The sequence below is a fragment of the Erithacus rubecula genome (assembly GCF_903797595.1).
Source record: "Erithacus rubecula genome assembly, chromosome: 4".
Classification (NCBI taxonomy): Eukaryota; Metazoa; Chordata; class Aves; order Passeriformes; family Muscicapidae; genus Erithacus; species Erithacus rubecula.
In genome coordinates, this window is record NC_136686.1 from 44,339,541 (window position 1) to 44,411,629 (window position 72,089).

The 72,089-nt window shown below is 38.1% G+C and overlaps 2 long non-coding RNA genes across 3 annotated transcripts; one reads left to right on the plus strand and one right to left on the minus strand.

The window, feature by feature from the left end:
- The first annotated feature begins 15,023 nt into the window (after window positions 1-15,023).
- On the plus strand, window positions 15,024-32,723 carry LOC306801559. 2 transcript variants are annotated; one of them, XR_013774125.1, is made up of 4 exons: window positions 15,024-15,152; window positions 18,475-18,554; window positions 30,655-30,760; window positions 32,063-32,723. It is a non-coding gene; the product is annotated as an uncharacterized lncRNA (long non-coding RNA). The 2 variants fall into 2 exon arrangements; XR_013774126.1 differs by lacking the exons at window positions 30,655-30,760; window positions 32,063-32,723 and adding exons at window positions 23,133-23,250; window positions 23,716-23,898.
- Window positions 32,724-45,887: 13,164 nt separating this feature from the next.
- On the minus strand, window positions 45,888-50,941 carry LOC306801560. The gene is made up of 3 exons (XR_013774127.1): window positions 49,769-50,941; window positions 47,589-47,736; window positions 45,888-46,243 (listed from the first exon to the last, which is right to left on the minus strand). It is a non-coding gene; the product is annotated as an uncharacterized lncRNA (long non-coding RNA).
- Window positions 50,942-72,089: the final 21,148 nt, after the last annotated feature.

Here is a 72,089-nt window from a genome sequence, read left to right on the forward strand (position 1 = left end):
TAAGTGATTTGGAGTCAGACCTGTGTACACAAGAGACAGATCTTTCTTTAGCTGCAGGAATGCGTAGTTCAGCCTGAAACTCTCATGCTCCAGAACACACATCTCTCAAGGAGGATTCTCCTCAACATCTCTCTGGTCTGTCTGTGCCTCTCTTCACAAATCTTACTTCAGACTGACAGTACATCAACTCATCTGCACTGCCTTCACTAGGTGTTTTATTTGTGCATGTGATGTAAGGGCAGGTTTCTACAGCTGAGCTGTAATCATCTCCTCCATTAGTAATAATATAGTAACTTCAGCAGTTTCTTTTTTGAATAGTTTTTTTTTTTTCCAATAACCTTATTATTCCTGGTTCTAATGAGCTCATGCCTAAGAGCTCATCACATATTCCCCCAGGAACTTCTTCTGTAGGAGAAGTTATGTGTTTCTTTCTTGTTGTCTAGTGAGATTTTTCCAATATTTTCCTATCAATACAGCTATTATCTGGTCAAGTCATTGTAACAAGCAAAACTCTAATTTAAGAGCATTATTCTCAATGTACTAGAAAAGTTCTGGAAATATGAAGGTAAAACAAATTGCTAAGAATAATTTTCTATCTGAGAAAAAACCAAGATGATTCTATTATTCTCAAAGACTGACAATCCTTCTGTCAGGTTTCTTAGAGGGGGAAAAAGTCATTGAGAAAAGCATTTACATCCTCTATATAAAATAATTCTATCAAGAGGACTTTCTTTGAAAGTGGAAAAGATTAATTCTCAAGAAAATTTTAATTCTATTGCAAAGCAAACATTTTATTTAGTTCTTAATTTTGGGAATAGTGATAGCAGTAATTAAGGTAAAAATTCCATGCCATTTATTTTCAAGTAAAATTATGATACTTACTCTCCAAGCTAATTTTTCTTTTGAGACAAAAATGGTATTGAGTGTTTCTTCCTACAGAACAACTTAATTTGAGTTGGATGTCAAAGAAAACCTGGACACATGGATCTTCCAATTTGTAAAGGGCTGCAGATATAAATATTTTCTGCACAGAATGCAACAAATCCTGACAGTGTTGAGCTCAGGGTCCCAACTCACAGATACTCTGAGGTGGCATTCACAGACACAATATTTCCCACCCACATGGTTCACTCCATGAGTTATTTCCCAAGAATTCAAAGTGTGAATACAGTAGAAGGATCCTTAAGGCCTTGGATCTTCTGCCCAGCTATTGTGAATATAACTGTAATTAAAATCCTACAGAACACTCAAAATATTGCTCCAAATCCATCTGTTCTCCTCAAAAGAATTCTATTCTGGTTCAGCTGACTACCAACAGAGGTTATGAGGTTTTACTTTTCCTTCAAGGATTTTATTAGGTAAATAATATTTTATCAGGTTTATACAATATAATATAGATATATTTAATCATTTATTATGTAAATAATAAAATAAATTTCATTCATTTATACTTAATTTTTGTACCTGATGCTCTCTATTTTCTACTGGAACAGACTTTATGGTCAGCACCACTTCATGGAACACCCTGTGGGGAACAAGGCTCCCTCACTTGCTTTGCCACTTTTCCTCACTTGAAGGAAAAAGTCTTTGGTCTCTATGACACTCATTTGTACAGTCTCAAAGAATCTGAATGGCTTTCTATTTAAAAAAATGTTTACTCTTCTCATATAAAATATTATCTCTGTTTCTTTCAGAGCCATGGAGGCCAAGTAAGAAGTTTGAAGAAATGTGAATTGTGATAAATTGCTCTTTTTGCTCCAAAGACCTGGAGTAAGCAGTATGTAATTCAAACTGATTGAGGTACTGAAGCTGAAGTTTAATTATTGGTGTAATTATTAGAGCAAAATTTGGATGATCATATCTAAGAAAGCTCCACTTTTTTACCTGAAGTATCTGCAGAAAAACTGACATCAGTTCTCTGCAGTGAACTGAAATGTGACAAATTAACTATTATTGACTATACCTTTGCCCATTTTGTTATTTTCTTTTGTTGGGTTTGGTTTTCTCCATATTAGGGGTTATTCCTCGAACATATCTGTAAGAAAAATGTCATGGATATTTTTATATATCAAATAGGTACCATATAGTTAATTTCTCTTATTCAGGGAAATGCAGACAGTAATTCATACAATGTTACATTTAATTAATATAAATTGGTGAAACTTAGAGCACATATACATTTTAAATAACTATTTGTATTTAAAAATAAATACTGGCTGAAGAACAATTTCTTGGCCACAGATGGTTACTCTACAATTAGTAGTTACTCTTTACCCCTAGCTTTACCACATAAACATATTTAGAAATAGAATAATTGTTTTTTAGAGGTTAAAACCCTCATCATGTTACTTCCTTTGAAATTCAGGTCTTTTCCTGGCAGCTTTGGTTTTCAGATAGTTTATTTGCAGACCCCAAAGATTTTAATGGAGAAAATCTTTGGAGAAATACTAAGATGAAATCTTTGAGGAAATATTGGGTGAAAAAAAAATAATCTCTGTATGCAATGGCAGGAGAGGATAGACACAGCCCAGTATGGTAGCACTGTGTCTCCACCAGCTCCTCCTGCCTGGCCATGGTGCATGGATGTTTGCTGTGGAGAAAGGAGTGGGCTGCAGGAGCAACACCCAAGTCAGGGGGAAATAGCACTGGGTACTTCTCTCAGCCACCTTTTACTTTCAGGGAGATTTTTCAAAGAGAATATAGTCAATTTAGGAGTGCAGTGCACTTATTTATTGGCTGATACAAATGATACATCTAGGATTAATGAGTTGCAGAACTAGGTGGTAATATTCTCACAACCTTAATGAGACACTAAATGCATCTTCACTGGCTTGGCAGTCATCAGTCATGTCAGGGGGACTGGTTCCTTTGCCCCTTCAATTGGGATGATCATCACAGTTGCTGAGTTTTTTTACAATTTTATACTCTATTCCTGGAATTTTATATACTTCATAAAAATGTTTTCCTCATTTAACCCCTTCCTGCTAACTACTGCAGTTGCAAAAATGTAACTTCTATGTGTTTCTTGTCTTGCAGAGTTTCATCACACACTCAAAGTCAATTTTCTCAGTGAAACCAAGTTGAAGTTACAGAGCTGTGCTGCACCAAACTAGTCCTGGCAACACAGACAACTGAATGTCTCCACTGTCCAATTTTCCTATTGTTTTCCAGGTTCAAAACTACCACTTACCCCTAAATTTTGACTTGCTAATGTTCCTACTGGGCTAGTAGACTTGTTTTCTTGTCCTGTATTCAAACCCTGTTTACTCAAAGGCAAAATCTGTGGGGGTTGAGGAATGGGAGCAGGGTGTGTTGCAAAGGTCACAGCTGGCAAGATTTCTCCTTATTTTGCAAACAGCTTGTGAATTCTGTATCCCAGGGCCCAGCTGATGGATCTGACCCCCTTAAAATGACTGGTTTCATCACATTCTGAAGTAGACCAGGAATAATAATCAGTTAATCAAGTGATCTGACCAGCTTTGTCCTATTTCATCATGAGGAGAACTGTTTCCATCCAAAGTGTTTAGGTTTTTGCTTTTTCCTGATTGAAGGGGGTACTACCTCCCACACATATCTTGTAAGCACTTTCAGGAGTGACCTGGGGCAGTCATTCCCTGTCAGGGAACCCAGATATTCTCTCAGAGAAAGGAGAAATCATCTTGAACAAAAAGTGGTGCAGAATAAAAAGGAGTAAAGAAAAAGGAGAAGGTAGTCTTTTGTATTCCATCACTATTACACTCAACCATGCAATTTCATAAATTACTCCATCTCAGAACCAAGCCAACTCTGCCTGTTAACAAAAAGTTAATTTTCCTTAAAATGTTTCACTTAGGGTTATACTTATTCCATAACTACTTCAAGAAAGTCACTGAAGTTATTTAAATATTTGAAAAGTGAATTCATTGGCACATAGATGTGAATAGAACAGAAACCAAAAGCCAGTATATCTTTTGTTAATTTTATATCATTAATTTGCTTTCTTTCATACACAGTGGGGGTGTATTTTGTTTTTGATACAATCTCAGCTTTCTTTTTCTGACTGGCACATAAATAAAGAACATGAGGTATTTTATAGGTCTCTATGGTACCTATTTCACTCTTTATTCACTAAGAAAAAACAGTATTGAGAACTGACTTTTGCCTCTAGTTTTAACACTGATTGTTTGAAAGAAACAAAAATTCACTTCCCAAAATCTCATATAGAACCTTTTATTTTAAGGGACCTGCAGCACTTGGACTTGTAAATAATCTGTTTTCAATGAATGTATAGTTTTACTTAAGTTCTTTCAGTTTTTCATTCTCACATATGGATGGAGAAAAAGAAAAAAAAAATGTGGCAAGTTCAATGTTTAAAATATGTATTTTCTAATACATTTTGCATAGGTTATTAAGGAAATTCAGTTTTTATCACAACATATTTTTCCAATGAATTCTGCTAGGATAGCTTCTTCAATATAAAGTGGAAAAAAATTCAGTTCCTGAATATGTATCTTCCCATAAGTCTGAAATTTGATTAAATTAATCTGTCTTAGATGTTATGATAATTCAGAATCTGTCACTGTGGCTTGTGACTGCCAATTTGGGCACTAGTGCTGTTCCCTTAAGTCATATAACTTTCTTTTCCTGTTTTTTACCTTGTTTGTCTTGCATTAAGAAGCCAGGACTATCACAGGCTGATATCAAAAACAATTAAGAACTGAAAAGCTCTGACTGTAGAGTGTGCATCTTACCATCAAGATAAGACCTATTTTCACCCTTCAGGAAAATAAAGATTGAAGAAGAGAACAGGTGCTTTAGAAAAATGCAGGATCTGAAAAACAAAGTAGGTTTGGTTAATTTTAAACAGAAGCAGCTCACACAGACTTGTGCAAGCTGATGGCTGATAACAAGAGAGTGATCAGTACACAGCTCACCCTGGGTCACTGTTCACAACTTTACACATTTTGCTGAGATATGCTGCTATTACATCTCTATGACTAGTGGCATCCAAGCTAGATAGCCCAAAATTACATCATGTGTATTCCTGTGAGCTGAAGTCATAAGAGGAAAAATAGATCAGATAAAAGAAGCCTGCAAGTTTTTGTAGGAAAAGGCCTTTTCTAGCTGAGGAATAGGAGAAAGCTGGGTGTTTTCAAAGTATGTCTATTCCAAAATCCCCTACACCAGCGGGAGGTGTTGCTTAGGGGAAGCACTGGGAGATGACAGCCACTGACAGTGATGCTTTCCTAGACTATTTTCTCAGGCTGAGCAAACTTTAGCTTGAGGACTTTAGCCTAAAACAATACAAATAAAGTTGAGAGTATTTTCATTAAACTTTAGGGCTTCCCATCATACTAAAACCAAGGATTTTCTTTATCATATTTTTTTTACCACAAGAATAAAAAACTAACTTTTCTGTATTTCCTGCACCACATTTCTTAAGACATGTCTATTTGCAAGCATAATGTCAGTTGCTGAATGGTCTGAATTCCAAATGATACTTGGCAGCTTTGCACTCATAAATGCAGCCACTATATCTGTGTAATAAAGCTCAACAGCAGTGAAGATCATAGTTGGTTAAGAGAAGAATGAAGTGTCCTACCCACAGGAATGTTGTCAATACATGTTTGCAGTATTTGATCCATGGCAGCCTAATCTGCTTATATGATATTTCAAACTGTTATTCTGAAAAATATAACACCAAAAAAGGAAATTTAGTTCCCATGCTACTTTGCAGTTCTAAGCTGACCCATGTTTCACACACACGTTTGAGATAATCTATAACATTTTAGTGGAGGGAAAGTGCTATGTAGAGTAAAGAAAACTGATTTTTGGGAAAACTCACAGTAACTCCACCAGACAAAGAGAGGAAAGTCCTAAACTGCCAGGGTTACAATCTAGGAATCAGCTGCTTATTTTCTGTCATTTTTTAATATTATACTTGCAATGTAACTTGGGCTGCTACTAATTTTTTAATTGTCTGGAAAATTATGAAATTATATGTGAGCTGCCAAATGCTGTGCTCCAAAATCCTTATTGACCTATTGATAGTTGAGCCCTACTCTTCCACTGAGGGGCATCTGGATGATGAGAGAGAGATTTTGCAAAGTCTCTACACACAGAAAGTAGGATTGTGGCATGGTACATGGAATTTTAGTGCAATGATACAGCATCCTTTAGCTGCTTACTGTTCCTTAGAGAGTTCTGCAAAAAACTCAGACTGAAAAAGGATGCAAAGTAAAGCTAATTGTCCTGTGATGTCTTTTTCACAACATTATTTCCTTTAGTGCTTGTATTTGTTGTCACTGGAAGCCTTAGAATCCTATTGATGGTGAAATCAACCCTGTGAGATCAGGGATTTGAGCTCTGCAGTCTTAGTCTGAGAGTCTGAGTCTGAAGCTTATATTTCCTCCAGAGGTGATTTCATTAGTGATGTCATGACATAAAGCATTTAAGACTGCTTCAAGTAATTAAATACATCACTGGTGGATGCTCTGAGATAAACATGGAGACTGACCCAAAGCAGCAGAGCTCACACATACATCATCTAGAGATATCTCTTAGATTTCTAGCATCCAGGCAGGAAGAGAAAACATTATGTCATTTATTAAATTAAAAGGATAATATAATTTTCACTAAATGTCAGACATACCTCAGGAAAAAGTCCTCTCATGGAGTCTATGCTTTTTTGGGGGGATGTTTATTCCCTTGTCCTGTTGCTAATTTAATTTCATGAGGTCGTCTTAATCTAATCTTGTTTGTTGATATTAGAGCTGATTAAAGAAATATAAAAGTGAGAGTAAACATAAGAAATTTAAAACAATCAATTGCATCACATTTCTGAATATTAATTTAGAAACAATTCCTTTATGATGTCAAATTTTATTGATCCAGCATTATTCTCTGTATTATAACAGAAAATGACCATTTGGTAAAACTACCAATCCCAGCATAAGTTTCGACATACTAAAAAAAATGTCATTTATTTTCTTGCTGTTACTTCTGAGACGAAATTCTAATTTCAGGGAAGCTGGAACTAACCACTGTGGGGGGACTCTATTTTGAAAGGAGAAAAAATCACCATTCTCATTTCTAGACAGGAAAATGGAATTTGGCCAGTATTGGTTAAAATGCAATTACAGTGCCACAGGACAGGAAGAAGAGAAAGGAAGGTGGATCCATCTTGCATGGTATATTGCTCTTTCCATCCTCTTGACCCCCACATTTCCATACATGCACTTTTCCTATTTTCTCTCTCTCCAACTGAGAAAGGATTGAGCTGCTGGATGATTTAGGCAGTTGGTACCTTTTATACCTGTTGACAGCTCCTCAGTGACACTGAAAAGTAAGCAGCAACACTGAAAGCCCCAGAGCTTGCCTTGACTTGAAATGCAGCTGACTTTATCTTCTTTATCTGAAATCAGTTTCTGAAAGTATCCTGCAAGACTTAATAATGGGGTCATTAGTTCATTAATGACCACTGTAATTTTTTTTTAAATCCAGTTCAAATCAAATTATTTTGAGCTCTTTCTTAAGAAAGCTAACACAAAAAAAAAAAAAAAAAAAAAAAAGTCATAGAGCCTGGTTTTATATTTCTTATCATGTCTAATTTTAAAATATTTTTTCCTAGCTGCCTTTATTGACATATTATGTTACCAGTTTTTTGCTCTTACAAATGTCACTGCACAAAATGAATTGTCAGCTTGTCAGAGTGAATCAGAAAGTTCATTCCTGTATCCTTCACCTTGGACCTCATTATAACAACTTGCATATTTTGAATATTCTGTGGCCCTTTATAAAAAAGGGGAGATCCCACCACCATGAACCCAAAGTGAAGGTCTACATCACCAGAAAGTATTTACTCTTCACTTGCCTTACATGCCTTTTTTTTTTTTTTTTTTTTTTTTTTGTGGGGAGTGGGGCGTGGGGAGGGTGTGGATGGGTGGGAGATGGTTCTTCAAAGTGTTTCTTCATTTTCAGAAATATCTCTCTTCACCTGATGCCCAGCCCCTCCCTACACGCCTTTTCCTGTGTCAAGGGAAGAGAGATCAAAGGTTAAATGGCTTTTTGCTGCCATCTCTTGATAAAGCAGAGGAAAAGGCAGCAGAAACTGACTAAATCCGGGCTGGGAGGGTGGATTTACCTTGTGGGGACAGAGCACAAGGACTTGGCACGGGTGGTGATGGATGAGCAGCAGGGCTGGGCAGGGACAGGAAGAGGTTAATTGTAAATACACTTCAGACACTTCATCCCCACTCCCCTGACTGGGCTGCAGCAGGCTGGGAGAGAAAAGTGGTTTCTGCCTTGGAAGGAAGAAAGAGAGTTTCAAAGAGAGTTGAAAGAGAGTTTTCAACTATAAAAACAGGCTTGAAATGTAGACTCTGTCATTGTAAGAGATGGTAGGTGTGCACCTGCAGAGATAAGAACCTGAGTCCCTGTCAAGTTTCAGTGATGGGGACATTATGTGGCCAGATTATTCAACCTCAGTATTTCACATGTCCCACCACTCCCATGTTTTTGGCTAGCTAAATCTTCTGTGTTGACACATTTGGAACATCCCCCACAGCATATCAAGCAAATCAAAAGTCATCAATGAATTCTAACTAAATCTAAGGAAGTAAACTTTCCTTTTTGAAATTTATGGAAAGAATGAATATAAATTAAGATTTAAGAAAAAAATACTTAATTCTCAGTTAAATTCTCAATCTTTCAAGTAGACTGTCTTGAAAACTTTGGCCCACAAATACTCTTTTTATTTGCTCCAAGATATCCTAATTTCTGCTTAGCCAATATTAAGACTGTGCTTCTCTATCATATGGAAGAAAAAATAAAGCAGAACAAATTCAAATCAGCAGAGAATTTACTGAATTTCCTTTAAACAGACATTGCATAAAATACAGCTGTGGTCCCTGAACAGAGCCCAGAATCCCTACAGAAAGCTCAGAGTCCTGAGAGAACAAGTCACACCCCTCCTTGCCTCCTCTGAATCCAAGTTAAGAGACTGCCTGATGCTTTGGTGCTCTCCTGGGTGAACTGGAATTGGGAAGCAACTAAATGAATCCTCATTAGCTGGTGGTTTCTGAAATGTGTTGGTCACACAAGTACTCCATAAAATAATTTTCTAATGGAAAGTCTTCCAATGAGACCTTGAGTGAACAATGCCCCATCATTAGGTGGCAGCTGAGCAAAGGGGGAATTCAGAAAGAAGTTTTTGTCTTAGATAGTTTCATCTCATCTAAGATGAAGAGATGCAGGGGTTTTATTGGACCTGACCCCAACAGAAAAGAGTGTCAGGAAGAGATTAGACATAAATTAGCAGAACAACAAATGGATTAAGGTTGTGATAAACTTAAAACAGTAAACAAACAATAGACGATTTTTTTTTTTTACTTAAATTATTTGTCATTAACTTTTCTCTGGAACCCATTTCCCACTATTAAAGATTGCTTGGAAAGTTTAAATTACTTTAAATATTTTTATTGACAGCTGTCAATGGAATCAAAAATAGATTATACCAACAAGAATCAATGCACCCTTAATCTTTAAGATGTGAAATGGGTATCACCAGGAACATGCACCCAGCAGACATAAGATTTTCATTTAGTTAGACTAACATTCCTATACAGCATTTGCATTATCTGGCAAATGGAGGATGAATGCAACACTATGCTTTAAACCCATTAGTAAAGGAAACACAGTCACAGTTTGAAAAATAAGAATCAAAACACTAACCTACTTGTTATCTCTTTGGTGGCAACCTAGGTATATTCCTGACTGGTAATTAAACAACCTTTACAATTAAATGTGGAATTTACCTTGTTAAGCCTGTAAAAGTCTATGAGGGTCTCTTTTTTAACAGAACTCTGTACTCTAAAAATAATGTTTATTTTGATGGAGAAAGTTACAGTCCCTTCTTTCAAAAAATAGCTAATCAAAATGCAGTAAATGTGCAGTGCACACTCACTAAAAATAGGAGAGCCAAGAGGTTCTCTCTTCCATTAGTCATATACTGTATATGAAGTAAGTCATTTTTAATAGTGTTAGAAAATTATCTCTTTCCCAATTTTAAATGTCATGTCCATAATATTACAAAGTTTTGTCTTCAACCATAATGACTGAATTGTCCTAGACCCCCTAGTAACACTCCTAGTTGTACAGGGGCTCTCTAGTATGAATTGCTTAATCTCTGCAGGACACTTGGAGAAAAGAATCCTTTCAAAGAGGAACATGTTTCTTGTATGTGTGTTTGAAGCCATATTCCAATGCCCTGCTATATCCTCCAGGAAATTCTAATTGTGTTTAGCTGTCATCTTAAGTTCTTATGTGATTTAATGATACGGGATAAGAAGATTATTCTGATAGGATATTAAGGGGAAATATAAAATTGATTTAATCCCATGTTTCTGCCTCAGCATCCTCAAATGACCTGTGCTGCTGAGCCACTGTAATTCCTAATGAGAACTAAGCTTTCTGTCATCATGGTTCCTGTAAAACTTCCAACTGAAAACACCAGTTCAAGAACTGTATTTCAACCTAATTGAGGCCTGAGACAGACAGGCAGATAAATGCCCAAATACAAAAGCTTCCATTAAAAATATAAAACCACCAAAACAAAACCTAAAATCATGCTAAGAGATTCAAGACAAAAATGAGTTTTGATAGCAAACTGTCAAACCTCATGACCCATAAGTAATTATAACTGAAGTGATCATATTGATGATCAGGCAGTGCAAGCTCTCTAAGTTATGAGTTATGTTGTCTCCATATGGTGACAAACATTGCAAAATGATGCTGTGTTACTGTGTAGCTGCTCCCCATTTTCTTCAACAGCCACCAGAAAATGAGTCCTGTGGAATCTTGGGAAGTTATGCACAGCTAAAAAGAAGTTTAATAATGGAAGAGCAAACTGGAACTCCTACCTCCTGCTCCTAATTGTCTAGATAACCTCAGTCAAATTAATTTATTATAGGCCAAAGTAATTTGTGTCAATACCACACTCACATTTTCTTTACCTTTAGTCACATCATGCTATTGATAACAGGATAATTCCATAGGCTTGTAAATATATGCTTACAGGATATAATTAATGCAAAGGCCAGTGCTCTGATTCTGACATAAGTTTATCCTCCCTATGCACATTTCCAAAGAACAGCTTTGGTTTAGGATAGACATAAAAAGAAGTGAAAATTTCCCTCAGAGTACATCTAGTCTCCTCTAATTCTACAGATTACTTCTCCAACAATTACAGGCAGCTAGCTATAGATGTGAAAATACCTTATCAGGAACCATTAATTAAAATCAATATGTGAAATGGCAGTAGGTTTAAGTGTGAATTTGTGCATACTGTTACCCATTATTACCTTTTACATGCTATATTATTTCAATATTGTTATCATATTGCATGATAGCATGCTGCAATGCCAAAGGGACATAAATCTTTGTCATGAACTCTGCAAAAAGAGAGGAAAGATGGACTTTTATTCCAGGGTGCATCCAACACAAACTGGGTTTTCTGCAGCATTTAATGCCAAAGCAGATGGAGCTATTTTGAGGATTCTTACATTGCTATACTGATGTTCTCATATTTAAAGATGTGTTAGAGAATGCTAATATAGCCATTACTTTGCTACAATAAAGGAGTTTAAAAGATAAGCTATTTTAAAGAGGTTTTTCTCTGTTGAATCCATTCATTTGCCATCTAGGAGACAGTATGATCAGAGAGGGAGCTAGAAGTCATTCACACAACAGAGCTCTGCTGAATGTGATTGTCCACAGGAACTTATGGAACTCACAAGCTGACTTTGCCTATATACTAAATATATAAAAGTAAGAGCTATATAGCCTTGAAAACTTTAACTCTGTGGATTAAAATAAGGATTCCTTTAAAAAAAGCAAACTTTTCTGTATGTAGAACAAAATTATGTCCAATATCTCATGAAAATTTAAATCTTTGGTACTAAAAAGCACTGAAAAATAATCAAACACATTACTGGTACATGTTTTGGAAGAAGGGACATAATTGTATTACATAATTATGAACAATCCATTAACACCTAAATGATAATATCTAAAACATCTAGGCCTGGCTTCAATTATTCTACTACCCTAAAAAATCTCAACATTAAGATTTCATAATTTCAAATTTCAGCAGAATTATGAGCAACATAGAGGATTGTGGAATTCTTTAGTCAGAAAGCAATTCTTCCTTACTACTTTTGTTGACTTCAAGAACTTTTAACCAAATCATTTTTTATTGCATGAACATCAATGTATCCTACTAAAGATTAGCCTGATGTACAAAGTACCCTAACCTAAGTATTCCCTATGGAACTTGCATGCTGAACTTCTTCAGTGTTCCAGTGTTTCACTCTCCTTGTCTTTGATGTATGTCTAATCCCCTTGAAACCTCTATTTATTCCACTGAGACACTTCTACTCCATCCCAAAGCAGATCCTAGCATAACATAACAGCCAAAGCAAAGAAACCTGCTGATGGATCCACATGCCTAATTCAATAAAAATAACACAAGGCACACAACTAAGATTTGTCTCATTGTATTGCTGAACTGGAATCCAAATGTGTTTCCACATAAAATTCAGAAAATTTAACCCTTGAAACTGAAAAAAAAGTATCAAAAGTTTGTAAATTAATGCCTACAGATGCAAGGTAATGCACAATTAAGTAATGGAGTGAAGCATATGTCCTACATACTTGGGTACGGTGGGGGGCAGGCAGGGTATTAGAGCACCAATCCATGTTCTGCAGACCATATGGCACATTTGTAGACCACTTGGATGCTGCAGCTGGTGCAAAATGAAGTTCCTATTTGCTTAGCAGATCTGGCAGTAGGAGACTACCTTATGCTGGTGTTATTTTTACTGTATGTTCCCACAGTACAACTTTACACTTTCTAAAGTGTGCTGAGTGTGCACAGGATTGCTATACCTGTGTATGCTTTTGATGTTACCTGAAAAGTTTCTTTTTCTTCATGGTAAATCTCTTTTGATTTACCATGAATTAAATCAGCATTTACTTCAGTAAATACTGAAGGATTGCCACTGGTTTTCTTTATATCTTACCTCTCTTAATTTTAGGACAATTATGGTGCTAAAATCTTTCTTCATCTTGTTGCTATTCACTTTCATTCTTCATAGTAATTTTTTTTTTCAAATATCTTTTCTCATCTCATCAAATATTTCATTAAAAAACCCTATTACATTTTCCCAGGAAATGATTCTCCAAGACCTGCCATCTAGAATGCCACTAATTACTGGAAGCTTGAGAAACATTGTTGATTTATATTTCTCAGTTACTAAGACCTAGGTCTGAAAACATGTCACACCTTATTAAACAAATTGCTACATCCTACATCACTCTCTATAGCCAAGGAAGAAAAACAGTATTCTCTTAAATATTTTTCCCCTCTATAGTCCATTTTTTTTGGTCCTATGGGGCTATTTTTTTCATTTTTCACTAGATGATTAGTGGCAAGGCTCCCCAGTACACCACCAAACATAATACACCAAAACTTCCTAATATGCTCAGGTCAGTAATTAATTTCTTTTACCTGTCTCCATCACAGTACACCCTGTGATTGATCAATCTTATTATGACACAGTATCACAGCTATACAGGCTTGATCAATTACTCAGTTTTTCAGGAGTACCATTTACTATTAGAGGGAAAAAAAAGTTTCCTCCTCCAGCAAATCCCTCTAGAATGCACAAAGCATTTAGTTATTTCAGTTTTAGAGGAAGAGTGATGAGCTGGGGTGATGACAACTGACACTACTGATCCATATTCCTCAGGATACCAAGCTCCTTCTTTAGCTTGTGTAGGTCCACTGAATGTGTCTAACTGTTGACCTGCATCAAATGGATATCTGGTTCATTCTCCAGTTCTCCTCCCCTGATTCTGATATATGTCTTATAAAACAGAAGATTCTTTTTCTGTTTTTGGAAAAATGGGATGATCCTGAACATCTGTCAGAACTGCATCTAACAACAATTTCTCATAGAAAATTCATTTAAGAAAGCTGCCATTTTTTCACCCCACCTCTATTAGAAACAACCTACATAATCACATAAGGATCACAACACTAAAATTAATAAAGACATTTTAATCTTTCTGAGATGAAGTAGGAAATCTTGGATTCTCATGGAATCCTTCTTTCTCACATTGAAAACTGTCCCATTAACGTTTTGGATGTTGGGAAGGAAACTTTCCTTTCACATGTGGTGTTACAGTCAGCTCCATAGTGAAACCTATAGGATGTGCATTTATGCAGCCATTCAGTGCCTGTATTTGATTGGCCTGTTAAACACTGAACTCAGTTGGTAACACTCCACTCAGGACCAAAACTCTTGTCAAGATGGAGATGCAAACTCAGGGCTGACATTTCTGTGCTTTCCTGCTCTCAAGCACAGCAGAGTTGGTACAGAAATATTAAGCTTTAAACATCTGCTTAAGTCCCTCCTGTTTCTGGAAAGCATTGAAGATTTTCCTTTAACACTGCTGATTCAGACTGCTGGTTAGATGCCAGCTTCTATCTGAGATGTTAAATTGAAACCCCTTCTGGCTGGTTTTTTTGACCTACAATGGGAAGAAAGTCCATGAAAAAAAAGAAGAAAAAAAAAAAAAAGAAGAAGAAGAAAAAAAAAAAAAAAAAGTAGTATTTGTGCTTGTCATGGAGGTCTTTTTTTTCTTTTTCTTTTTTTTTTTTTTTTTCACTGGTGTCGGAGTTTTCCTGATAATAGTTCCTACATGGAACTATATGAAGAGGTCTTTGAGTTAGTTAGAGTTCTGTATGTGCCTTTGCAAGAAGTTGTGAAGGTTTTCAGACGGTTGAAGGGGAAAAAAACAAACAAAAGAAATCACATGGTGTTTTATTACATCATTCTGCAAGTGCATCACTCATTGTTTCCTTTAACATGTGGCTTTCAACTTCCAAGAAAAGCATTCCTAGTGACTGACGCCCCAATCCCACCTCTGCCTTATCTCAACAGGGATTGCATCTTTGTGCAGGACTTTCCCCACCGATTTGACACATTCTTAACATGTTTTTAAGCGCAGGAAACAGCCAGGGAGGTCTAACCCAAGAGAATTTCACCCAAGGCTGCTGCCGCCTCAAGCCCGATGGGTTGCACTGGCATGTTCGGGCTGTCCCGCAGCGTGTGAGCCAGGGGAGCATGGACCAGGGGGGATGGAGCCGGGGAGGGGATGGAGCCAGGGGGGATGGAGCCGGGGGGGATGGAGCCAGGGAGGGGATGGAGGCAGGGGGGATGGAGCCGGGGGGATGGAGCCAGGGAGGGGATGGAGGCAGGGGGGATGGAGCCGGGGGGATGGAGCCAGGGAGGGGATGGAGGCAGGGGGGATGGAGCCGGGGGGGATGGAGCCAGGGGGGGATGGAGCCTGGGGGGATGGAGCTAGGGGGGATGGAGGCAGGGGGGGATGGAGGCAGGGGGGGATGGAGCCGGGGGGGATGGAGCTAGGGGGGATGGAGGCAGGGGGGGATGGAGGCAGGGGGGGATGGAGCTAGGGGGGATGGAGCCGGGGGGGATGGAGCCAGGGGTGATGGAGCCGGTGACGGCAGCGAGCTGCCAATGGTGGGCGGGAGTGCCGAGGACGGGAAGGAGCATCCTCGTTCCCGAGGGTGGGAACGAGCCGCCAGTGGTGGGAGGCAGCCGGGAGGGATGGAGGGGAGCCGGCAGGGATGGGAGGGAGCCGGGAGGGATGGGAGGGCACAGGAGGGATGGGAGGAGCCGGCGGGAGCGGCGCAGTCGCTGCCGGCGCTGGCGCGGCGCTTCGGCGCTCTGTGCGTCCCGGCACTGGCGCTGTATTGCAGCGCCCTCTGGTGGCGGCGATGCGCAGTCGCACCCGAGCGCGGGCAGTGGCTGCGCTGCGAGCATCCCCAGGATCCCATCCCCAGGATTGCCTCCCCAGGATCCCATCCCCAGGATCCCATCCCCAGGATTGCCTCCCCAGGATCCCATCCCCAGGATTGCCTCCCCAGGATCCCATCCCCAGGATCCCATCCCCAGGATTGCCTCCCCAGGATCCCATCCCCAGATCCCCTCCCCAGAATCCCATCCCCAGGATCCCCTCCCCAGGATCCCCTCCCCAGAATCCGATCCCCAGGATCCCATCCCCAGGATTGCCTCCCCAGGATCCCATCCCCAGGATCCCATCCCCAGGATTGCCTCCCCAGGATCTCATCCCCAGATCCCCTCCCCAGGATCCCATCCCCAGGACCCCCTCCCCAGATCCCCTCCCCAGAATCCCATCTCCAGGATCCCATCCCCAGGATCCCCTCCCCAGATCCCCTCCCCAGAATCCCATCCCCAGGATCCCATCCCCAGGATTGCCTCCCCAGGATCCCATCCCCAGGATCCCATCCCCAGGATCCCCTCCCCAGAATCCCATCCCCAGGATCCCATCCCCAGGATCCCATCCCCAGGATCCCATCCCCAGGATTGCCTCCCCAGGATCCCATCCCCAGATCCCCTCCCAGAATCCCATCCCCAGGATCCCCTCCCCAGGATCCCCTCCCCAGAATCCGATCCCCAGGATCCCATCCCCAGGATCGCCTCCCCAGGATCCCCTCCCCAGAATCCCATCCCCAGGATCCCATCCCCAGGATCCCATTCCCAGGATCCCATCCCCAGGATTCCCTCCTCAGAATCCCATCCCCAGATCCCCTCCCCAGAATCCCATTCCCAGGATCCCCTCCCCAAAGCAGCTCTGAGCTCTTTCCCAGCGCCAGATGCTCGTTTTTGGAAAGGCTCTACCTCTCTGCTCTCTTAGAAATAATCAAGCTCGGCTCTTACATGAAGCACAGTTCGAAAGGAGCAGATCTTATTCACATCATTTGTCTCTACATATGCAGATGTTACTTAGCTTATGGTTCTGTGTTGCAAATCTGTTTTTTTGCTTTGTTTGTACTAATAACATGTAATAACTAATAAAACTAATATACCATTATTATGATATTGCTGAAACTCTAAGGAAGAATGACACTGACAGTATTGAAACTTAAAGATGCCAGTAAAACTGCAGTATCTACAACTGCTTTGGCCCTCTTCACCTTGTTCATCTTCACCTTTCACACTTGTATGTTTTTTACTTCCTAATCCTTCTCTTAGACTGACATGTTGATGTTTAAAGGGTATCTCTAATAATGGGAAAAGAATGGAGAGGAAGGAAGATAAGGTTTAATCTCTGGTAAAATTTTGCTTTAATAAATGTTGGATCGGATGTGGGGTACAGGGGCATCGTGGAGTTCCAAAGGAAAAGAATGAGGCAGGGAGCAATGAAGATGCAGATCTCCCTTGGGGAGATTGTCAGGGAGATTCTAACATACTACATTGTGGAGGAATTAGTAAAGGGAGAGATCCTCACATTAGCCCCCTTGAAATTCCTTTGGGTCACAGTTAGAGCCAGGAGTAATCAAGGTAATACCAGTGAAGCTTTTTCCTCTGACTCCATCAGTACATCCGCTTAACTGGTTTGTCTGATTATTGATAGCCTACAATCACAACTATCAGTCCTCTCAAGTGAGAATAAAGAAACATTAACCCAGATCATGGTACATAATGCAGACCAATTTATTGCAAATTAAAGACTGAATTCAGACAGTTCTACTTTTGTGAGCACTAGAAACTATTTGTTTCCCAACAGACAGCAAGCTGCTACTTGCTACATGCATCAAATAGATGTACAAAACAAACTCATGGTAGATTGTGAATCTTTGCCTTAGAGAAGTATTAGGTTGTTGAACATCCATCCATTTTTTTAGGCCAGACTTGTTTATTGAATGCATTTGAACTGAACTGTTTTGCTCTGGCACATTGACTGTGTAGAGCTTGAAGAGACAGGAGAGAAGGCAGTGGGGGAGGGAGGGAGACACTGAAGACAGCAAGGCAGCAAGCTGACCTCCCTGTATACTTGTTTCTTCTGCTTTCCTGCACTCCAGTGACAGCCAGTCCCACATGATGCATGGTGATTGCTGAAACCTGCTACCTGCTGTGTGAGCCTGATACTTTCCAAAGGCTGATTGTAGCTGAGAAATGGATGACCCCTTGCTCTCACACATCCACACACAATGCGAATAATATTTCTTGGGCAGGAACAAGATGGGTTTTTTTCCCCTCTTCTTCTTCACTCCACATGGAAAAGGCACTGCCTATTATTGACTAACCCCAGTTATGGGCTCAGGACTAGTTTTATATAACATACAGCATTTTGTGGGCTGTCATATCTGTTTTTATGCTCCTTGTTTTTCCCTTGATAAGGTTGCCTGACATGGTAATGCCTGCAAACACAATTAATGAAAGCAGTTCTACTCACAGTAGCATCTCAAGTGGTGCTTTCATTGGCTTCACATTTACCTCCTGTAATATGATTTATTTTGTTGGCAGTTGGAATAGTTCCTGCTGTGAAGCTCATGTGCTCTTTCTCTGGGGCTTATGTTCCCTTTCTGTTATATGCCCTCAACAGATGTGAGAAAGAACAAGGAGACATGTGATGCAAATATCTTACAGAGGGCATGAACTCAACATGCTTCACAGGCTGCTCAGGTAAAGTATGAGCTGTCATTAGGTGTTACAAATCATGCTGTGGGGCAAGATATTTAATAACTTATGAAAGACAAACATTTATGAACTGCAAACAGACTAGGACTAATGAATGAAAGTTCACTTTCAGCAGCAGGTGTGATTTAAGAGTTTCCTTCACCTTGGAGGTGCTCATTTCTCATTTTTTGCAAGAGATCACTATTCTTTAGCTGTGCTCTTTGATAGCATGACTGCACCATCTACCACATCTTTGCATGGCTCCTTCCCAAGAAATAGCAAGAGGCTGTATTTTTTAAAAACATGGTTTCCCAGATCACAAAAAATGTGCAAATGGCACAAAGAAGGGATGTGTGTGATAACCACTTGGAGCAGAACTAGAAATAATCACAAGTGAGTGGGAAAGTGGTTAAGACATCTTAAGTCAGATATGCTTCAAGCAGAATAATAGTAATAATAGTAATGGAATATATTCTTATACTGGGATAATGCCCAAAACACATTGTGTGCTCAGAAAGCATAACCCTGTAAGAGACATGCAAAATCCCACCCAGAATACATAATCTAAGAACAAAAGATGATGAGAAGAGAAATTCTGTTGACAATTAATCAAGACAGTGATAATATCTCATGTTTTATAAGATGCACATTTATTTCAATGCTATCCTAAATATATTTAAAGGATGCACTACAGATCATCTTCTCACTTACCCTCTTTTCTTCAGCACCATTCATAGAAATTCTAAAAGAATACTCAAAAAGTTGCAAAGTTTCAAAGTTTTTCTTTAAAACTAAATGTATCTAAGACTAAGGAATTTTGTAAAGTTATCAAGACAGGCTTGGGAAATTAAAGAAATTATGTAATTGCTCCCTGTTCCACAGTCTCTAATACAAATTGATTACACGGTTAAGTGTAGAAGAAATCTATCAAACAGTCATACAAGTTTGAAATCTGTGTGTTTTTAATTATCATTTTGAGGCAAGTCAATTTGGGGGTTTATAAAATGATTAAAATTTCAACAAGAAAGTATATATTTGCATAAAGGAAACTATGTATAAATTAAAATTTAATAAAATATTTCTTGCAATGTTCCCAAACACACAAGGAGCAAACCACAGCTCTCTGATCTCGGCATTAGCCCTGCTGTTTTCACAAATCATAACTCAAGAGTTATTTTTGCCTTGCTGTGAGAGAAGGAGCCATCTAATTCAGGCCACAGGAGGCCCCCACAGAGCAGGCAAAACAGCAAACTTCTGCAGCCTCCCTGGATTTTTATATTAATAGATGTGCTGAATCTCTGCTCTATGGTCTTAGCATGCAGAGGAGATTCACAATTAACAAGAGGAAGAGAGCATTAGCAGTTCTGTCACCAAGTAGACACAAAGTCTGTACTTTTGGTACTGATGAACAACAAAGCTCAGTGAAATAGAGATGGTCACTTTAGACCAATTATTAGAATACCAAGTACAGCACCTTTCACACTTTGAAATAATTTCTATAGTAATAAAAGTCACTGTGACAGTGTAGGGCTACTGTAAGACAAATTTAATCTGTTCCCCTCGTTTATAAGCTCCTCTGTAATAGCACTTTACCCATCAGAATTCATTGAAATGCATTTCATTATCCCAATCAGCCCCCTGAGTCACAGCTTTATTGTATTGCATTTCCTTTCTACTGTATTTGAACTCTCTTCTAATACTAAAGCTGATTTCCAGCCCATTACAACGAGTTACAAATTAGCTTTTATTCTGCTCTGACTGCTGAAGTGTGTTTTAATAAATTAATGAAAAAACTTTATAATACTAATACACTTTATAGTTTAATTATTTTATTCCAAATTAATGTAATTATTTCTGATTTATTTCATGTTGTTTCTTTGTCCCAGGACAGGCTAGCATCTTGCCCACTCTCATGAACATGGGTCCTTGTAGTACTATGTTCCTCCTGATTTTAGGATTAGAAATTACGATAATGTACCAACATTTTATAAAGAGAAGGGAATACACCATATTTTATCTGCATGTTTTCTTTGGAACACACTTTTAAAATAACCTGAAAAATCTCTGCAAGTATGAGATATAGATAGATAGATAGATAGATAGATGGATAGATAGATAGATAGATACTTGTGCATATTTACACAAGTGGGAAACATGACAAGAAGGAAGGTCTTGTTCTCTGATTGGCACCAACTACATGCACTTGGGGAAGTTAAGTTTTTATTTCTCTAATTCCTCTTCATCATCATTCAACTCTTCCAGTGAAAACCAGCATAGGCACACTCACTGAATCTCCACAGCTCAGGATTATGGTTTCAGTGTCTATACACATTTCACAGATTTGAATATGCTCATAAAAACACTATGCCTTTAAAGCAGTGAGTGACAGAACCAGAGAAATGCTTTAGAAGTGCTATAGAACTGCTTCATCAATGCAATCAGAATAACTTAAATTTTACACTTTCCAGTAGTGTTTTTTCTTCCAGAAAAACTTATTTATGTTATAATATTCTTTGTTGGTGGAAACCCTGTCTTGGATCAGAAGAAGTGCTAGTTTCTTCTTCAAGTGTCTGTTTGGTGTTAGTGCATGAAGACCTATAGACATGACTTCAACTAGTCAGAGATCCATCAAGAGAGAAACAAGAGGAGGGAGTCAGCAGCTTCTGTCTTTTGACAGAGTGACACTTTCCACTGTGAAATATTTTGGGGAATGTTTTCTTTAAGACCTTCCCACACCCCTAAGCCTGTCAGCAATGATGAGCCTTACTTGACAGGATTGTGCTGTTAGATTGAGGAGTACAACTTTTCTCACAAAATTCTCAGTATGTTTGCTGAGATTAAAGCTGCTGGCATAACTTTTGTTGTGTTTTTGCCTGTGTTTTTCAGGTCAGCTTTTGCAGCATGTTAAAAGTGATAAAACTGACCTTGCTGCTGAAATTGCAGCAGCCACACATATAATGAATGCACATGGATCTTTTAAGGGGGAGCAGTTAGGGCCCACATTTGTTTTATGGGACTTTATCTTTTTTTCTTTTTTTTTCTTTTTTCCTCAGCCTCATTGAAAAGGCTTGAGATTTTTCAACAGGAGGAGAAAAAATATGCATTGTTTATGGGGCTATTTCTCCCAGCCAATACCTTGTATGTAAGAGTCAAGCATGCAAAGGCACAGGGAATGTGCTGAACTTTGACACACTGGTATCTTGCCCAAAATTTCATTTGTGGGAATCTTGGTTCACTCTGCTTTAATCACCAACAAGTTTTTGCCTGTCTGGTCATGGAACAGGAGCTTTAGCTGTCAGTAAACTTTCCTCCAAGCACATGATGCTAGGAGCACTGCTGCCATGTCCAGCCCCATGGTCGGGACTTCCCTGGACATACTAATATTCCACATGTTGCCAGGACAGTAAGAACTGTTGCTGTGACCTAAGGGTTGAGAAAAACTTGGTTCAGAAAGGCATCTGTAAAGATGAATACTGTAGTAATTATTACTAATTATCACTAAGTGATAAAGTTAAACTAGTTCTGCAGTCACAAACTAATGATAAACTACAGGAAAATTAGACTAAGATAGAATGAAAATTAGACTGAGATAGGGAGAGGGGATCTGCAAAAAATGCTGTAAGAAGCTCCTGAAGAAAGACTGAAGAAAGATAGAGATTGTAGCAGATATATTCTATCACAAGAGAAAAAAACCCTAGAAAACAGATCTCTAGAGCAGAGTAGTTGGAGAGAGACAACGAAATGAATGGAGAAAAACCCCATGAAATCTGTTTTTTTAAAAAGTCATTAAATAATTCTTAGTATAATTTGCTATATTTACACTCCACTGATTTCTTTTACATTTACATTTCAGACAGCAGGAAAATTGATATCAATTCTAACTACTTTTACTGCTTCCTTCAAATTTTGAGCTTCACATGTACTTTTCTATTTTTATCCTTTATCTTTCTTGTCCTTCTCCAGATTATCTTTATGAAATAAAAACTAATCACTAGAATAAGAAAAACAAGTCCTTTTGTCGCTCAGACAATATATATTTCTATGCAGTTAATGATTCAAATGTGTTTATTTTTACTGGAAATAATTTTGATACTAATTCCACATTGTAAAATATTATCCCTATCCACCTACCTATAATATATCTGCTCTTTAGAATAGAAGGCTCCCTTTTTTCTTTAGTGTTTCTGTTCCATTTCATTTTCCATTGTAAACCCTCCTAGCTCAGGTTGACAATATCTTTTAAGGTTGACCTTTTCCACTAGATGGCACATGGGGCCATGTGAGTGTCAGGAGAGACACAGGTTGCTGGACTGTACTGTAAGAATGCATGTAATGCTCAAAAACAAATATTCAATTTAAAACCAATACGTTACTTAAGTACTGTTAACTGGTACAACTCCATTGGATTTACTGGGATGTGCTGATCTATAATAGCCATAACTTAATGTCTGTTGCATATAAAATTGTTTTCTAAGCTGCTCTACTACACATATTGGAAATGGAGAATTTCTATGTTTAATATTAAACTGTATTATATTATAAGAAATTGTATTATAATATATCCTAATATCTCATTCTTCATAGGTCCTTAGAGACTATGAAGATTTGAGGATCAGATGGAATTTACCTGGTTAACATACCAAAATGCTACAAGGAGTGTGCAGGCACAGTACAATGAATGTATGCACATTTCAGTGAAAAGGTATAAAAATGAAACACATCATTAATTCTTCAAAGATTTGATATCTCTTTAATACTTGCCAGAGTTATAGTCCTTGCTTTTAGTTCCTACAACCTCTTCAGTGATAATTACTGATGCTTATACTTTGTCTAAGAATTTCTGAGTCAGAAATGTGTATCTGTCTTTGCTGCCAGAGGACTGCTTGCCCAACAGCCTTTGACTGCCCATCTGCTGTTGGAAGAGGCAGTTATTCAATCCCCTTTGTCAGGTCAATTAAAAAAATCTTGGCAGACCTGGAAAGTGGAGGTGGAACACTGGAGGTGAAACTTCTGGGTGAATCTCAAGCTTTTTTTGTTTGTTTGGGGTTTTTTTTGTCTAGGAGCTACAGAAACAACCCTTTAAGGACCCTCTTGTTGCTCTAATGTCTCAGACTACATTTGGCTTACAGCAAATATAGCAACTTCTATCTTTCAATTTTTGTCTCAGGCCACATGGAATTGCTGATAGCTGGGAAGCCATCCAGCTCACCAAATGAAGCCCATGACTACATTCCACAGGGTCCATGGCACTTACCCAGGTCTCCCAAATGACATTTTCCTCATATGGAAAGTCTTTAAAGAGATTTACACTTGAAAGCTTTTATGCAGTTGGTGCAATCACATAACACTTGTTGCTGTAGAGTGATCTCCAGCTCTTTTTTGTCCCTAAGTGAACTACAAACCATCTCTATAAATAGGCTTTCAATTTTGTTTTTTTAGTATCACACTGACTATTGCACTGTTTATGACTGCTGCAGTTATCAAGACTCTAGAATAACCTCTATCAAAAACTGGCACAAACCAAACCAGACTGGTGCTATCTTTCTTTCTTTCTTTCTTCTATGGCTGTTTGCCCAGGCTAGCTCTAAGGAAGGCCTAGAGTAAGTAAATGTGACTTTTATCTAAGCTACATATCAGAGCTACAAATCAGAGGAGGTGACAATTCCTATGGCAAGAACTTTCCATGAGGAATGCTCAGTTATTTCATCCCCAAAAGAAAAGACCTGACAGGAGTGGTCAATAGAGTATTTGATTTCAAATACTACGCAGAAACAAAGATAGATGGCACAGTGAGACAGTGATTGTGCCAGCCATTCCCACATGCAAAAAGCTAGGGGCATTTTAGGTAAATTTGATCGTATAAGGGATCACTAAAACACATCTTGTCAGCAGACGATTGCAACTGAGTGCCTTTGTGATATGAAATCACCTGTTCTGTCCTATATATATGAAACACATGAACATGGTATGGTCATCTCCTGAGGATTATACACAGAATCTCTCCTGTATTCCTTACTTTGCCACCAGTGCCTGCTGTCATTCATCTGATCCTCAGTCTTATGTCCCCAAAGTTGGCCACATCAACCATATCTTAACTCTTTTTTCCCAAAGACTCCAGATGGGCATCCAGGACTGACCAGGAGGGGATGAAGAACATCAACAACAGCAATGCTCTTATTTATCATGAAGAAAAGGTCAACCTGGAAGTTTTCTGAACTCGAATAAAAATATCTGCTGTGTAGAAGAGGTAAAACAGCCTGAGCTGTACATGTCTATGAACCACCATCCATTTTTGTACTCACAAATGTGTGAAATCTTGGTGACCAAAGAATAGATTATTACAACATCTCATTTCTGACTGGTGCTCACCTGTCCAGGAAGCAGTCTGTCTTTCTGGGTGTCTGCATTGGGGTGGTAAGCATGTTAATACTTAAGCTAGCAGCATGTGGATCCCATCTATCTACACCTCCCCTGGGTACTACCTAGGAGAAAAATTGCAAACTACTCTGGAATTTTTTTTTGTCATGCACATTTTACAGGTCCAGCTTGGCTAACCCTCTAGTCCATGCTGTTACTGGGTGTTATGGACACAATCTGAGCCTTCTCTGTTCAGAAGGTGTCTGTCTGAAGAGGCAGTTTAGAGCAGATGGCTTGAAAACAGAGAATAGGAGTAATCAGACTCAGAGGCTCTGTGTTTTCTGACACATCATGGAAGGAGTACCTCAAATCTCCCTTCCATAGCTCTGGGTGTTAACTCCTGATCCACTGACTCAGTCAGAGCCAGAAGTTAAAATAGCCATTGGCCTAGAGAGAAACATACTTCACCATCATTGCTAACATGGATATGCCACAGCTAATCTGATAGCACAGCTCCATGTAGTTATCCCCAGTTCACAAGGTTCCTGTATCTTTCCTGCAGAATAAACATGTCAAGAAGGAGAGAACAGCAAAAATACACCCTAAAGGGCTGTTAGGACCTCCTTGAGCTGCACAAGCCATGGTGTACCATTGTGTTTTCTGTCTCTCCAGAAGGAGTAAAAGAAGTCCCTAAAAATCAATTCCTAGCCCTGCTGCTAGACCCTGAAAATGAATTAGCTTGTTTGTAATCATCTGTGTAAACAAATGCCAAAAATGTTAATAAAATTGGCATAAGTACCTGATCACAGTCCAACAGCAAAGTATATCAACAACATAAACACATTTAGTCCCTGCACTAGGTATGGTAGAAGAGCTTGTTAAAAATGATCCAGGGAATCACATAAAGTTAAATATTATTGGAGCTAGAACAGTCCTTCATGTTCCCTAGAGGTTAAAAGGAATAAAAACCTTAATAGCCACAAAGGATGGATAACATAGAAATATTAGCCTAGACCTAAACCACTGCAACTTTTGACACTCATTTAATAGTCATAATAGTTATCAGTGGAGTAGTTAATAAAAAATAACACAAAAGAGCCACTTTAATTGGTCAAACACTGCTTAGTCACCAGGTCCTGAATTTTTCTCTGTGAGTGTGAATGACGTGAACCAGCAGTTTATTTTTATCCCTGATTGCTCAGTCACTCTTTCAGTGGAGCCTGAGTGCAATGTCATAAGTCTGCAAAGAAATGTTTTTTTCTGAATTTTTCAGAATTTTTCAGAATTTTCTTCCTGGAAAATTACTTTTAAATAAGATTAACTATATAGGAGCATGTCTATTTGGTAAACCTCTTTTGAAATACAGGCAGCATTTTGGTCTGAAACTATCTTGTTTTCTATAAGTTTTTTTTGAAGCTTGCTAAGAACCAGGAAAAGCTAGTGAGCCTTTAGCCTAAGGAAACCAGGGGTTCCCAGGGCTACACAGAGAGCAATGTCATTCCTACCTGTCTAAAGAGCCTTTTTTACCATCTCTACAACTGGAGACCAGTGCTTCTCAAGCCCTTACTGTGCAGCAAGAGCCCAAAAACCCAGGGAGACAGAAGAAGCAGCTCAAATTAGTAGAAACTGTAGACATCCCTTTTGATACCATATTCTTTGTTTTTTTCCAGTTTACATAACAGCTGCTGTATTTTCAAGTGAGGGAAAAAAAATCAGTGGCATTGAAGAAACATGCTTTACTATTTTTGGAGAGGCTAGAGTTCCTGTTCTTAGGTTTTACATGGAAGCATTGAAAATTTCAAAATTTCCCTCAAAACAGATGTGGAAAATTACATCCAAAGCAAACAAAAATTCTGTCAGATTTTAAAATTTCTTTTAAAGTGGATGGAAAGTGTGCAAAAAAAGGTCATACATTACTTTTCAAATGGGTTTAAAATATATCTCATTGGACTTATAGCCTGTTTAAAACTACAACAGCATTGTTCTACAGCTTCAAGTTCCTTGGTTATGCAATGTTATTAATATCAAAATTGTGTTATGGTAATTATAAAGGTTCTATACATAATTGTGAAATCCTAAATATTCCTGGGCTAAGAAAATCTTCTTTTTAAATACTTTTTGTTGCCATTCACATGACAGTGAATGTTTGCCTTTGATTTTGTCTCAGTTTGAAGAATAGTGATGAGTCCTGAGAGATTCCTCTGGAAATGCTGTCCTCAAATGCATGGAGTGAGAATTCTCTCTTCAGTTGCACAGCAGTTGTTGCCTGCCACAGATGGAGGTGTAAATTTATGTTGCTTATTTGCTTCAATAATATCCTATTATTAAGAATAACAAATTAAAACTACAGGAAATGTGAACAGCAGTAGAGCTAATGCAAACCCATATTCCTGAGTTCTCATAAATGTGAGGTCATTTTACATGCTAAATTGTTAGGTTTCTTGCACACTTTTTCATGTTGTTGGCTTTGAAAGCTTCTAAGAACTTTACTTGGCACATTTCCTCAGTATTAACTTGATTTCCATTTGTGTCTCTTCCTCTCCCACTTCATATGCCTTTTATTCAGTGAATGGGGCATGAATAATAAAAATAGAACTAGAACGGTGATTATTAATTTTATGCATTTATGTAAAAAATTTCATCTTAAATTATGGAGCAAATGAGAATGATTTTGATCATTATTTATACCAGTGTATGAGAGAGGATCAGTTAACCTATCTCCCTGAGATCCCAGCAGAGTCACTGAAAAGAGACTGAAAGCAGGAGCCTAGTTCAGCTGCTATGTCCCCTGAAGGAAGCTATTTCTCTCCACTGCACAGGGGTTAAAGATTAATTTTAAATGTGTTTTCCTTACCCTATTTGTTGCCATTTCAGAGTGCTGGAACTGGTCCAGCCCAGTGGGCACCCCCTGGGTGCCTCTGAGCATCACTCACTTCCTAACAGAAGAGTGAAGAGCTGAGCAACCCTTCCACCTGTTATAGTGGATAGTGGAGCAGGGATTCCCAAACCTGACCCCTTTTTAAGCTTCTCTGAACAGGCAGAACAATCTGGTGAACTAAGAGAATACCAGAAACTGAGAGTCATTCTCTTACTCTTTCTTGCATTTGCCATGGCTCCTGGAATTCTACAGTCTAGGAGCTATGATTCCTGATGATGGTTTTCAAGATAACTTCAAAGAAAATTAAGTCTTCTGAGATTCTGAGATTAAGTAATGTTATGCTAAACATAATATATAGGATTTGTGATGCTATAAATTATTCACATATTTTCATATATATTTCCTTATACTATAAAATACATTGCTACATCATGAAAGACTTCAGTGGCCCTGAAGAGCAGATGATTATATGGGTTTCAAAACCTAACTTGAAAGTAGTACATTTTAAGATCTGTTTTCAGTTTGTTTTGTAACAAATTGCTAATGGTATTATAAAACTTCCACCACAGTAGCAGATGATGCTGAACAAACAGTTGGATGGCTTGATTTGAAGGAGCTGTTTGTAGGAGTTGTATGGCAATGACAATACATATCACCATAGCACTGTGCCATAAAACCGCACTGTGCACATTCTACTGCTTATCTGCAATGCTGCTGTCAGTAACCCTACAGCACTCAAGAGCACAGACTCTAGTGCCATGCAGGTAGGGCAGTTTTCCACATGACCTGTAAAAATGTTCCTCAAGATGAAACTCCTACCAAGGGAAGATAACTGTGAGATGTGGCAAATTACGCTCTTATCCAGAATAAAAAGACCATATCTGTGTCTACTCCATAAACATTTGTTTAAATACCTACAACTTCCAAGTGAACAACTGAACTTGCAAATACTTCTCTGTATTTATAATAACATCCTATCCATAACTATTTCTCTATGTTATGTATATATATATAATCATCTAGAACTAAGACTGAATTTACTCAGAAATAAGAAGAAGGACCTAATGAGTCATCGTTTTTAGTCCTGTCTTCTATGGTAGAACGTTGTCCCACACAAAAGTCAGGGCTGTGGGGGAAAATTCTTGGTAGATACCAATTTTTTAGCAGGGCAATTGCTTTAGTCTACGCAGGAACCCCTGAGTTTACTCACTGGCTTATGGGGTAAATTACACTGTGTATCTGCTGTGTCACTGGTGGAGGAAAAGTCTTAACCACTAACTTCCACAAGTCTAACACTTTAGACTCCTTGCTTAGCTTTGTCAGAGATTCTGTCACTTCCTTTGTCATATAAATCTAACTGAGGTCTCCAGTGTTTACATACTGCTAAGCAAGCAAAGAAATCTGAACATACATCTTCAAACAATCTGATAATAAGAAATCTGATGGATTATGGAAAATAGTGCTTGTGAAAGACACAAGAAGATAAGGAAGTTTTCTCTGGGAAAAATAAAAAAAGAAAAGAAAAAGACTAGAACAGTCAGTAATATCTTTGTCAATAGCTACTGGGCATATAACAAATCAAGTTAGTCTTGCAGTTTAAGATCAGCCCCGAGAATTTAAATGAGTTTTGCTCAGGAAATGTGGACATGCCTGAAAAGGTTTTCAGTTTTTAAATTTTCATATCAAAAATTTGCCCTGTACAAAGTGCTGGTCTGCTTTGGAGTTATGGGTAACCGGGTGTCTAAGTCTGTTATGTGGTATGGCTTCTAGGGTCTGGGGTACAGCTGTGACCAAATTAGAAATGTATAAAGGGAAGAGGGTTTATGATGCTCCCTTATGCATCTTTCAAAATGTACATTCTGCATATTTAGTTGTAATCCAATCAACCCTCTCTAGATAACAGAAAATGGAGGATTCAACAAGTTCAAGGGGAATTCAAGGGTAGAGGAGGACAGAAGCTGAACTGAAGGTGATGTCTAACACTGCAAAAGTTTTGCCTTCAGCTTCATACTTGAGGATGGTGGTGACAGAGGTCGGGGCTCCTTGGTGGGGTCCCACTGCCCTGCACTGCACCCTGCTTTCCCTGAACACACACTGTGGGCTGAAGCTCAGCTGTGGCTGCCACCAGAACAAGCCAATGCTGAAGAGGCCAATCTAATTCATTAAAGCTGCAGAAAAAAAAAAAATAAAAAAACAAACCCTAGCAAAAACACCTCAAAAATATATATTTTTTACAAGGTTAGCATATTGACCCAGTTTATTGTGGGATAAGATGAATGCCAGAGTGGTGCAAAGGAAAAATACATCAATCATCTGGGAGCAGACACAGAAGAGGAAGGAACAAAATAGGTGGGAAAGGGACTGACACCTCCTGCTTTTACTGGAAGCAAGCCCTTGGTTTAGTTTAACTGTAATGTGAAACAGTACCCTGTGTGTTTATTTACCCCAGCTAAGAGCTCTGCTATGTTAAGAAGGTGCTCAGGACACTTCTTGCTGAGAATGAACAATCTGCTTCTCACAGGACCAATTTTTCAGGCCCTTTGCTGATTCCAGTGGGCATCACTGCACCATATTCTGCTTATATGTGATTTGTAAAGCCATGTTTTTAATATCTTAGCCAGCAGAAGAAGAATTGAAAAAGACTGTCTGAAAGGAGGGTAATGAAGGATATCCCTGTCATTTCATGTCTGAAAAAATACAACTCTAGAAAAAAAAAAAGCATATATATTTGGGAATAATTTTTGCTTTCATACTGTGGGAGACCCTTGTTTGTGTTCTACTGGAGTCCAATAGAAATTGGCAAAATCTGAACTCCATGCCTAAGAATAATTATGTCAGATCAGGATGATCCTTTCTTCTATTGGCTTTTAGATCAATAGATGAAATAAAGGCTGGAGCCAGTGAAGCCAACATGAGGTCTGTCCCTGTCAGGTTTGCAGGATCAGTCCATTATGACACAATGTACACAATGACACAGGTGAGAAAACTGAAGTGCAAATCTGGTGGCATAGGCAGCATTTGACAGAATGCACAGGATCACAGTAGTTGGTGTTGGTAAATGTATTTCCTCTTCATAATCTAATAATTTCATATTATTTCAGAAGCAAAAGAAGGTGTACAGCATGACAAAGGAAGGGTGTAGTTCTATGACTGTAAGATGCATGTTGAAAATGAAAGGGTTTGTATGTTTTAATACAACCCTGTCCTCTTGTGCATGACCTTCCCTTTGTTTATGAGGTATAAAAACAATAGCTCCATCTCATTGCCACACAGAGTGAAAAAAGTGGGGAAACCTGGTAGGACTGTTCAGCTTAGAAATGTATTCACTGTTTCTGTGGGGAAAATCAGCAACAAAATCTAAATTGGTCTTTCTCAATCATTCACTCAGTATTGAATCCATGCTTCTATCCAAGCTTAAATGTCAGAGATGGAAAATAATGAACGTGCCAATACATTTCAAAAACTCACACTTTGTTTTATGCTTTCCTCCAGAACCATTTTGATTTAGAAACAGACTAAACCATTAACCTAGTCCATGTTGCAAAAATAGTTCTATGATACACAGAAAACATTAAGGAAATATTTCTTAAATTTTTAAAACTAATTTCTAAGCTAATATGAAAGTTATTACTTGAAGCTTAATATTATCATATGCACCTCTAAAGGTTGGTCAATTACAAGTTACCCATAAACCCTTTTTTGTTATTTTAACATCATAAATAGTAATCTGGCATTAAATATTTGTGATCTGGGCCAGTAACCTTTTTCAGTCTCACAGGACTTTTTTTAATTAAACTATATCTTTGTCCCATGTCTATAATCCTCTCTTTGACATTTTATATACAAGACACCTTGCTGCAAAAAGGTCAAGCAGTACAGTTATAAATGGAAAAGAGATTAAAAGTATTCTCAAGCCACAGTGATCTAAAAGAGAGTTGAATATGGAGTGTTCTTCACAGGCTTCCTTAGATGAGTTAAGAGGAAACCCTGTTGGCAGATTTTTATTATAAGAACACCAAAGCAAATGAAAATTATTTGACAAAAATGAATAATGCACAATTTTAATTTGCATATTGGAATAATTAGCTCCAAAAGAACCCTATAGGGTTTTGTCTCCATAAAACTTTTATGTATACCATTGCCAAATGCGGCTTATGTGTTTATATAATTTTTTCCTTTTAACATAGTTTTATTGTAAAAATAAAACCCCAAAACAGCTACAGTAACAGCTTGCTTCAGTTAATAATGGTTTTTTCCCCCTTCTTTTTTCCTGGAAAAGAAACATGATGGACATAAACTGTTCCTTCCTGGAAGATATGTGAGAAATTCAAGAAAGGGAAATGGCAAGAAATATTGCAGGAGCCAGTGTAAGTCAGAGAAGAGTAGTCATAATGCAGTGTAAGTAAACATATCCACAGTGCCAGTGAGTGGTTTCTTTATTTTTATCAGAACATTAAGCAGAAATTGAAGGAACATTTTTCCCTAATATTCTCCAGCTGGCATATTCTGACCTCAACTTGCTCACTCTGTGCCACACTGGAATAACTTTAATGGTGTACATGGGTACAACTAAGCAGTACATTACTGGTAATGTCTTAAGTAGCCTAGCAAAGCATGGTACCCAATTGCTGAAATGCTGTTCTGTATCTTTCAGAATCTACTTTGTTACCCCCAAGAGGCTGAACCCTGATCTGGAAACTCTTTACTGCTAATTTCTTTCCAACAATTTTATGTAGTCCAGTGAAATAAGTGTATTTCTTCTAATTCTGTGTCATCAGAGTGCCTGTTGTTTAGATGCAAATGCTGGAAACAGCATGGTTTGCAGTGACCCCAAGTTCTCTCTTGCAGTTTTGTAGAGTCTATTAGTATGTGTGTTTTCAAATGTTCCACTGACTGACTTACACAGAAAAGAGGGGGTTTAGACCATCTGTTTGAAACTACCTGAGGCATCTAACTGAGGTGTGATGCAGGTCTAAGTTTAGGGACTGTTTCCTCTTCACAGGCAGCTGATCAATGTGCCTAGAGCAGCAGAATTGGTGAGGATACCCAAAAGATCCCAGTGCAGCCATAGCATTTGTGGGGACAGCAAAGTCAGGGTTGGTATACTTTCATTACAGACCTAAATTTACACTAGAGTGATTCTATTAAAATCCTAGGTATAATATGAACTTCAGGTCTGTTGTTTCTGCCTTTTTGCTGTTTTAATCTTTCTTTGTCCTAAATTAAAGGCTACTTACTGTTTCCAATTGCTTTCAGCTCTTAGGAGATTGCATAAAGTAACAAAACTGTTGGTATTCAAAAAATCCAGCTCCTGTCCAATGAAATTGGACACTGTTTGTAGAATGTCATATCTGACAGGACTAGATGAGCAGCTCCAAGCCTGTTGACTCAGACCTGTGTGCTAAAGAAACATGTGAAAGAGAATTTGCAAGGTAAAAACTTGCCAGTAGTGCGAATTGTAACAAATGTGAAGGTAAATTACACATTAGTGTGAAGATGTGTGATGAACAGGACACCCTCCCCAGGGACACACAGCGTCATTACTCATGTGAAATCTGATCTGCTTACTTGTGTACAGCGTTTGCTGTTTTCAGCTGTTCAAAATAAAAGCCAGCTTGTGACAGCCACGCTCCAGATATCTCCAAGGCAGGATGAGGGAGCTCCATTGCAGAGGGCACCCTGCAGAGCTTGGTTTTGGGCTTGGCATGCTGTGAGTCCCCACCTCACCTATCCCTTACCTGATAGTCTGGTGATTCTGGCACTCCTACTCAGGGTTTTCATCAGCTTTCATAAAGCATCATGCATTAGAAATCTGTAAGAGGAAAACAAATATCATTAAATTTTTTATTACTCAAGGCATTTTTCTATAGGAAAAAATAACCCTAAAGGCATATTGTGAATGTTGCAAGGGTCCAGAATGTTTTAAAAACAACAGGCCCATCCACCTGAGACTATAGTTATATGTGACACTTTAGTCCACTTAAAAGCAAGCTGCTATGAAGTGTCTTATTTTTACCAGTTCCAGTCTTCTCTACGTGTGCTGGCTTTGGCACAGGCCCACCTTTGTCGTGAACTGGTTCAACTCAACAAACTGACAGAAAAATGTTTTACCATCTCTTTGCAAATTTTAGTTGTCTGCCAGTCTAACCCCTTAAATCTGGTTTCCATGGGATCGGGTAAGTCCCCAAGAAAGTGCCAGGAAGTAGCAGGAGCATATGGCTGGGACAGGGACAAAGGGGACACAGGCTGCTACTGTAGTGGCTCAATAGTGGCACACACTTTTTCTCAGTCTCTCTTCTGCCCATAGGAATTCTCATGAGATGTGGTTTGCTTTGGCACTTTTAGGTTTTACTATTTATTTTTGCCCTTACAGAATATATGGTTAAAGAACAGAGAACATAATCATGTTTTGATTGCTTTCTGGTTGTCTAGGAGTTCATGGGATCAGTGGGCCTGAAATTTGCCCAAACAACCTATGGCATAGTATTTATGCTTCAATCTCTGTAAAAATGTATTTGTTTTTTTCTGGACTTATCTTTGGCAATACTGTGATTAGCCACATTGCATTTGTGAGAAGTGAGAAAACATATAACATCAAAATGATATGATGTGTAATTTGCTAGTTTCTGAGAAAACATTGAAATCATGTTTTAGAGAAACTGTATTATTTCTGTATTCACTGAATACCAAATAGCAATCACTGTTTAGTTGACTAAACACACCTGGCCTCCATCTTCCACTCCTAAAGGTCTCAGGATTGTGTCACTTCTTCCAGCCCCAGATGGATGTCTCAGAATAGCCCAAGAGTATCTCAAATTGTACTGTATTTTGGCGACTTATTTTATGACCTTTGATTGGGATTTAGGTACTCAGGTCATGTGCCAACAGCTACGTGTAGATGTCTACATCCAGGAGTCTTAATCTCAAACCAAATTGCATCTTGAAAGCTCAGGACATTTCTTGAACAGAGGTGTCTAGTGAGATTTTTAGAGGTTCCAGAGTATCTCAGATATCTATATGGGGGTGCCAGATGTAACACAGCATAAATGAAAGATATCTGTGCCCTCTTGCAATGACAGATGGAATCAAAGGACCTCTGACATGGCACTTGCTCATATGTTTTCTCAAGTGAATTGAGTTCTGAGCTGTCCAGAGTCAAAATTAGTCTCTCTGAAATGAATTGCCTCAAAATGCAACAGACTAAACAGAATTCACAAGTTGGGATTTTCGTTTGGTTGGTTGGTTGGTTGGTTGGTTGGTTGGTTGGTTGGTTGGTTGACTAGTTGGCTGTGTTGGGACTTTTGCCTGGCCCCCAGCTCTTAATTTAAATAATTTAGTCACCTTTTCCTCCTAGCTCCATGCACACAAATGGGTGAGTACCCACAGTTTTCCCATCAGCTTCAAATTCATGCAGCCCAGCCTATGGTCCTTCATTTTCCTTGGCAGGAAAAGGCTGCTCAAGGCATATCCATCTCTTGATGGCCAATGAGCTGCCAGGAAAACACCCTCAGACCTCCAGAAAATCTGTTACTAAACTTGCTTTCTTATGGTTCCCTGAAGAATCTGTTCTGTTTTCACATGGCTTCAGAAGAAGAGATGGAGAAAATGGATGGGAAAAGACACAGGTCAAGCTGAGATATTCAGAGAGGCTTCAAGGATGTGCTGCACACACCTCTTGACAGCTGAGACGTTGCCATTTGGCACTGGAAATATAGAAACATTGCAGGAAGCACAATAGGGGAAACAAAGAGTATATTACTTCCTTAATCACTGCTGTCTCTTATTTGAAATTAAGGCATGTATGAAACTGCATATACGTTTTTTCCCTCCATGGAATTCAAACTATATTGTGTATGTGAGAAAAATTACTTTCCTATAATAATTTACTTTTCCATTCACATCAATATTCATACCCTAGTGTACAGCTTTAAACAGATTTTTCCACTGCATCTGTCCACAGAGCAAACAAATCTTTATGCATGTTCTTCAATTAACTCTACTGGAGCAGACTCCATTAACATGTAAATGAAAAAGTCACTCTGGCCTGGTCTACAATGCCCTAGAAAGTTTTACTGGTCTATTTGCTTACAACATGTAGAAATCATACTTTTGCAAAACACAATTAAACTAACAAAAGCCTTAGCTGGTGTGGTTATATTAAGAACTAATTTAATTTACTATTGTCTCCTCTCTTTGAAAGTAGGAACATCTCAGCTATACAAGAAAACATCAAAGCTTAATTACTTGTACTTTGATATCTTAGCAACTAGAATGGTCCATAAATGTAACAAAGTCACAATTCTTCCTTCTAAAGATTAGCAAAAGCTATAAAAGTTCACTTTTAACTTGCATTGAGGTTGTTATGATGTCAAAAGTTTTGTTGTTCTACCCCCTGTTGTCAATAATCAGTGGGAGCTATAGTTACTGTTTTGCTAAACACTATCACAGACTTAACTGTGATTACAGAAAGCAAGTTACCACCTGCCAAAACTTATCCTTCTGCTAATGGAAAGAAAATCACAGAAAATGCTGGATTTAGCTGCAAATCACTTTTCAGGATCAATCAACTGCTTTCAAAGGTGACCATATGTTATGAGAGAGCTTGGAATAGAAAATTATTTTTGAAATATTCATCATCTTGTAATTCACCTTGTACAGTTTTGCATATTATTCCTAATAATTTAATGATTACAGAATAAACCTGTCTCCATTACTCATCATTATTTTCGCAATCTTTATTTCTGCAATAATCTCCAATAATATAATATCACTAGCAAAGTAAATACCCTCCCAAGTAGCGTTATTTCTTTCATTTAAAAAAACAGTCAGTCTTTAGCCAACTTCAATAACAAGGTAAAGCATAAGAACATCCTGGATGTTTGGCTTGAAGATGTGTGCTGGTATTTTTGCCTTCTTTTTTGGGACAAAGCTATCTCCACTCAAATTTTTTCAAAAACCTGGCCTATGCCCTCCTCCAGTAGTTGAGCTCCTGCAGGTTGCAGTTTGTTTTTAAACTCTGAGCCCACAGCTCTGTTGCCCTTCAGTGCAGTGCATCCCACTGGATGTGAGGAGGAGCAAGTATTCACGTTATGCCCTGCAGACAGGAATGCCCTCCACAGCTCAAGGGCTCACCTGGGAGCTGCTGGGCTCTCCCAAAGACTGCTGCACCTCTTGCTGATGGTTTGGGGGCTTTTGAAGTGATACAGCTCTCCTGGCAAAACAAGAATTTGCCTGGAAATATTACTATCCTTCCAGCAGAACATGTGTGAACCTAAAGCATTTTAAACCTTGAATAACTCAGATAGGCTTACAAACCTTATCCCATGCACCAAACTGTTTTCGGAACATGACAGGATATTTTGTTCTCAATGTGCTGTCATAAATATTTGCCAACAGTCCTTGCCAAGGGACATTGTTAGAAGAATTTACAAGTCAATATAAATTATACCTACTTGTATTCCTCTCCAAATATCTGTGGTTTCCTTTTTGAATTTTTATGAGGGTGGAAAAATAAAAATTACACCCAGAGAAAATGTAAAGATCAATTAAAAACCTACCATACATTTATAGCACTAATACAGAGGTAGTTTAAAAAAGGTTCTTTAATGGCTGGTTATGAAAATGGTTTTGGACAATTTCAGTGGTTATAAAGCACTACTCCTTTTTCTGGAATTCCCAAGGTCATCCTTTGTTCTTTCTTCCCTTAGATAAAAATCAATCTTCAGGAATGGTTCCTGCTATTAGAGGTATATTGCCTATTTTAGTTAGTAGTTCAGCTACTTTTTGTTTTTCCTTTTTAAAACTCTCAGATGAATATTATCCAGCCCCAGGGATTTTTTACCATTAACTTTGTCTAGTTGCTAAAATGGCTCATATTCAGAGGCCACTTTCTCTGACAATGCTGCATCTGTAAAAATTAACCTTGAGTTAGAAATGTCTGCCTCATACTCATTAGTGAAGACTGATTGCAAAGAATTAATGTAATTTCTCCACAATCTTTTCGTTGGTTTTAATTACAACTTTAGTGGTCCATTTGACTCAGGCACTTATTTGGCCTATTGTTTCTGATACAGTTAAAGAATTTCTTACTCATTGTTTTAATGTGTTTTGACTATTAACCTTTTTAAAATATTTGTCATCAAAAATTGTAATTCACTGTATCAAAAGACTTTTTTTTTTTTCCTCATGAGAAGTCCAGCTATTTAAAAGATGAAGCTATTTAAAAGATGACTGATACCCATTTTTCCTTTTGTGTAACTTTCTTAAAAGGAATGTTAAGAAGGCAACCCAGAGATACTAAGGGATCTGCCCACCAGTACGTTTTTTGTTCAGGTCACCACTAGGATGAATTTTTGGGACTGAAAACACAATCATTACTTGGAAGAAAGGGATTCTTTTTGTCCACACTATGCAGGAAGATGCATAAGCATTATGATATGTGCTGGATCCCACTGGGATCCAAGTACTGCCTGCAGAGTCCTCTGTGAAATCTGCCTTTGTCTAAGTGCACAAGTCATGTCTCCATTTGATTAAAATTCTTGTTTTCCCTTTTGTAATTAATTCCTTTGTACAAATTAAGAACCAACTCTTTTCTCTTGAGTTTGTGTATGACTGAAGAGAGAAATATTTGCTGCATTTGGTCATTCTACGTTCTATGGTAAATAAATTTTAAATTTAATTTTTTTTGCCAAAATAAGTGAGTGAACCCTGTACACAACCAGTACTGTCTTCAAGTCTGTTAGGTTTTAAGAGAGAAATTCTGAATTGTTAACAGAGATTGCATAAAAGGAGTAAACCCCATCTTTTTTTTTTTTTTATATTTCACTATTTCAGAATACCCGAAATTGTTATTTCTTCATTTTCTGCATGAAATCATACCTTAGCATTTCTGAGAAATCCAGATTCCCAAGCCATTCTTACTTTGTCATAATTGCACACAACTGAATAAGGTTTCATAATACTCTGTGACAGTTCTTAATTGTGCAATATAATTATATAGTTTAAATTATTCTAATATCTTTTCAAAATTCGAATGCTGAAACATTCTTATTTCCAGAACTGCTTGTTGTGTCTGTAAATACAGACACATAACACATACATACAGTAGCATAATGCCTACACTCCCCATTAAAGGAAATATCTTCCCTACATATTCCACAAGGACTGCTTTTATTTAAAAACTGTTGCCCTGCAGCTCTTGATTGTTTTTCTTTTTCTTCATGCAGCACACATAACATTATTGCATTCAGGTTTTAATGTGTCTCAAGATTATTGTCAGTTTTAAGAAGAAAATTTTGAGATAATCAAGGTCAATGCTTATCATTTTAATCTTATTCTGGTTATTTGGTCTCTACTGTGTCACAACAGGAGACATTTGTGTATTTGGGATTTGAGCATTCATGCTCTCATGCTTACATGTGAAGACAGTAAAAGATATATATATATTAAAAGATAACAGCTAAATGAAATTATTAAAATTTTATTTAAGAACCACATCTTATTGATAGCTACTGAGATGCCAAGACCTATAATTTTAAACAACAGTGAGTCTGGCTTAGCTGCTTAAAGGAAATTATATGGGAGCCATACTTCAGTAGGGGCTAAAAGTTGTGGTGGGTGAGCTGTCTTTCCATGTCCCCAGGTGGAAGAACAGGCACCAAGTGTTTGAATGAGCCTCAGGGGCACAAAAAGCCTTTACAGGGTTTACAGGCTCTTTTCTTGTCTGGCTTCTCACCAAGAAGGTGAAAAAGTGAATTGGTATCTTATCCATCCTTTTACACCATCAGTCCCAAATCTGTTGTTAGTTGGGATCCAATTCTGCTGCCCCTTGGAGCAGTACCTTAGTGCACACAACTCAATGTGACTAATTGTGCAATAAAGCACTAATCACAGTGAATAATGGCAGCAGAATGGGGCCCTCGGTAATAAGAATTAATCATACCAGATTTTGAAACTGATTTTTTCATTGTACAGCTGAGCTGAGAGAACAGATGAAAGTAAAAGAGACAATACTCAGGAGCATAGTTACTGATAAATAATTACAACAAGGACATTATAATTATTTAATTAAAATTTGTGCATGGGGAGAGATTATGAGTCTTTCAGCTTGCTGCCTCATTTAGATGATACTAGTCATTAACCAATTTTGCTGTAGTCAGCTACTAAATGTCCACACAGCCTGCCTTATTTTTTAAAACTCTTCAATCAGCAAAACTGGCTGCATGCACTGTGTAATGCTACTGAAGAACAAAGTGCCACACTCAGTAATATAATTAAAGGCAGTCTCGACTTTTTAAAGGAAACTTGTACTTTAATTAATCAAGATCATCAAATAAACAGGGACAAAAGAGTGTTTATCTCTGCTTTTGAAGTTATTAATCAGCAAACTACACAGAGAGCACTGTGGAGTTGACAATGGGCCTGTAATTCTTCCTTCTGAAGTTATTTTGTTCCTTCCCTTAATATAATTTTCTACACGATTTTTTTCTGAGTTTATTCTGAGTATAAACATCATAGGCATATAATGTGTCAGAAATGTAGTTGCTACACCACGATAAAAAACACATTTTCAAGATTGTCTTCCCCAGGAATTTCTTTAGATCTACTAGTTTTCTAGTTCAAGGCTGTCTTTAGGAGTGATTTCCCAGCATGTCTTTCTGTAGCTTGCTGCCTGAATTTGCACCCTTAAAGCAGGCATTTGCAACCAGCTGAATCTTTCTTCCAACTGGCAGATATTTTATTTCTTCCTATGTTTTCCCCCAGTTTCCAGCTGGTAGGTATTCTAACACCTCTAATGTTTTCCCTCAGTTTTTATCCTCCCATTGCCAAACAGATGGCAGGTTCTCACATTTACACAACAAATCCTAATGTTCTTTCAGTTATACCAGTACACAATAGGAGTGACACTTCTGCAACTGAGAGATCCAGGCTGTGTAAAATAGGTATTTGCAATGGAAAAAAATGAGGCCCACAAACATAAGATGTGAATATACAACATACACAGAATTTAATATGACTCACAGAATTTAACTTGACTAAAAGAAAATTAGAACTTCAGAAATTATTGTATAACTACTGTAGAATAGTATCACCAATCTGTGAGCTCTTTGAAATGTTGTGGGTTTAGCACCAATTTGACATTTTCTGTTTACCTTATGTTCTAGATGACTTCCCAATATGAAATTACATACTGTATTAATCCAGTAATGTGGACATGGAACTTTTAAAGTCTGTGGTGCAAAAGAGTGCTGAAGGTAGAGGTGTAAAATTATTTTGGATTTTCAGGGGAAACAGCACATCCAAAACGAAACCAGCAGATGCCCTTGGCCACCTGACTGAGCAATTTTGTATGGGATCATCCCACATGGGCAACTTCAGTTTCCTGAGTTGAAAGACTAGCATGCTGAGGTAAAAAGAAAGAAAAAGTGAGAATGTGATCAACAAAAGAATCCATTTAAATCTCATGGATCAGATTTCTCTCAGAAATGCTTAAACTGTAAGCATTAAATGTACTGATTTGACTCTAAAATGAGCAGGATGAGAAATAAAGCAAAAAAGCTCAGAGAAATTTCAATGTCTGGGAATTCAGCAGTAAAAGAAATTAAATAAATAAAATTTAAAATAAAATAAAAGCAGAAATCAAAAAAGACTATCAAATTCTTCTGTATTTCAATAATATCTGATCCATGATAGTCATATATCAGAACAATTGTTTGATAGCAATCAAGAATAATTGTACTTATTCAACTGATATTAGAGAGATAAAACCTCTTCAGGTTTTTTGCAAATTTCTCAAAGTATTTTTTGGTTGGGATGCTTGCAAAATTGAAGCCACATTTCCCCTTCCCACGCATGAAGAAATTGGACCTATAAAAAAACTTTGATTGTAACATATCACAGAATCACAGAGCTGTTTAGATTGGAAAAGACCTCTAAGATCATTGTATCCAACCATTGATCCAGCACTGCCAAATTGATCACTAAACCATGTCCCTAAGTGCCATAGCCACAAGTCTTCAAAATACCACTGCCCAGATTTTTTTCTTACTCTCTTAAAAATTAAGGGGCTTTGTACTCAGAAGTTCTCTGAAGTAATGAACCACCTGGTATAAACCATGTCCTCTAACACCCTCAGTATTAAGTGAAAGTATTGAAGATAATCCTCATTTACTCTGAGATCACTGTTTCTTCTCAAGAGCTGACTTTAACAGCTTCTGAACCAACAAAAAAGGTAATGTCTAGTTTGAAGCAATTTGTCAAATTAGGTATTAATTACTCTAAATCAACATTTATTATTTCCATTTTTACATTGCAACAAGTGTTTGATCAACACAATTGATCAAACTTGAAAATTTTCTCTATAAATAAAACCAACTTTATTATGAGTACCAAGCTGCTAAAGAAAGAGTGAGTTCTGCATTCGTACAATCTGGCACATCTAAACTCAAGTTTGTTCCATGAGAACTTGAATTAATCTCTTTAACATCTTGTTTCATAACAGTAGAGGACTTGGTGCTGATAAATTACACAGTGCAGTGATTTGGGGGTTTTCCTGATAAATTTTACTAGCTCCTTTGTATGTAAATCTTCCAAATATAGAGGTCATTTGAAGTTACATCCTAAATGAAGATCTTTGCTTTATCCTATCTGAGCCATATAAGTAATTTTCTGCTGATTTTTTTTTAATTTGGCTAAGAATTAATAGTTTTCAGCTATTTATAAAGGAAAGTTATGCATACTTCAGAACACAGTTTTTGTTACCTGAACCAAATGTACTCAGTTTCAATGTTATTATCACACTTTATCCAGTCTTCTCATGAGTGATTTTTAATGCAGAAAGAACACTTTCAAGAACAGAGAATGCATCTGTGTATGAACTTGCATGAACAATATTTCTTTGGGAGATCTAATACTCTCCCTGGACATGTGCTTGATTTGAAGGGTACCACAGGCCCAATTGTAAAATCTTCAAGATCCCCTAGAGAAATGACAAAGGATGGGGACAGTGTTTCAGGCTGTGCATTCATCAATTACTGAACACTATTGACAGAAAATGCCATTTCTCTTCAAAATGCAATTTTCAGAACCTGTTTTGAAATATGTAAGTCCTCAGAAGCTGAGATGTCTCACTTCCAAAACACCATAGAAAACAATAGTCAAACAAGCCTTCTCTTTTTTTTTTTTTTTTTTTTTTTTTTTTTTTTTTTTTAACTCAGGCATTCATAATTTAAATTCACATCATGTCCTAAGGAAACATATTATTCAAGTTATGACAGAGGGCAATGGAACATTTTGATTCCATCTGTGTAGACTGGTTATATATTCTTGGAGCCAGAGAAAGCATGACTTCATATATGTGTGACTTACTGGTTAGGACACTAAGTGCCCAAGGACATTAGAAGCTGACATTAGAGGTGGAGAAAGCTGTTATGATGAGTATTTCACCTAAAGATATCTGACAATCCAGTGGTTACAAAGTGTCTTGGGAAATGAAAGTTCATGTCCCCTTAGACAAATCTGAGTATATGTTTCACACATGGCAAATGACTACAGAAACCACTGAGGTTTTAGGAAGATCATTTCAAGCAGGATTTTTTTCTTTTCAGAATCATATTGATCAGATTTGATCTAGCAGTGTCTAATAAATCATGTACTGAAGAGGAACTGAATGGAGAATCATTCATGGACCAGGCATGAAAGAAATGTCAGACTGCACTACAGCTGGTCATGGACAGGAGCAGAAAAGTAAACACACAGGAAATTCTACTGGAGAAAATGACAGTATTTATGGCTCTCATATTTCCCAGGTTATTGAGCAGGCTAGAAGGAAAAGAGTAAGGAGACCTAGAGCTTCATTTGGGCTTTAGGTTTTTAAACTTTCACAAAATTATTTATCTGATCTGACCATTAAAACTTTTCCTTAAAAAATGAATGCGTGTAAAAACATTGGTGAGAAACTTGACTGGAAAACAAATAAATCAAAATCTTTTTTAGGAAAATTATCACTCTTGAATGAAAGCTGAGATAGTCACAGAAGTAATCAGCCAGTGCTGCTGCCAGCAGGTTAACTGGCAGAGAAGTGTTTATTGAGTTTATTTTGATTCAGAAAGATATCACATTTAATTCAGGCTCACAAAGGCCATAAGTTATTTCTTTTTATAATAGACTAGCTGCTAACAAATTGTTGCTGATGACACTGATGACTCACTGATGACATGCTAAAGTATCTGCCATTTCCCCAGCTATTCCAAATCTCTGAGATGTACATGCCTAGAAGTTTTGCTGCAGTGAAATCACTCTCATGCATTCTACTTTTCTCAGTAAGTGTTTTAGATCCCATATGATTTTTAATGGTTCTTAGGTAGAGATTTCTTTTCCAGTTTTTTCTGAAGACATTGTGCTTCAGATGCATTTCCTGTTCTTAATGTGAAGTATCTATTGGAGTTCCTGAGAAATATGCTAAGGTAAATAAAAATTATATTTTTAGCTTCAGGTTCTACTCAGATATCTTCTTCCTTTGTGGTGAATTCCTACTTTATTCCTCTTTCCCCAGCTGGCAGTCTTGACTACTTGCCCATCCAAGTCAGTCACACACCATAAACCCATCAGTGCTGTGTGAACTCTCCTCTTTTAGCTCATCTCCTTTGCAGCAGCAGTCACACTGCTGCCTGTTGGAGACACACATGGCAGACAAAAAATGCCTTGTTGTGAGGATGCAACATCCCATGGCACAGGGCAGCTAAGGGCTGAATAACCAGAAGTGTGAAACACCACAGACATGTGAAAGTATGACTGAGCAGAACCAAGCCACACTGAATTTGCCCCACCTCATCTGACCTACCTTCATCCCATAGAGCACAAAGTTTCACATCCTGCCTGCATCTTGTGTGAGAAAAGCATAGGACACTCTTCCCCTCCTGTTTACTGCATTCCTGAGGTGGGTTTGCTTCACAGTATTCTAATCTCTTGTCTTATTCGAAAATACACAAGTGGGCAGTGAAAGTGCAGCCCTTTTGGGCACCAATCCAAAGCAATATCAAGCCTCCTGTTCACTTCCCAGAGGGGAATGCCAGTGTAATTAAAATTAGTCACACATACAAGATGAGTGGATAAGAGTGAGAAAAAGATAAAGAAAATGAATTTATGGAAAGAAAAGTATAGCTAGACAGCGAAAATTAAACAGAGAAAAAAATGGTCATTTTTATGCAGTTTGGCAGCATCAGTGACCAGAATACACACAATTATCTGAGTGGCATTCAAGCACTGCAACTAGAGGATGGTAGTGGTAGTGATGAATTAGGTGTCCTTAACCAGCTGGTTTCAAGTGATTCTGGACTCCAGGCTTTTCCAGGGCTTTTCCAAGGCTATGTAAATTGAGAGAAAATAAACTTTCAATAAACTTTATTGAAAATATGTTCTCCAATATAAAATTGTCTCTGCCTTAATATCTGCGTGGTTAAACTTCGAGAAAAAAATACATCTGCTTGAGACAGGTTTCTTCTGCTACTGATTACTGACACTAGACTGCGTGGCCTTTGTTTACTGTGCTTGAGTATGTAACAGTTTACATCTAATTTTATCAGTCTCACTTTTCTTAACAAATTGTGAAGGGGACAAATACATAAGGGGTAGTAGACATAAGGGAATATTTCTTGGAAGTCTAGGAGGACAGTGAAGTTATGCAAGTAGGAATTTTGCAGGTATGTGAGGAAGTCTGTGACATAGGACTGCTCAATATGATGTTGATGGGAACTGGATAAGCAAATTTTTTTAAAAAAATTAATTACCTCTTCCTAGTGGAGGGCTGGAATTATGCTGAAATAGATCACTTCCATTGCACATTTTTTAACCAGTTTTTCTGTTTTGCTTTTCACCTCTTCATATTCACCAGATCTTGTATCACTCCTACTGAATAATCCATATTGGTGACCAGATTTGAAATTTTCCTGGGTATTTTCAATGTGTCCTCCCTACACTACACTGCAGACACCCTCTTGCTTTTTCACATCTGTAGAGAAGGAAGGAACTGCTTTGTTGTTAGAGAAAAGCCTCTGAACTTCCATAAGGTGGAAAAAAGGTGGAACTTCCATAAGGTGGTGGTATAAAGTGGAAAACATCAGATGGATAGAAAAACCCCAGAAGAAATAGCTCTTTGCCACTGCTCAATGGTGTGCAGAGGAATATACATTTACAGAGAGAATACCTGTACTCTGTCAGTCCCTAGTCAGAAACACCCCAATACTTATTTTCAAATACACATAGTTTGAATTAGCTCATGGGACTGAACTTCTCACATGGCAGATCCTTCACAGTAAAGACCTGTACATGGATACTTCATGTATCAGGAAAAATTAGTCTGCCAGGTACATGACAATTGTATCAGTTAAATTCCTACCACCTTCATACTCATCATACTGTGCCCCTTCTAATAAGATTTTGCGAGTGTCACAAAATGACAAGCCTGAAAAAAAGAAGATAGAGCCTGCTAAGGACAAAGAGCATCAGTGATTCTAGAAATGCTTTTCCTTTACATTTCCTACCTTATTGCATTTTCTACTTTATTATATTAATAGTTGTATCAAGTTTCTATATTTATTTGAACATTCATTTCCCCATGACAAAAACTGCACACAGTGTAGAACACCCCAGGACATAAGGAAGAAATCATGAAAGGAAAGGAGGACAAATCATCAAAGCAATTTCTGCAAGTGGCTGGGTAGTCCAGGGAGGAAGCATGTGCCTCTGAGAGGGGAATGTGGCCAGAGCTTTCGCCTGAGTCATCTCCAGCATGAAATTATTGCCATTTGGCAATGGCAACTAAGCTTTGTTCACAGACTGGCAAGACAGCTGTTTAGGATTCTTATTTCAAGTTTCTAGGTGATTACTGCAGTACCCATTACACTTGGAGCCTAGATTTACACAGTCTTTGTGCACGTATGAAGTTTATTAAAATTAATTTTTCCCCAAAGGATTTCTTTATTCTGTTTTTTTCACACACGCTCTTTGTGAGAGAAATGGCTCTTCCAAACTCATGCTTTTTGTCATAATAATTGGTTTACACCTCTTGGCAACTTTTCACGCTGTCTGTAAAGTACTGTTTCATTAGGGTCATTAAAAGGCAATATTTTCATCACAGTAAAAATCATAAAAATGCCTGAAAATTGTTATTAATGTTAATCATGTTGTCTTACTTATGAAGAAGCATTACTGCATATGCAGTCATACACAGATGAGGAAACAACGTTTGCAAAGCACTCTGGGAACTTAAGTGATAAGGTAACAATTATTAAATGAAACGCAATTCTGACTGACAATAGAGAAAAAAATTAATTTTTAAAGAAACATTCAATTGCTGTGAGAAGTTGATCATAAAGTGAGATAAAATTTTACATCATAATTCACTAGACCTGCACATTCCTGAATTATTTTAATGATACAATACTTCTTTCTGTTTCAAGGAATGTTTCATTTCTTCTTTCATTAAAAATGACAACTCAAGAGTTAAATTGCTAACACAAAGCTCTTGCTTTGATTACCCAGGATTTATTTATAGACTACAAAATAGAACAGTAACAGAAAAATCTACTTGGCAGTTCCTGCTTTTTTTCAGGTAGGGGGAGCCTGTGTTGTCATCAAGCCTCATCTACAAATTGTGAGAAGCATCTAGAATTTTGCCTCCAGAACAACCTAATGATCAAAGTAGCTCCAAATTTTTCAATTTCATTGTGACTGAAATTGTTTTTTTTCACAATTACCACCTGCAGTACACATTACAAGAGTGTTCAGCACAGGAGTGTTATATGTACTTGCTTGTTTTGTATTTAAGAGATGTTATGCCTAAACACAGTGCTCAAAACCAGGCAGTGCTATTGACAATTGAAAGTTGTGCAGAGCAAATGGCTTCCATGTGCAGCTCTGGATGTAGCTGTGGCTGATATCACCAGGAGCTGTTACCTAGGAAACTAAATGTGCTTGTGGACAATGTGTGAGCTCCTTCAGAGCTTCCTTTTTCACTAATACACTCAGACACTTCAACACTTTGATCCAATACTTGTGATATACCCTTGTCTGAATATCATCAAAACCCCAGTCATACAACTGGTCAGATTGGCTAGACTGGTCTTATTCAGACAAAAAAGAATTTTTGTTAAGATGAACCATCTTTTATCCACTATTTTTTTCTTGAGAGGGTGAGTGTGCTGCTTACATACTTATAGGAAGCATTTACCAGTAAAATGATGTCATGGAAAAGATTAAAATGCATAGCCATCATCAAATGCAGCATTATTTTGCCAAACAATAATACCAAAATTTGAAGTAAATTTATAAATTAAAAATATATATATATTGAATCACACAGATTATTTTCTTATTCAAGTCCTAAGATTATGGAGTTTTTGGACAAATATACCAAGATTTTACCTGTCATGGGAGCCTTTGTATGTGTACTTAATTCTTTTGCAGTTTGCTCTGGAGATAGTCATCCTTACATGTTTGTTTTTCCTTGCACATTACATGTTGGTGGCAAAGACAGCACTGAGTTTTCAAAACATTCAACTCAACAAATATTGAGGATTATCTTTACATTTAAAGTTAGCGGGAAAGTTTTTTTAGAATTGAAGAAAGCATTCTGTAATTTGGGATATACAGACACAAAACTGTATGCAAATATGTAAAGCCATGTGTGAAAGGAAGTTGCTAAAAATTGCAGTATCTCATGGCCACCAACCCTGAGGCTTGTACTAGCATCTAAAAAGTAAATTTAAGGGTTCCTGCCTATATCCTGGGTGGCATCCCTATCCATGGCAGGGCAGTTGGAAGTAAACAATTTTTAGGGTTGTTTCCAATCCTAACCATTCTATGATTCCATGGTCCTTCGTCTCATGGATATGAAGTTGTTAACAAATGAGTGTCGAGATACTATGACCAAATGATTCAGAAAAAAATCAGACCTGATTCCTCTATTTGCTGAGCCTTTCATAAATCATTAAATGCAGCAAACTGGCTGGTTTATAACACAATGTGATTTCTGAGAGAGAAGGAAGATATCTGATGTTTATCACAACATCACAAGGATGATCTGAAACAAAAAAACACGATGAAGCTGAGAGCATATGACAGTAATGAACGTGTATGCCAATAACCTAAGATTTAGAAATCCTCACAAGAACTGTTTGTATCAAAAATAGGAAAAAAAAAATCAGAAAATTTAGCTCTAAATATAAAAATCATTACAGTGATGCCCAGAATGACACGTTCTGCTCATATTACTCTCCTTGAAGAAATTTTATATTGTTAGCTATAGCAAGCAACTCTTAAGAGTATGCTTGTTTTGCAAATTGGCATATTTTTCTTTGTGGTCATTCCATACAAGAAAAAAGCCACATTTTTAAAATTATCTTTTAGTCAATTAAGCATTCTTTTTCTCCTTTCATCTGTAATGAACCAATTCTGCAACCAAGCATTGTAATTCTGTAAGAAACCAACCACCTAGTTATCAGCAGGCAAGTCTCAAAAGCACGTGTCTTTGAACTACAGTCCTTTTGTTTACATGAAAAGAAGCTGGACAACTTGGCAGGAAGATACATTTCTTACATGGCTCTGTACAGTGAGGTGCTGTAAGAGCAATGTTCTGGAGCAAGCCTGTTGAGAGAAAAGAGAACTAAAGGCAGCAGGGTTAGGAAAACCCATACAACTTTAGTTGTCAATGGTCAGAGACCTACAATTAACCTACTGACTGGTACTGGGGTTTTGTGCTTAGAAATTATACTGTCATGATTTTGCAAGAAATGAAATATTATTAATTTACTGACTTGAATTTTCTATTTTCTGTACTTTTACAGAGATTTTTCATTGGGATAAAATGCACAGAAATCAATCCAGCTGCTTCCAGACCACCGAAATACTCCAGACTCTGGGGATTATGATCCCTGCATTAGAAGGGACTTCTTGTTTTGCTTTGTCTTGTTTTGTTTTAACTGCTCACCTCTGGCAGAACTAGAAGTATTTATTTTCTGTCTTCACACTGTGAGTTCAGCAGGAGCCTAATTACCAGCCAGCATATTGTGATTGTCCAAGGAGTATCAGAAATGAGCAAATATATCAAGGTTTGCACCACGGCTCAGGAGTAACAGCTGCAGTCACTCACCAGCCTCAACTGTCAGCTCCATCTTCCTCCTGCATAAAAATAAACATTTCCCCCACAATAAAGTCTTTTTATAAAAGCAATAAAACAACTCAAGGGAGCATTGTTATCATGAGCTAATCACCCCCTTAGGGAATTAGAGGCACTTAGCTGCATCTAGAGCTTCAACACCTGAGGGGCTGTGATTATTTCATGATAACCAACAAGGCATGACAGACTGGGAGGTTAATTAGATAATATTCAAACTTGGTAATATTGAGTTTGAAGATTTCTTTTGAAGTTGTACAAGCAAAGCTCTGCTTATAAAACAGCAGTGGGACATCAGCACAGAAAGGATAATTAACATTTCCTACAAACCAACCAAGGTTTTGAATAGCTGAAGGAAAAAATAATAAAGTCAAAGTACTAAACCCTGAGGCACTCCTTTAACAATGAGTAATCCTGATGAGTTCACTCCCTGGAATCTTGGGCAGAAATTGACTCAAATTATATAATGCCGTTTAGTTGCTAACCCCTAAATGGTGGAGGCACTTCAGTCAGCCTCATACTACTTAACGGTCCATTGTCTCAAAGAATTTAGTGGGATAGTAAATGCAGTATTAATAATAAATATTCATCTGAGCTGCAGTCATAGCCATTGGTTATGAGCCACTGCACTGCCAGAGATTAAAGTCAAAAGTCACTGCCCACACATAAAATTGTACAAGCAGTAATTGTTTTGTGGAAGACTATTTTATTTTTGTGGACAGTGGCAGAGAAGTTTCAGAAGTGACTGTGTAGGCAGGGCTGGAGGGGTGCTGCACACGTGTCAGTGGTTAGCTGCCTGCCAGGACCTGGCCTATTAGTCCATGGGCTCCTTCCCACCCTCCTGATGCACCAGATGGGGACTGTGGGGTGAAGTGGCACATCTGGCTGGAATTTCACTGCCAAACCAAACAAATGGGCTCTGCATCAGCTCGCTGATCTGAGACATGCTGAGGCCATATGAGATGGGAATATCACACAAGGTATGGTGAAGAGCTGCAGGTTACTGAGAGGAGTGGGATATTTCTAGAAACAATCTGTAACTTTTAAAGGAAATTTTTTTTTTAATCGACCATCAGTTTAAAAAAATAACAAACTTGGCTATCTCTGACTTGTTTACTTGGAAAATGGAAAATGGAGATGACTGTTGGTGTATCAAATATCTCTGATTTGGACAGCTTTCTCTTTAAACTAATTCGTGTTGAGTTGGCATCGAATTAAAGAATATAGCCAAGCACTGCAGACCACATCACTGCAATGAAGTTGAGATTGCTGGTCAGTCAGAAATTTGCCCATAAAGGCCATTCTGAGGTAATTCTGATTTAAGACAATCAAAACATTTCACTGGAACCTGTAGATTCCATCAACACCTTTGACAGGGAATCGAGTGATTTTGTGTCCTTTCTCACCAGCCTTCCACTCTGCTGGTCAGGTTCTGGCAGCTTGCCTGGCTGCCAGGCTGGCTCCCCTCCCTGCCTGCCTCCGTGGGCACTCACAGCCAAACACTCCCTGTCCCTGCAACAGTCCCTGTCCCTGCCCTGGCACACCTGGCATCAAGATTTCCTGCCTTACAAAAAAAAGATAAAAACCCCCTACATGTAATTCAAGAGGTTGCACAGATTTTTTTACATGCTTTTTCTCAAAATAATTTGTAAATCTTCACTTTTTGTTTCCACGCTAAAACACATATTAAAAAAATTGACCTCTAGAGTCCTGCACAGAACTTAAAATTTAATAGAAAAAAAATTATTTTCATATATGAAGGAAAAAATGCATATTCAGATGCCAATGAAACAAGGATATATGGCCACTAGAAAAAATATTAAGAAGAAAATACAGAAAATGGTCACATAATTTTTCTCCGAAGCTTAAGAGTTTGCAGATCATTCTTCTTTTTAGATATGAAACAACAGGCAGCTACAAGGATGCCCCAAAACTTCTTTTCTACCTCACCAGTCAGATGAGCAAATTTCCAAAGGTGCTGTTACAGTGGCTAAAGAGAACAGTCTGATGATCCCTTTGTAATAAATTTCTGAGAACAGATTGCTCAAGTTTGTAGAGAAGTTTTTATTCTATGCAAAAAGATTAAAAATAGGAATGGAGAGCAAGGGTAAAAGCTACATGAAAATACTTAAATTACATCTTCCTCCATTGTCATATGCACCAATCATTATTTAGAGAGCAGATTACCCTTTCCAAAGTTCTTTGTCCCATATAATTTCTCTCCTTCATCAACATGATCTTTAAATGCTTTCTTTTACATTTACTTAATTATTTATTCTTTTTATGTGTTTATATATATTTTTATCACTAAGACATCAGATATTTAAATCACTAGGAACACATCATCCCATTAGAGTATCTCAGATCACCTGTCCTTTAATTTATACTTATGAAGTAACTAGTGACATTTGTGGTATAAATCACATACATGTTCAATTAATACACTTAAAATAGAAGTGCAATTGCATTTTAGGAAAAAAAATAATTGAAAACTTCTCCCACTGGATATAATCCAGCATCCTCTAAATCAGAGGAAAGAGCCTCTGTAGTCATTGGAGCTCTTCAGACTTCTTTGAGAAAATGTATCTTCAAGATTAAATATCTGGAAAAAAATACACCAGGATGTCATGTGGGTTCATTAGTGTTCCATGAGGCCACTGATCAATATAGCCTTTGTTGTTTCTGCTGCTGTTATCCGAGATGTCTTTGAACTCAATAAATAAGTGCCAAGATTTCAAGAACCTCAGTGCCAGCAGGGAGAAAGGGAAGAAATCTTAGCACCAGGCTTGCTTGAAAGAGTGATCAGAGGCTTGGTTCTGTGGTAAAAAATCAGTCAGTTCACTGCACAGACATGGTCCTAACAGATTTTGAACAGGCATAATCAGAGCAAAACTGAAATCCAGCCTGCCCATGTCGAGGTGAATGGCATCCCCAGAAGCCTTCCTTTGGAGCACACACTCACCTCTGTGTTTCCACTCATCTCCACCATGCTACTTCCATATTTGATTGCAACAATTCTTTGTTGCATGTTCAACAGTACTAGATGTTTTCACTTCAACAGCCTTTCTTTCATCCGGTATCTAGTACAATTTATGATTTCTCCATCGTGATAACTTTGCACATTTACCATCCTTATCATAGATACAGTTTTGCAGCTTCTTATTAGGTAATAATTTCATGTATCAGGTAGACCAGCTATCCCTTCTAAGCCTTTTTGTAAGCAATTTACACAGGGCATGATTTTGGTGAGATTCACATAGAACATATATGTGCATATGGATGGAGTAGTAAAAATCCTTTCTGTCAGCAGGTGCACCAGCAAAGCAAGAACCTAAGAGTGTCCTGCTTCCATTGCTATTAGGCTCATTTGGTATTCAGGAAAGCCATAAGGATGTTAAGGTTACAATGGTATAAACACTCAGCTGCAGTTGTTCTTAACATTGACTCCCGTGGGGCTGCCAGAAGAGAAAAGAATACATGTGAGTTTACACAATAACTAATTTATGTTGTGCCTCTAGCTTTCAGTGTCATCTATACTGTCTACATAATTTTTCTGGTCTGAGCAGTGCATCAGGATCTGTGCATGAATACAGATATTTATGTACATTGCATGTTATCAGCTTATTGATATGTAGTAAAATTCTCCTACTTTTACCAAAAAACTCATAGCAATTTACTACTGAGGGGAACACATTGCTCCTTCCTCTGTTTGCATTGCCACTCCCTGGAAATCTTTATTTCTTTTTTAGTGAAGAATGGGAAATAATTTATTTTTGTTACTTCATTTGGCATCTTCTTTTGCCCAGCTGAAAATATTTTGGAAAAAAGAGAAGGTCAGTCACGAGGTATGCTGTTTAAAAACAGTGAGAAATTGATTGATTAGTCATAAAACCCTTAGCCATAAATGGTTCTGATCTCCTCTTTTAAACAACTGTTGCTGAAATATTGTCTGAACACTGAGAGCAGATGGGAAGGATGAGAGGAAAACAAGAGAGACATCTCACAGAAGTCAAAGATTTTCCATGCAAGTAAAGTTACTCACAACTATCAAGAGTCAGCATTTTATGCTGTAACTCATCATAACTTGATAAAAAAAGGTTAACACTCATTCTGCTTCTCCTTTGCTCATGCTTTGGGTAAGACTTTCTCCTCTCTGTTTCTTTCTTTGATAGCTACGGCACATATCAAAATCCATAAGCTGAGAAGTTTTCAAGTGCTTTCCTAGTGGAAGACCTCATCTCAAGAAGAGATGCAATTTTGCAAGCTGCCTTTCTACCTACTTGACATTTTGTGGGCCAGCTCCCTTGAGTGAGTCAGGTCCCTGTCACAATTGCAGTAGTGGCTCACATGGAAAAGTAATGGGAGGAAAGTATTTCACATATGTGCAGCTGTCTGCTGTGTCACTCCAGCTGGTGGAAATAAACTCTAGAGATCAACCAGTTATTTGGGAAACACCACTGGTTGATAGGCCACAGTAGGTTGTTATCTGTGTTTATACAGCATACCAAGAAGGTAAATGTCAGAAGGCAAACTCTAGAGAGGGTCCTCCCACCTCCCAAGTGTACATCCTCACCCACAAATCCTGTATTCCCACTTCATGCTTTGATTTAAGGGTATGTCAACTAGCTCTAATCCAAAATTTCTGTCAAACACTCATACTTTTTTTTTGTTTTGTTTTGGTTTTTTTTTTTTTTTTTGCATTTTTGTGTATTTTTTATAACACTCTGCATTTCCTCTTTATTGATAGTGGAGTAATTGGAAGTGGCACTCTCTTATGATTCATAAAAAGGCTGAAAAAACTGCTGCACACCTTCCAATTTAATTGATCAAGCAGGTTATGATACAATGGAAAATGGACAAAGTATAAAACAGAAGTCAGGAAGTTAACTGAAGAGGTAATCTAAAGGTATTAGCAAAAGATAATCAACCTAAGTTACTAAGACCAACAAAAAGGAATAAAATGGAATACTAAAGAATTATTTTCTCTTTTGAAAGAAGAAGGTTATTGAATTAATATTTTAATTCATTTAATGTACCGTGTATTTTATTCCCTCATTCACTGGAGAGGACACTAAACAACACGAGGTCTACAGATCTTTGGGGTGAGAAAACTACCCAGGAATGTTAAAAGAAATTACTTTAGAAAGAAGTGTAAACCTAAGGCTTCCATAAACAACATACAAAGGTATTGGCACGCTCGAGTTAGCTGAGGTATCAAAATCCCTGGAACAGCCTTCTGTTAGACTTGTTAAACCCCTTGAGAAACAGCCGAATATTGTGCCATGGATCATCACATCAGCATTGCACAGATAGAATGAGAAGACTCGAGAAATTAATGACAAACCTGTATTTTTAATAATTGAATGATCCATTAGCTATACAGTTAGCACAGGTAAGATTGTACGTGGAGTTTTGCTGTAACTGAGGATTATTTAAATACAGTATCAAAATCCCCTTTTGTTTACAGTGAAACAGTCCAAAAAGTAGGCCAATAAATTCTTCAAGCACTTGTACACTCACAGACACAGAATATTGCTAAACTTCTTCAACCCAGCTAGGCAAAACGTGCCGACCTGGGAGCTGCACAGATGCTGCAAACACAATGAAATAACCACTCGCCGGTGCTAGATCTCTGTCTCCCGGGTTCCTTTTGTAGGCTATGTCTATGCCATGACACAAAGGCAGTTGTTGCACTGCTCGGCCGGCGCGCAGTGGGAATCGCAGCTCTGACACTCAGCGCTGCCCTCCAACGGGAGAGCGCCCTGGGCAAACGCGGTGCCAGCGGCACCTGGGATGAACGGGGATTTAAGTGGATTTTTGCCCATTGCTGGGCAGTTTCCCTGCACATGCCTGGCGGCGACACGGGCCGCAGGAGCACCGGGACAACTGGCCGTGCGTGTCCCCGAGCCACAGTTCGCCCGGCGGCCACGAGATGGCGGCTGGGGCTCGGCAAGGCCGCGGATCCCAGACCCGCCATTCCCTCAGCTGCCCCGGCCGCGGATCCCAGACCCGCCATTCCCTCAGCTCCCCCGGCCGCGGATCCCAGACCCGCCATTCCCTCAGCTGCCCCGGCCGCGGCTGTGAGGGAGAGCGGGGGGAAACCCGGCCCCTCACCGCGCATCCCCACCGCCGCCGTCTGAAGGTAAAAACAGAGACCGTCCCTAGTACAAAATACACTATCATGATCTCTCTGGTGCTCCCCCGCTGCCTTTGCTGTCAGCTCTGCCTCTTTGCTTTGCGTGCTCCTGCGGGGCAGGACAGCAGCTGGGACAGTGCCAGGAGTTAGAGGGAAGGACAGTTGTTGTGCTGGTCACCGCTGCCCGTGCCTGCTCTGCGGGCTGGGCTTGGAGGCTGAGCTCGCTCCCAGGAAAATTCCCAACAGCGTTAATCTGAAGGATGCAGCAGGGGTCTGTGTAGGTTTGCCGGCATACACATATTTAAATACATTAAGACATGCGAATTACCTTTTTTTTTTTTTTCCCTTATCTTAATATTTTTCCAAAATCCATACTCTTCTTTTGTGGATGGATTTCTGGGTTCCTTGGGAGCCATTCCCATGCATTCCATGGAGAGCCACTGGAATAGATTCAGGTTTCTTGACTTCAAAGGGTCACAGTGTTGGAATTTACCTCTCTTCTGCTTTTGGCAACAACAACCTCTGTGTAAATCTGATAATATGGGCAGCAAACACATGTTAGGTTAGAAAACGGTACAGCAGCTGCTGTGCCACTGGTAGTAACTTAGTCAAATAGATTCAGTAATGTCCAATATTTAGACATGTACTCTTGCAAATACAATGGGCCTTTGGGGTTCAGGGAAAGCTGATAAAGCACCTCCCTGATTCTGGACACTAAATGCAATAAGGCTAATCATAATAATCCTTTTAAAAACAAAACTTTCAGCCCTTCCTATTATATTAGACCTTAGAAACTGAAAAACAATATTTAAGGCAAAAATTTTATCAAAGCCAGATTTTAGGTATTTTGATGGTTTGGTTTTATTTTTTTTCCTCCTGAGGAGTGGGGAGGGCATGGGTTTTTTCCTCAAAAATTAAAGTTCTGTAGTGCTTTCCCTCTCTGCTCTGCAGGACATTTTTCTCCTTTGAAACATCTTGAGGTGTCCAGCTGTCCTGCTGTGATGGAGAACAGTGAAGTACCTTCATCAGAGTATTAGGGGAGCAGTTCTCTGGCTTAGGTGCTCTGTTGGAATTAAAATCAAATGTAACTGCAGGACCACCTCTGTTGCATTCCAATTCAATTTCTGATTAAATCACTTATTGCCACTGTTAATATTTGTTACATTAATGTCTATAAACCAAAATTTGCAAGAGACCCCATTGTGTTAGGCACCATGAAAGCAGAGAGCAGTGTGCTCTCAGCTGTTGTTTCCCCATCTGTCAAGTGAGGACAATGTGCTTGCTCTCCACAAGTATATGAGCACTAATTAATTAATATTTGTAAAAGGATATGTAAATGCTAAGTATCATTTATGAGTTTTAGTATAAATGAAGATTTGTGGAGAGGTGGTGGAGAGAAGACACAGATGGTATTAGAGGGCCAAGAGAGCAGCACAGAGTGCCAGGATTAGCCTGGAAGAAGAAGAAAGGAAGCAAAGCAAAGTATATTTTTAGCTAAAGAAGCACTGTTTTTTTTTGCCTAACAAAAGTAGAGTGAGAGTGCAAGGGATATGAGCAGTATACAAATGAGTTTTAAAAGAAAGCCCAGCACAACAGTGGTCTGAAACTGGGTGGAACATGCTGGAAATAGAATGGTAATAAAAAAAAATTAAAAGAAATACACAAGAAGAGCCCTACTAATGTTCTTAATACAGTGATTTATACATGCATTTTTTTTAAAGTGCCTCCTGTACTGTTACAATGTTAACCCCTTGCTCAGCAAAACAAAGGAAGTGATGAGAGGTCCTGCTCTACCCAGGTGAGTGAGATGTAGGTGCTCATAGAATTGTGGCCCCAAAATTGGCCAGAAGGCAGGTGATGAAAATATTATAGACACACAGTACTGCATGATACTGTGTTATATGAGCTGTTCTGAACTTTGTGAGTAGCTCCATCAGGGAATGTCCAGCAAATTAGAGAAAGTGGTTCTGGACAGAGCAATCGTGTCTTCTTTCAATGACATCCAATGTCCATGTGGGCACTTCAGTTTTTTTCTATACTGTGTAGGTCAAGCACTTGCTTAACTTTCCTAGTTAAAAAGATGTATTTTATAAAATAGAAGAATAGTATTGCACCACAATGTTTTCCAAATACTGGGAAAAAATATTTATAAATATTCATATTAGAGACCCAAACTAAATTTTAGTTTGACTTTACTCTTACCAATCTTTTATTTCCTTTCCAGGAATGTTCAAGACCACAGCTTTTACTGACACAAGTATATATGAAGTGCAGGCTTTGGAAGTGAACTGCTGCACTAGTTCTACAAAGTCAACTTCAAAATTGCACTGTGAGATGTAACTCTTGCAATTTTCTATTTGAGTTTTAGCTGAAAAAAATTAAGAATACAATGTCACTAACGCAGAAAACCAGAACGATGCACAGTACTCATTTCAAGAACATGCAGTAAAGTGTTTGTGAATGGTCCCACAACAACATTAACTAAATCAGGAAGCAACCAAATATTCAAAAGGAATGGAGAAATCCAAGAATTGAATGATCTGCTCAGACACTTCACAAACAGGCCCAACAGGCAACATTTTCCCAAGAGATTGCTCATGGAAATTATTTGCTTCATTTCAGTTGTTAACAAGCATGAACAGCTGAGCTCCACCTCCTCTGCTGCACAGAAGTGATCTCCAAGGCTTTTTCCTAGCAGCACTACCAGAAAATGAATGAAATAGATTTGAATAGGTCCTCCTCTGTTATTTCACTGATCCTGAAATCCATCTGGCTGCTTTGAGTAAATGTGGAGAAAAAACATGAAAAATATATATCCTGGGTTTACTTTGATCTCTAAAAATAAGGATGATTTTATTTTAGGTATATAATAATATTGCTAACCTCTGTTCACTAAGCAATCCTTGCTTTTCCCTTGGCTCTCAGTTTGACACATCTCCAGCATGAAATGGACTAAGATTGCCATGAAACTGAAAGCTCTGAGTGTGGAAATTGGGGAATGCATAGACAGATTCTTTTTTTCCTTTTTAAACATATGCCAATGAATAAGTCCTTTTTTTTCCCCCTCTCATAAGTTTTTTGAATTTCTTGGTAAATATCACTACAAACCTTGGCTAGAAGGCCCAAAGCAATTTCCCTTAGGGGACTTCTGTCAGAGCCACAGGATATCAAAGGCCAAAATCCAGGGATTGACACAACCCTGAAATGGTACACTGGTCCTGGTGAAAACTGCCACGAAGATCAGGTCACTTTTTGACATGAGCTTTGCCAGTGGGAAAGCAAAAGAAAAGCAGGAGATCACTGCAGAGCACTAAAGAAAGCCAGGAAGCAGCTGCAAATGTTCTGATACTGACATACATGTTTGGCCACCATGAGGGGTTGAAAGGAGCAAGCATGGATGTAGAGGTAAATCTCAGAAAGGATGGGCACATTAAACTATGGTTGTTAGGTGCATTGTCTGGTCAAAGTTGTGAGACAGCTTTCTTGCCTATGAAACATTGTTCAGAAAATTAAAACGTCTAAACATGTAAAATAAAATATGAACATAAACACTTTGATTCACAGTACCCTTAGTGCACAGTAAACATCTATACCATTCTTACCTGAGGCATACATGATGTAAAGATGCTTTCTAGGAAGAGACAATTGCTTAATATTGGCAGAGTATTCTTTGCAATCTTTATGGCATGCTGGTTGTAGCAATCTGCTGCATGTAACATTTGGACAGACCACATTTAAGATGGTTAAGAAGAATTTCTGCTTCCAAAACTTGCACTGAAATAAAACCTTCCTTACTTGAGCAGGCCTCCCAACCTAGATGGGCAGGTTTTATGGGGAAGGCAAGGAGCATTTACTTGTCAGCTTACACACATATGGCAAAGGGCAGGACCCTTGTAAAACTTGAATGAGCCCATGGCTGGGGATCTGCCTCTTTAATGTCCATGAAGCCACTGAGTATTTAATAATAACCAAAATTCCAGGAAACAGAAACACTAAATGACACAGAACCTACTACTTTGTTGTCATACTCTCTGTTACCTAAATCTTGCCATATACAATGTAAGGACTCCTAAGAAGAACTGCAATATATTTCATAGTTTTTATGGTGAAAGCAGAAGCTATGTCTAAACACATAGAGGAGGGAGTCAAAAGCAAAATGGGCATTGAGGTTTATCATATATTTATCTGCAACCAGGACCGGCCCTAGTGATGGCCACACAAAATTTGGGCAGTGAGTTGTTACTTGCCTCAATTAAAAGGCATTTAAAATCTAAGGCTGTTCAGCTATCTTAAGAGTATCTGCAAAAAATTGTCCATAAACTGGAGTTATTTGCATGTATGTACTTTAACATTATAGACATTATGGAGAAAAAATAAAATTCTTAATATTATGTTTCAGCTACATTAGTTTTAATTGGAGGGGTTTGTAGATAAATGCATGTTAGACATTTTACAGGGATTTTGCTACCAATGGCAGAGCAATTTCTTGCTTGATGTCTTTAAGTGAATTACGTGAATGGGAATTGAGAAACTTGGTAATTTCTAAAAATAGTGAATACTTCAGTTCTTCTTCAGTTCTTCTTCTTCAGTTCTTCTGAGTATCCTTTAATGAAACTTTCTGCAAAGTAGTTGCATATTACCTAGCAATTAAACATCCAAAATACTTATGGAACATATATTTTTGTGAAATGCATGTTTTCATTAGTTAGCAATTATTTGTTGTAGTTGTTTTGCTACACATGACAGCATTTTTAAAGTTGCCTCACCTTTGAAAATACCTCAAATATTGGAATATCTCAAACATTTAATTTTAACCTATTAATGTTGTAATTTGTTATAATTTGGAAATAAGACTGTGACAAGCTCAGGTACAACATGCTAATAAGGGACTAGTATGTAGCAGAAAGGAATAATTGCATTAATACATCTCTACATACTAGTGACTAGTAGCTGTTCTTAATCTTCTGTTTTTTTCCTCAATAATTCACCTACTTATCCTCATAATATCTCCTTTTTAAAAGTCTTTCTTCACTGTGGCAGTTATGAAGACAAATCTAATGTAAGAAAGATATTTCCATATTAAATAGGTAGAAAACTATTACTCTGTTTTGCAACTGAGAATGTCAAACCAAAGGACTTCACTATACTTTACCTTTTGTAATCTCTTTTTATAGGCTCAGTATGAGAGATACAACCATGATTTGGAAAATTGTTGTTTCATTTAATTTGCATCCATGAGCCACAGAGCCATCTACCTACTTGCTTTTATATCTGCTGTTAGGAATATTAGAGAAGAGTGGCGTGTTCCTTGCTGTGATATATGCTTTCCAGGCAGGTTTAGTTGAATCACTTAATGCAAGATCCACAGAGACATCCAGACCCAGAGCCAACCTACTTAATTTTAAATTTGAATATGAAATGAAGTGAGTGTCCCCAGAAAGGGCTTTGATAGTCTGATACTCAGGATTTGCCTAAAAGGTAGGAAAAAGTGTATCTGATTTCCTTGAAGTAGAAAAAGCAACTGAGCCTTACTCTTCCTCATTAGATCCCTACATTAAAGAATAGGTAACATTTTTTTTTTCTTTTTTAATGAGGTGGGCATACATCACAAGTTATGGGTTTTTTTAAAAGCTTAATTCTGTCTGTGTGTTTAGGGATGCCCTGAGCAGATTGGATTGAACTGTTCACTCTCAGTGAGGAAACACAGTATTTGAGGTTCTCAACAGCACTTAGACGAAGGTGGGAACCAATCTATTCAAAACTTTCAAGATACTGAAGGCTCTCCTTTTATCTAAGGACTTCAAAGCACTTGATAAATAAGATAAGTGTAATTTTCTCATTTCCCCAACTGAGAACCCACAAAGATGTAGTATTTACATAGGGCACTTTACCTGTCTTCACACAGCTGTGAGGCACCCTTACTCCTAGTGCTGCCAGCATTCCTCAGGTTGTACTAACTCCACTGTGTTCAGGATTGCTAGTTCAAACACCTCAACTCATAGGAACTGTGAAAATTAAGTTATTGTTTAAAATAGGCATAGCCCAATGCTTTGGGATCCTAAGATTTCTCTTCTGCATAGGTTTTATAAAGAGAAAATATAAATATTTTTCTTTGCTGGTTCAGTTGAAGACTTCTCTTTGAGAAAAGAGAAGGCAGACATTTCCTTTCCAGCAGTTAATCTAAAAAATGTTAGTTCCAAATCTGAAACTCAAGCTATATATGTATATATGACTCTACAAAGACATGAAGGGTTGCTGCTGAGTAGCGTTGTAAGGACAAATAGCTGAGATATAAAGATATATATAGAAATAGCTGAGAAATAAATCGATGAGAGAACCAAACACCAGAACAGTATTAGAAGTAAGAATCCCTAGGAGTCAGACCTTTGGGAGCATTGCTGATAAAAAAGATATGTCAAGGTGTTTGGTCAGGTGTGCAAGCAGAGGTTATCTGGTTGTCTGGGCTTTCATGTACTTAAAACAAAAAATCTGAAAACAAAAAAACAAACCAAGATTAGGTACAATATTGTAAATAAACAGCAAAGAAACTTGTCTGTTGCTGATCTCTTATCATTGCTAAAATAACCCAAGTCTGAATTAATAAAAGACAATTTTAGCAGGTAAATAAAGAATTGATCAGAGTGTTCTAATGAAAGTGTGGTTGCATAAGTTGCTTTTGCTAGCCTAAGGACAGCCATGGCCTTTGTCAGAAGCAATCCTGCCAAGGAAGTTTTAGGCTCCCACATTCACAATAATGCCTAGCACAAACAGTCAAAACCCCAAGGACCTAACATTTTCCAGATCCCTAGAATTACTCACTGGAATGATCCACACTTTTATTCTTACATTGAGAAGCTCAAGTCCATAAAAATCCTTGAAAGAGCTCTCTCTAAAGGACTCTCTAATCCGGGTTGAATTCTGAAGTCCTCTCAAGGAAACCTGAGTTTCTGCAAACGACCCATTTAGAGGCAGTGTTTGCTGACTCCACCTGCTGTAGTGCTGTCAAGAAGTCCTGACTGCAGCCAGTGTTCAGCTTTTGTGTTTAGTGCTGGGTCCAAAAACCAAGGCTGAGACAGAAGCTAAGAAGAAAAACCACTTTTAGTTTTCTTTAGAAATGTCTTATTTCCATGCCCAGGAAAATAATGTTGAAAGACATTTATTGGCAATTCTGGAATTCTTAGAAAAACACTTTTCCTGACTTCTGGTCATTCTGGCTCATGGTGATATCTGTCTTCAAGATCTGATAATGTTTTGGAAAAAAAAGATAGAGCAGAGACCTCAGAGCAGGATCTTGAAGAATTTGTATAGTTCCATCACAACTGAACTGAGGAAAAAAATTGTGAGCCTGGACAAATACCTGTTTGCTGTAAACATAATGTTGAGTTATAACATAGAATCAAAACCGGTTTCTTTCAAGCCCAGTACTCATGGGGAAGCAACTGAAGAGCTTTTGGCACTCCTCCCTCTACCCCACCATGCTTTCCTTGGGGCTGGAGTTGCTGCAGGGGTGGGAGAATGCCAGCCTTGTAGCCCCTGGTCAGCAGTAAGCTCACCCCACACATGGTCTGCCCCATGGGGAGGGCATGGCACTGCCCAGCAGGGACTGGCCTTCAGGGAACACATCCTGGGCCCTGGCAGGACTCTAGCTTGGGACCAGGACAGCATGGTCACAGTGCTGCCTCCTGTTTCTGCCACCAATTGCTTTCACTTAATTGTGCCATTTCTGTAACTCCTGCACACACATGTGCATGTGTCTGGAGATGATATGGGGTTGTCTGTAGCATGAAAACAGAATTTGGGCGAGGTAATCAAACATGGCATGATCCAACAGCCATATGAAAAGGAAGCAATGACATATGTCTGTGGGAGAAGGCAGAGGCATGGCTCCAGCAGTTGTGCACAGATGACTGAATGCTGAGATGGCAGGACTTTGACAGAGCTTCTGTGGGGTCAGTGGTGGGAGACAGGAGCACTTTGGGGGTGCTCACATGGGCATCCTTCCCTTCAGCCTAGAGTCTGCTCAGGTGTGATCTGGAATGGTCTCGATTTTTCATCTTTGCAGGTTTATAACTAGATATTTATAGAAAACTAGGATAAGAGAAGAGTGTTAAAGTGATTCATAGGCACTGGCACACACAGAGACAAGGTGGTGGGACTGCTGTCCACATCCCAGGTGTGCTTTGCACCAAGGCTGAAAAGTCCAGTCTCATGGAATGAAGGACACCTGAGACCTCACTGGTGTGGCTGCAACCAGTGCCTTTCCACACCTCAGGTATACCTTGTACATCTTCTCTCTGCATTATGTATGATACTGTGGGGAGATTTGCAAGAACATGAAGTAGAGAAAATATACATAATGTTTTTTTTAGTGAGAATGCTTTATTAATCTTCACTGGACCTGATTAAATGCCTAGAACATGAATAAATCAATAAGATAGATCTAAGAAATGAGTGACTTGCTTCTAGTGACTGTCATACATTCTTAACCAAAATTAGTAGAGGTAAGTGCAAGAGACAGATATGCAACAGCAAATAGTATAAAGAGTAACTTCATTTCATCTTATTCTGTGACACAAATTGAAGAAATCATTAAAAAAAATATTCATAATTACCCTTATGCTGCATTTCCAGCAATGAACATCTACACCTGAATGAAGAAGGCAAAGACCATTTTTGAAAGGTTCTTAAAGAGTGACAAAATTCCATATCAGAAAAGAAGGGACATTCAGAAAACCACCAGTGCTTGCTGTTTGAGGAAGGTGAGACACCCCATTTCGCTTTCCTTCAGAAGAAGCAGACCATTGTCAGAAACTAAGTACCACACTAACTGTGACAGTGGGTTTAGGTTACAGCTCCTTTTTTGTTTTTTAGTGACTGAATAATTGTATTTCTATATTGAAGTGTCATAGCAAAAAGAAACTTGAAGCACAAATTTAAATATGATTAGCTTGTTAGTGGTGGTTTTTAGGAGTCTAATCTTTTCCCTCAGCTGCCATCCTATTTTTTTTAAATTTCTCCAGGGCATGTCATATATAGTGAAAAATCTCAATGGAGGCCCACAGGTATCACTTCTGTTTAGTCTGACTTCAAATTGGGCTCTAATGGTTTTAGATAGAAGAGCAGATGGAGAGGGTTTGTTCACTAGTCGGTGCCCTTGCCTCAGAGTTCACCTCAAGTTGTTTTCAGAAATTCTCACTTCACGCACATTACTTATTTATAACATCACTTTTTTTTCCCACTTCATAGATAATTGCTACTTAATTGATACTGCCTTTATACAAGCCTCCACAATAGCAAGCAACAAGACACACTGCTAAATAGAGGAATCATTAATCTGTGTATATATTCTGGATTTCTTTTAAAGATGGGCTGGAAATAAGCAAAGTCATTAGTAGTTTGTTTGCAACAGTGTATTTATGAAAGCTCTATGGAGAATGTGTCAACAGTCAGTATGTAACAGAGCAATTAACACAGTACTTTTGTACTTTTGACTGTTAGCATGGGAGTAAACAGAAGCAGATGTGAAGTGTTTGTGCCGTTAGTATTCACAGACTGTTCTGACATATGCAAATACAACTAATGCTTACAGAGCTTGCAACTCTTATTGTACCATGACCTTACTTACCAAACCCTGGGACAGGACTACACACTTTCCTAATAATTACTAACAATACACAGACACAACCTTTTTGTTTTTAAAGTGTTACGGGCTGCAGTAGTAAAGCTTCACAAATAAATGTGCTGATAGTTTTACCCATATATAGCTTGTTTAGACAACATTTTCTTCAATGTAAAAATAGAACAAATTATAAAGAAGTAATGAAAAATGCATACGGAAAGCTAGAACAGGAATCACCTCTGAAACACTGGTTCAGCTCTAATTATACAAACCCACTGAAGTTCAATAGTTAATACATGCATCAGATTCTGTGTATTTAGGGCAGAGTTCAAACTGAGACCTTTCACTGCTGCAGTCTTGTAATATATATCTTGCTAGAGCAACTCCAGTCAGGCTGCCAAAATAGAATGCCAACAGTGAAATTATTTTCTGCCCTGTAAAAAAAATAAAAGTCACGTACTTGACCTAATAAAATCACCTGCATCCTGAAGAAAAAAAAAAAAAAAAAAAAAGGAAAAAAGAAAAAAGAGAAAAGAAGGTTTCTTGTGTTCAGTTATTTTTCATGTGAACTATATATATCTGATACACCTGGAGTTACTACAGTGATTTTCATCTTCAAATATTATCTAAAACCTAGCTGTGTTACACAGGTGAAGGTCAGATAAGATTTTATTTTCAAGTTTTCTGTTACAGATGTGTTTCCAGGATACGAATTAATCAAAGAGGAATGAAAATATAAGATTTACAGTGGTGTTTGGCATTATTTACTACATGAAAAATATTTTGCTTCAAAAGAAAACAATATGTAGAAAATATTGCCCAAAATAAGATTGACAGGCCATCTCTTCCAACATGTTTTCCTGTTTGAAGGCAGAAAAAATGTCTCCTAAACACAGTGTCTTTTTATTATCCTTAAGATATAATGGCTCATGAAATTATAATCCTGTTTTGAAACTGAATATATGCTTGTTTCCATTTTGCTTTTGCACTGCAAACTAGTTGAACAGTTCCCCACACAATACTGTGTTTCAACCAGACCCAGAGTAAAACATCTTATTTTGGTCCCACTAGGGCAGGAAGCTGCTGCAGCCATCACTTGGAGCAGAGCATGGGGTGGAGCAGCAGCACTGCCCTGAATGAAGAGGCAGAAAAGCAGGTTTGGAGCAGCAGCCCTGGGGCTGTGTCAGGAGGCTGCACAGGACCTGGGGTGGGTTACAGCAGCTGGACACCTCAGATGCTGCCAGCCCACCCTATTAGCATCAAATAATTCACTTCTGCATTCCTTGTTGTAAAGAAGGTGTTTACTGTAGTACTGCAATTGCATACTTGGTATTTCTTGGCTTGTCAAGATTATAGGGCCAGGCTGAGCTTTTGGAGGCTTTCAGACATTCACATGCTTGGGAGAGTAGTGAGGGTGTTAAAAGGGTTTAGGTTTTTTCCTTACCAGTTTTCCGAGTTGCTAATAGTACCTGAAGTACCTGGAAAGGTTAGTTTTTCAGAAGGCAGTTTCTTTTTCTGGATTTCTTCTGATTCAAAGTTTGTTTAGTTGTTTGGGGTTTGTTGGGGTTTTTTGGCACCTGAAAAGCATAGGTATTATGATTAATTGGAGGCATTTATTTTCTCATTTAGAAACTTCTGTAAAATTATCATTATCATAGTTTTCCATTTTTCTTGGCTGCTTTTTTAAATTTTTTTTCTTTTTTACTTCTGAAAGATATCCCTTGCTAAATAAACAGTGAGCTGTGAAAAAGTGAGGACTGGGAGTGTGATGTTTAGTGAAGCTGGTTGAAACAAATGTCATTCAGTAGTACTTGGCTGTTCACAGCCTTATCCCTAGAACCTGGCCACAGTTTAAATCATAGAAACATTTAGAAATAAATATTTATACTGTAAGCAGTCAAGGACATTGTATACTGTTGGCTAATGCCAAAACAAGTACAGTAGCTAAGTTTACCCAGATCCTTTAGTCCCAATGCACCCCAAGGGTTTGATCTGCTCCTCCAAGCACCAAGGCTGAGTGACTTTTCTCCAAGTTTCTGGTTCATCTCAGCAGCTTGCTTGCTTCTCTAAATAATCATTTGTCCGCAGCTGCAGGCAATCAGCGTTTTGTGCACACAGTGTAGATTCCCAAGCCAAATTACGAGATAATGAAAATACATGTAATTACATGTTGGTGTGCTAGTCTAAATATAATTTACACTGGGGAAAAGGGGAAGAAGGCGAGATAGTAACAGGTGAATAAGAAAACAAAGAAATGTGCTTTAGTAATTTTTCCTGATCTTCTTTTTCAGCAAAATAGGTGTAATCTCTTAGGCTGTGTTTTCTCAAATGGTTACTTGTAAATTAGAAGTTCAGCTCTGTTTGTGGAAGTACTGAACAGCCTGCAATTGCTGTCGTGTTTAAGTGAACATTTGGGGAGAAAAGTCAAATTGGCCCATTGTGATAGCTGATACATTTTCATATCAATGTAAAATTCTGATTACTTTCCTTTGAATTTGATATAAACAGCTGCAAAGAAACACTTTCTCAAAGATTTTTTTGTTTCCTGCTATTTATTCTTTGAACAGATTTGGATCATGTTGCTTTGCAGGTCAGAGACACCTGCCTTTTGGCCACCATCCATAGCTTATGGATGATGTGTACCTGTCTCCAGTGACTTTGGGTGAGATCAGATTTTGGATGAGGTGCAGTTTGGTAGGCTTAGAGAGTCTCTCATGGCTCTGAATGTTATTTTGTGTAATCTTCCTCTTTAGCTTCTCTTGGGTAGTTTTTAAGTGCAATATTATTTCAAGTTTTCACAAATTATTTTATTGCTGACCAACAGATTGTGTTTCCTGAAAGAGTTGTTTCAGGTTTAAAAGTGTGCTCATTCCTTGATCTGTCAGTCCTTCTGTGACTAAACTTGAATTACTCTGGTCTATAACTTCTTCTGTTAAAACCTGGAATTCAGCATTCTGTAATGCTTGGCTCTTCAAAGACATTTGTTACCATTGTTTTCTCTATTAATGAAACATTTGCCCAAAAATCCCTTTGTTATGTCATAAGAGAGATGGTTTTCAGGATCAAATACACATCATTTTCAGGAGTTCAGTAACACAAATTCATATATGTAATGGACAGAATGAAACATTATATTGTTTTTAGTTTGGGATATGAGAATTTCACATTTATTTCATATCTTCCTTTTTGTGCTTATTTTGACATAATATTTTTTGGAAAATGCTTTTGAGGAATTCAATATACAGTCATGTTACCTACAGGAAGTATATATAGTAACTTTTTCAGTTTGTTCATTTTTTCCTTAATATTGCCTTTTTGAGTTTTGTTAAAATTGCTCCATGAATTCAGTTATAATCTGGAGCATTATTCAATGAGTACTTTTAATAATTAGGATGTACTGAACTCTAATTGCTCTCAAATTTGTATTTTCTTTATATTTCAGATGGCAATTCTATAAATTTTGGAGTAATATGCAGCATTTTTTAGTGATTTTAGTATTTATGTCATTAAATGCATATTCAGTGATTAATATTTCTCTGTGACTTAAAGGAACATCAAACTTAGTACAATTCATCAATATATGAATACAGGATAAGATTCTGTTCCTGCTTTTATTTACTGCTTAAGATACCTGGAGCTGTATTAAAAGCCTTCATTTTACTATATGTTTCCCTGAAGCATGCAGACAGCCACAACATAGATGTCCACAGGCATTGTTGCAAGGATGAAGGTGGAGAGACAGATGAGACCATAGAGTAGGACATGATGGGAACAATGCTCCAGAGTTTATGACTTCCATAAGAGGCTGCTGTCATGGGCGCTTTATTACCAGGAACCTCGAGAACATCAGAAACAGTGGTCTAAACCTGCTTTTAGTTCCCATTTTGCTGAGTAACAGCTCACCAATTGCTACTAAAACCTCCATCACTGTTTATCTTTAGCAGGATATTCCTGCATATTACTGGCTGATTAGCTAAAACTTCACCAAAGTTGCTGGACTTCCAAGAGGAATTACTTCCTCATTAAGCAGTGGTGTTAGGTGATCCTTTAGCCTCATGTGAACACAGAGAAAACTGTTTCTTTGTAGATATTCCTTTAACTCTTCAGAGCCTGTTCCATTCTGTCCTCAAGCTGAATCTGAAAAGCCATTAAAATGCAAAAGGATGTGCAGATAATTAACAACCCTGGGCTTCATGGAGGAATTTTGGGCTGAGATATGTTAAGCCTAGACTTTAACTGTTAGCCTGCTAATCAGCATAGTCCCTTTGGGTCTCAGAGGCTTTTTTTTTTTTTTTTTTTTTTTTTTGTAATTGAGGCATCAATATGCACATAGCTGTCTTGTATGGTGGAAACATCTCTGCTGCACACACCCAGTGGGGACAAAGCTAGCCAGGGTAGCAGGCTCTGTGCTCCAGCCTGAGATAAGAGCATCACTCTGGCTCTCCCTGTGTGCCTGTGCTCCTGGGGCTGCTGTGGCTGGTCTTCAGCAGGAAGCAAACTTACTTCACTTGATAATCTTAAAAGCAAGGTAGGAAAACGTAGTTTTCATGAAATTCCTGTGTGATCAGTAGAAAACTATACTTGGAGAGAACTTAGTAGTGGCTCACTGTCAGGAATGGAAGGATGCATGGCATGGGCTTGCACAGGAATCAGTCTTCTGCTGATTTTCAGAGCTTTTCTTAGTGACTTAGATGATGGGAAAAAGTGGTTGCTTATTAAACCTGAAGACCTCATCTTGCTGGAAGTGCTGTGAAGATGCTGGAGAACAGGACCAAGAATTCAAGGGTATTTTAACAATTTGGGAAAATTATTGTAATTTCATTGTTTTTATAGAGTTCAGTGTCCACTTTTCATTCTGTTAAAGTCATTATTATTGTTAAATACACAATTTTATTCTCATTCAGGTAATTTATTGGAGTTGTTCATGCCTCCAGAATAAAATAGAAACATGCAGTGTTCTGGAACCCTGAAATAAATGTGAAGTTTTAGGCAAAAGTGATAAGTATTTTATGAATTTAGATTTAAAATACTTTTCTTAATCTTTGATAATTTCGCATTCCAAGTCAAAATAAGACTCTTTAGACTATGTTTTTCAGAGTATATGAAGCTAAATAGCATAAATTCAGCCTCACACCTTACTACCTCAGCACATATCTTATGAATATGTAAGTATTAATATGAGTATAAATACTCACACAAGGGAGTACTGTACAGCATCATTCAAATGTATAAACTCATAAATCTGATGAACATGAAAGTGATGTGGGTTCCCTTTAGCAACTGCAGAAACCTTTGCCCCATGCATTTTTTGGTACCATGCTAAGAATCATGGTTTTCAAAAAATGGTTGTTCTAACTAGTGTGAATTGCTACCCTGAAAATAAACAGACACCCTCCGTGGATCCTTGGTGCCTCCATTTTCATTAGGAACTTTAACATTTATCTCTTTGTTTTATGCCTGTTGCAAAGAATTACAGTCCCCCTGGAGACACTGGATTAGGGATTATAAAATCAATGTGGTGTAAAACAGTTGTTCCAGCACTTTGAAGCCATCCCCACCAAATGGGGAAAGGCCAGCTGGACCCTGACCCACCGGGTGGGACAACATTGCCCAGCTGAATGATCTCTTCAGGAGCAGCTAACTTGACAGCCTGAGTAAAGATAGATAAGCAGAGATATTAGTGTTCACTCAGATATAAATAATTATTCAGCTCACCAAGCAAGGTAGCACTGCACCCTGCAGGACCTAAATCAGACAGCTCCATATGAGCCAAAATGCACTGAGTTCACTGCCAGATTATTCAGCTTAATTAACACTCCAGACTTGGTCAAGATAGTTGGCTTTCCTTAAAACAAATCATTAGAACTGGCAGCATCTGGAAGGATTACATTCTTACAAGGTTTTATATTCCTGTATACACAAATATATTATTTTTCTGTGATATAAGCATTGATTTTAAATCTAGTGACTATTTCTGAATGTTTTGTGTTTAAGAGATGACTTGAAAGACTGGTTCAAGAAATTGTTCTTACCCACAAAAAAAAAAAAGTGTCAGATAAAATCTTTATTAGGGCAAAAAATAGCATTGCTTTTAATGAACCAGATTATGCAGCATCGTGCATCTTTTCTATTTAGATCTGAAAAGGGACAAACATAGTAAACTACCCCATGGAAATTCATACTTTTATTGTCTTTGTTTTAATGTGCATAACAAAAATGCACATTAAAACATATGCACAATTATGCACAACATATGCACATATACACAATTTGGATGTTTAAATAAACATATGTTTATCCAAACCAACAAAAAACTTCCAGTTTCTCTGAAAACCATTTAGTATGTCTGTGAATCTTTATTGACATTTACTTAAATACAA